Consider the following 72,089-nt stretch of genomic DNA (forward strand, 5'->3'; position numbering starts at 1 on the left):
CTGATTAATAGCCCGATTCCCTAACCACTAAGCCATATGACCCTACAATAACCCAATGAGTACAATATTACTTAATGCCAGACCACCTAAAAAATACATCTAGATTTTAGGCATTATCTAGTACTGTGTGGTGTAGAAATATGTGCCATGAGCACACTTCTACTTTGGTGGCTGAAGAGTTCTATGTTTTACGTGGAAGTAACGGTGTGGAAAGTCACAGCAACTTAAAAATGGGAGTATTACAGTCAATTAATGCTGTTCTCTTTTGTCATGCCAAGAGCAGTTGTCTAACCTTTGGCTGGAGTAAACACTCGTGAATCTCTTGTTATGTCATATCGTAACCGGCTCCTGCAATAATGCCTGTGGTGGGATGTGACATGACTTGCATATCACAGAAATGCACATGCATCTTCTTCCACTGTGAGTGTGATGTCCCTTCGAAGTTTTGTCACAAGATTGTTGATTCAGTGAGAAACAGGTCAGTCTTCATCAAGCACTTTTGAACCTGATAACCTTTGCTGAATGTCATATTTGCCAAGCAACTTTCACTAACTTAGCATGGAAATTGGAGTGTAGTAACCAACAGTAATTAAATTAGCATCATTAAGAGCTTGTCTCTTTAACACAGAAGGTCACCGTTACCCCCTGGTCAAAAGCCTTGTTATTTATGTTCTTATAGCCAGTGGTGTAAATTAATAAAGTAGAAACACTTAATTTTTGTATTTTCGGGGGGAACTGTACTTGAATATTATTATTGGTGCCTACTTTGCACTGTACTTAAGAATTATTTTTTACAAAAATGTATACTTTTATTTCCTAACATATCCCCAAACAGCTTTATTTTTCTCATTACAAAATGAACAAAATGTTTCATGTTGAGGGAGAAATGTGCAATGAGAGCTCTACCTTATGTTGTATAGTAGGTCTATAGGGCTTACAAACATCCCAAAAAGTAGTAGGACTACTGTTTCAACACAGAATATTTTGATCTGAAGAGATCAACTGTAGCATTCCACACAATCACAAGGCAGTCAGTGTGGGGTTGTGGGTCTGACAAATAAACTGGTTAATTAGTGTGAGGAATAGACATCCAGCTGCAGTTGTCTTCTTTCCATAGTAAACCTACACGTCTTCCTCTCAGATGGCTCTCCCCTCTGTAAACACTGACTAGATATGTACAATTCCTCTTCCTGTGATAATCACTTTAAAAGGAAGTGGCCTCATCCCGTACTGGCAACGGTGAAACAGAAGGATAGAATGGAAATGCTCACTGGTATTCTTCAGCCTGCTTTCCCTTCATGTGTCTCTGGTTCCATATACATGAAGAAGAAAAAAGAAGAAACAAGCGTCTTTAGAGTATTGAGATGCCCCCTGCACTCCTGGTACATTTGGTGATAAATGTGGCATGGCAAAAGCCCTGGGAGTTTGGGAGCTGGCTGAATGGCTGGGATCCTGGCATGGCAATCACTCACTCTACCGTGTGGGGAGGCAGCCGAGGAGAGGACAGGAGAGGAGAAGTGAGGCGAGGCAAGAGCTGAGCGCTGCTTGGGGCTCCTTATTCTTCCTGCCATGAGAGAAAGGAGACATTTCCAGCTGGAAGTCACGGTCCCTGGCTGACATAGAAGGCTCCCTTGTCTTCATTTATCAAAGGGAAATAGATTCCAGAGAAAACGCATGTTTCACACCACCCTACCAGACAAGTGGCTCTATATGTTTCATGGCTTAATCACATTATTATACTTAAACACATTATTATGACGGCTATTGTCTTTGCCACAAATACCCGATGCACTTTTGTCTCGAGAACACTATTGCACTTGAGCTCTGTGAAAGGTGAATAACAAGGATTCTTATTCGTATCAATTTCGCATCATCAGATTTGTGACTGACGGGGAACATCCTCTCCTGTCATCATGTCTTGAAATATCTCAAACAAAAAGTTCAGGACTGGTTCTTGCAGCCGTTCCACTTTCTAATCATCTACCTTAGCACTTATTAATGTATATCAGCCCAACTAACCTGACAAAAGGGATGAGGTAGAGTAACACATTATTCCAGTCAATTTACCCTGATTCGTTTCCCCACTAGGTGACACGAAAACAACGTACATGAAACACAACTTGCCACCAGGAACGCAGGAACACCGGCTATTCTGATTGGCTGTGAGCACCGGAATCATTATTGGGTCTTGAAGCAATTATCTGCCTACTTGGAAGCAACATGTGTCATTAACCTATAGCTTTAATAGCCTGAAACACATGACTGCCTTGCACAATCCTCTGGTGCCCATCACTTTCAATTTTCCTAATGCATATTGAAATGAGTCATCTGGAGAAATATACACAAGGGGACATTTAGAGAGACACAAAACACTGGTTTCAAAACACAACAACAATACTGGCAATGAAAGATATTAGGAAATTCAGCTTGGGATAGATATTGTGCTCATCATACATGTATTAACCTAATACATCCTTACATCGCAATCTCAGCTCTATGATCCTTGTGGTCCATTGAAGTTGTGACACTAACACAGTGGATGAACAGCAGCAGCAGTGTCTCTGTACCCGTGAAATATCCATTGTGTGTTCTGGCAGTGTCGGTAGCACAGGCAATTAAAACTGTTCATTACAATGCTTTGTTAGACAACAAAACCTCTAATCCCGTCATGTGTGCCTTTGATAAGGGCATTTGCCTCTCTTTCAACCTGCCTGTTTGGGGATAACTGATGGTGATCTCTTCCCTGGGCAGAGGACAGAGTACCTCTACTCTGACAAAAACGGATGTGGATTTGACCTGCAAACAGCCATTATGCTCTGTTGAACAAACAGTCGATGAATATTCATCATGGGTCAGACTGGAGAAGATGCATGCACAGCCAAACCGTATTCAAATGTGCATTCACCAATCCAAACTACAAGAGAGGCTGAGGCTAAGAAAACAGTGAAGGTTCAACAAATCAATAAACGCAGATCATAAGCTTCGATCCTGGACATGAAGAGGAGCAGCATCTTAGGTATATTTTTCCTGCGCATGTCCGAGTCTGCCCCCGAAAATTGTTATGCAGTAGGAGAACGTGCGTGCTTTTTTGCCCGCTCGGCCAAGCTAGCAGGGAAATTTTACAATTCACAATTACACAGTGTGCAAGCCCCCGGAGCAGGCAGCTACCTCTGCTACACTGGAGCTGTCACTGCTACTACACTGATGACCGCTGAGAGGGGCAGGGGGGGGGCTTCGTCATCACCCCGGCTTTGCATGTCTCCTACCCCATCAGCACATCATTTCCAAGCTACCATCGCGAGGGAAGGGGGGGGGGGAGATTTCTTAGCCATAACGTACATTAATAAGCACCACTGCATAACTGACATTTGAGATGTGCGTTCTACTGACTGAGAGTCATGCAACCTTTTCTGCGGTGTTTAGTTCACATAAGCTGTGCCAGTTTATCTCCTTCAACCCAGGAAGCCCCCTTTGCAGATTTACTCTAAAGGCATGAGCCCCTGCAGAAAGGGGTGGTGGTCAGTGGTAGACAGTTGAGAAGATAACAGGGGTGGGCCTTAACAGAGAGGTTGAATCCTCGATGTTTCCGAGCAGCTATACCATGCAGGCTAATGACTTTTTTCAATATTCAATTGAATAATCTACAGAACCCCCATGCAATATCATTCATTGGTTCCGATTATTGTGTAGACTGTAAGTTAGTTCAGATTTTTGTGTAGACTGTACATTAGTTCACAGCACCATAGTTGTGTGGCAACGTTTGTATTTAGGTATGCATCGTGGTCACGTATTGAAAAGAAAATGCTGCTTTCCATACACATCACATTTTCTAATTGAAAGGATTATTGGCATCAATCCTCTTCATTGTGAAATACAATGAATTACAATTGTCTTAGACACTACAAAACAGCAGACATTATAATCTATAGTTCTTTATTTACTTTTGCAGATAACATATATGGCAATCATGCTTTTCATATAACACCATCTAAAGACATTAATTATATTTTTTACATAGAATATTTTACATTAGGCCCATGAAACAGTTAGAAATATACAAAACAATTTTCTTTAACTAGACAGTGAATCTATTATTGTATTATTACTCTATTATTGTTATTGTAAGTAGCATTTCACATTTCTGAAAGATATGTGCTTTAGTTTCTGAGATAATCATATTATTGCAGAAAACAGCAAATAATATCAGATTTGTCAACATTAAGACAAAAACGTCAGGTCATACAGACATTCACAGTTACATTTATTACACAGTACAGTTTTACAACATCATTGAAGAGAGAAAACTGCAGTATGGTAACTTTATACAAAATTCATGGAACCGTTATTCATTGCACATTTTAGTCATATCTTTGCAGTGTAGTAGAACTAATTTGACCAGTTCCCTGTCACATGTAGCTGCCATAGCAAACTAGCATTATCCTTAAAGAAATAGATCATTGGCCAATATTTATCAATCCATCTGTATACAGTACTACATAGTTAATAATACTTTTACTTTATCAAATAAAATAAAACGAAGGAATACCGTCAGTGGCATTGACTTGTCAGTGTAGAACAGCTTTTTGGGTCTATTAAAAGTTTCTCTCTCATAGGCTGCCATTGGAACCTGCACATCATGAAAACACACTATGGCTTCTACTTAGAGGACTGATTATTGGTTGAAGGCCTTCGAAGCTCTTATCTCAGTGTAGTTTCAGCAGAGAATTTGGTCACTTCCACCATAGTTCCTGAGGAGTGGGATGCTAATATAGGTAAACTGATTCAGCAGGTGTGTCACCATGGGGTGTCCTCTGTCACTGCTCACATGTCGCTGTTCACATGTTGTTTTGAAGATGCAACTTGTACCCCTATTTCTTGCAGTGACAACTGGGATGTGTCAATTCCAATAGTTTAAAATCTAAGTGTTACATGTTCTTCATTAATTCCTTTTACATGAGTATGATTTTGGTCCTTTTCACTCTTACATAGAAAACATCCTAAAAATGATTCTAAAAAAAGTTTCAGACACATACAAACTTGTTGTTCTTTAGAAAACAAAGATACAATTGTAACAGTCTCTCGCTATAGGTTAATCTATTTTTGTAAAGTACTCAATGTCATAAAAGGGTTTGATGATTTGAAATTCATACTGGCTTTGTGCTTTCAAAGGTCGCCCCAGGGCTGTGGTAAACTTTAGTGGCGAACTGCAGGGTCATGGAAATAGTGTGCTAGTCTGGCTGAGGGATGTCATGTAGAAGGTGATTTGGCCCTTTGCACATTCCCATGTGGTCATTGCTCATAATTGGTCAATACGTCGTTCACATTATGCAATTTTCTTATTGCATTTATTCCGCCTACAACATTGCATTCACTTATTTGTATTTCTTAAAAATACAAACAAACTGAATTTAATCTATATTTTTCTTTGTACAATAATAGTATTTTAATGGATTAATTACTTGTAAATATCTGAAATTAGCACAATACTGTTGAATCACATTGGGCCTTCAAATTTTAAATTATATTTCAAATTACAGTAATTCTAGGTCACATTTTAGAAAGACTAACATTTTTGCATATGAAATACAAACTATCACAAGAACATTTCTGGGTAGTTTGTCTTTCCTCTTCCTCTTTTTTACAAACATAACTAAACAAAAAAATGTAATCAGGTTGGTCACATTTTTCCCCTGGAGGTAGGTGATTATATTTCAGACATGGAAGTCCTTGGTTGTGCTCAACCTTGATTACGTTTTCTGTGTGACAGTGGACCTTTGAGATGGTGTTTAGATATAAGCCTCCTCATTGGGTGGGTTAACGCTTTCTGTCTGCTGTTCAGGCCCATTCTCTTGGGCTTTGGGTACCAATACCACTGGTTTGATCATTGACCGCAGACGCTGCAATGAAAAACATCTGAGTCAGACAACTGACACAGGTAAGGACACATACAGAACATTTAGACTTAATAATGAGCACATGACAAACTTCAAAGTTAAAGCTCATGTATTATATTAGCTACTTGTTTGCCTCTTCATTGAGAAATAACTGCCAAAAGAACCTAGAAGCTGTGGTGCTACACATGACTTCCATACTCGACATGGCTCGATAACTTTAATATACTTCTGTCTACTCTTTAACTAGTCTTGCATGTCAAACTCATGTCTGCACCCTAAGGTATCAAATACAAGTATAATTTATTCTAATCACATCGACCCAAGGCAGTCCACCCAAGGCAGTCAGGCACCGGCTTGTTAAGTGTTTTGTAAGAGCGAAGCGCAGTATGGCTGGCACACTCTAATCAAGTGACTGATTGCTACAATCAGGCGATCGGGATAAGCTGATGTTAAAAGGCTGACACCTGCTCATCGTCAGTGACAACCAACCGTGGCCTCCATCAGCAATTAGTGCTCATTTGACTGGAGACGGAGCGGTTCTAAACAGGCTTTGGCATCTGTTATGTCTCCGGCTCAATCAACCGAAACCACAGTGAAATGCACACAATATGAAGTATACGGTGTAACTGTCAAGAGCGACGGCATTCAGCTAGCTGCTGCATCCCTGTGTGTGTGGAGAGGTGTACCTCTTTGTATGTGCCCTTCAGAGAGAGGAACATGTAGACCATGTAGCCAGGTATGAGGAGCATGGAGGACAAGGCCATACACCAGCCCACACCCTGGCCCCACTTTGGGAACACATAGTTGTTCAACTTGAGAGGAACCATCTGGACGGCACTGAAGATGAACACTCCCTGGGAGACAAGGATGAAGAAGAAACAGTCGTACCACTATCGGACCACAACCAGCCTAGGAGTCAACACCAGACAGTTGGATGTAGATGAACTAACAGAGAGAGTCCCACCCGTGATGGGTTTCCGACGAATACAAACAGTTCCGAAAAACATACTGCAGCGACCGACGTGACAAGCTCATTTTGTGCGTGTTTCTGCATGTGTGTTTGTGTGCGCGTGTGTGCATGCGCGCAGTTTGGACGAGAGAAAAAGGACAACTTACAGCCACGATAAGAGGGGTGAACACAACCCAGCAGGCTTTCCACCACAGACAGGGTCTGTAGCCAATCATCTCCTGGATGTTGTCATAGAACTTATCCACACCTATCACACACACAATGAGACATGTCGGTGACAGAGGTCATCCACTGTCACGTAAAATACGTTGGGTCTCTTTGTTCTTCTTCTTGTAAAACTCACCATAGAACCAGGAAATGGAGACACACTCGAAGAACACCAGGAAGAGCAGACACATACCGCTGGCCGAGTAGTAGTCAAACAGTTTGAACACATAGAGGCCACCCTGTAGGGGAGAGAGAGAGAAGACGAGCGATGAGGACGAGGAGTATCAAATCATTCACATGGAATAACCAGCGAGGCGAGCGCACCAGTGGTGAGGGTTGTTGACCTATACCCAGAAGGTGTGATGTCGCAGGGGACTGACTCCGAGTGAGATGTCGAGAGCTAGATGTGCAGTGCTCAGCTGTAATGAGGCCCGCAATTTCACCTCATCAGGGCTGACGACATGACATCCAGCCCTTCGCGATGATGTTAGATCATCCAGAACCGTGGAGCTACGTAAGCAGGCAGTCGACACAATAGAATCCTATGACAGTTTGAGACATTATGAACTGGTATGATAGCAGAATAGAGGATCTGTCCAGTGCATTAGTGGGAGGAAGTTCCCTTTACGAGCCAAAGTGTAGGACTTTGGGGTTTTGAAGGCTGGCCTCATTTTAAGGTTGAGAGAGATTACAACAACAACAAGACTTTCAAATGGCCAAACTGGTTTAAAGATTGTGGCCAAGAATCCAGGCCTTGGTACTTTTACTCTAACTTTACGATAAAGCTAAATGCATATTTTGATAAGATTTACCCATGGCGTATGCCTTCATTTCTAAGTCCAAAGAAATCAATAAATGTTTTAAAAAATATATATATATATATATTTCCTCCAGGTAATGACTTTACATTGGATTGTGGTAGATAAAAAGGACATTACCTGATTTAATCATACATCGTACCACTCTGAATTTGATTAATTGAGACATTGTATTAATACGGAGGGTGCAAGTCCATCAATAGCTCAAACATTCAACCCCCGTGTGGCCGCATTTTCTTAGTCATCAACTCGATGTGTAATTATCTGCTAGAATGACACACTGAATCCTAGGGGGTTTTTTGAAACCTGAACTGTGACTTCCTTAATTGTCGTTGTATTGTCGTTGAGAGATGGCGTGGCTGGCTGACAGACTGATATAATAAAACATGTCAGCCAGGCTGTTCCTGTCAGGACAGCGATATCTCAGAGGACAGAGGGAACAATCCGCCGGGGGCTATCAAATAAGCAATTCTTCACAATCCACCAGTGTGGCACGCCCATTATCCTCACGTGAACCCGGCAGGCTCTTTCACAGAGCACGTTCCTAGCTGCGTCACTTTGCACAATCACAGAGAAGAAGACACAATGCGGGGATCGGAAACACAACCGAGGCAGAAGCGAGAGTCTTTGTTCACCTGCGTTATGTTGGACAGGCCGATGATGTACGAGACGAAACAGACGCCAGCGATGAAGAGCTCTCGTCTTCCCCTGAGAACCCGTGGGAACTCATCCACCAAGGCAGTGATGAAGCCCTCCACGGTGCAGAACTGGGAACGCAAGAGCAACCATCACAGCTGGATTAGCGCATGGGAGGAACCACAACCCACACCTCAAATTTGGAACAACAGTCTCTGAAATGGCAGTATTCGTTTCCGGAAAGCCTTCCAACAGAGTGCTGGTTTGGGGATTGAGGGGTGGGTGTTTGATTTGTGGAAAATAAGTATCATTCACATTTCTCTGACATATTTCACGTTTTTGATACAACAGGAAGCTTGGAAGGTGTTTTCTCCCTCACCTGACTGTCAATTCCAAGCATGAGGAGCATGGAGAAGAACAAAATAGCCCACAGTGGGGAGATAGGCAGCTGAGTCACTGCCTCGGGATACGCCAAGAAGGCCAGTCCTGGACCTGAGGGGGGGCACACCAGAACACTCAGGGACAAGACTGACGCATGCTGATTTGTGCCTATGTAACACCACATCATGTCCCTTCTTGGCTGATAATATACATAATGTATGCATGAATGGAAGCGTTTTGTGTGCGAGAGTTACTGTCAGTCTTATCGAGATTGATACTGATTACAATTACCTGACGCAGCCACATCAGCAATAGGCCTCTTTGTCACGTTTGCCATGAAGCCGACAATAGAGAAAATGACTAAGCCGGCGAACATGCTGGTGAAGGAGTTGATGCAGCACACAATGACTGAATCCCTGTGGGGGAGAGACAAAGCAGGGGCCGCGTATTGTTACGGCAGGATCCATTCCTTATCAAGCCTTCCCACATTTTCGGAGGGGGGGGGGAGGGAAGTCAATTTGCATTCTACTGCAGCGTTACAACGCAACGCTGAAATACTGACCCATTCATTTCAACAGCACTGCCAGTTTCCGAATGAGAGAAAAACAGAGATCTACTCCGATCGTTTTGGGCAGCTGACAGATGTGTTTACTATCTCTGTTTTGCACGGGCGATATCCAGCCTACACCGCCACCCGAGATTGCTAGCACAGGGGTTTGCATAGAGTGGGATGAAGCTGCCGTAATGTCAACAAACCTGTAAACATTGTTATTGAATGGATTGTAGCTTCCAAGTGCAATCAGTGACCCGAGGCCCAGTCCGTAGGAGAAGAAGATCTGAGTGGCAGCGTCCAACCACACCTGACAAAACAGAATGAATGGGTTTCAAAAGAGCTGCAAATGAAAGCAATCTGCACTCGCCTTCGAGCGCTGTACCCTTCTCCCCTGAGAGGGACCGGGGCACTCCCACATGCATGTGTAAACATAGCGGAGCTGTACTGTACAAGGGGTGTTTCAGCTGGGCAAGTGGGTGTTTTTCCTTGACGTATCGAAGCGGAGCAGTGACATCATTCCTGCACGTCACCTTGTTTACAAAAAATCCTGCCATACCTCCGATTCCTTCAGCTTGCTGAACTCAGGGGTGATGTAGAAGAGGATTCCGTCGATGGCTCCAGGTAGAGTAATCCCACGGCAGAAGAGGATGAAGAGCATGAAGTAGGGGTATGTGGCCGAGAAGTACACCACCTGCAGGAGAGACCAGAGGAGACAGAGGGGCTCTTCGATCCTTCGAGGAAGATACTCGCTAAAAGTCTGCATTCCAATCAAATGGACCCATTGAAACAAACAAAACTGGAGAAGTAATCCTCTGTCTTATCATGGAGATGGGTGGGATGGAAACGTTGACGGGGTTGCGGGTTGAGGACGATCATTTTAATAGTGTCTTTGATAACTGAAGTGATTTGGAGTAGCTTTTAAATGTGTGTCGGAAAGAAAACATAAAATGGATGATTACCACTTGCAGGATCCTACAACAAATTCAAAAAGAGATACATTCTTGGGACACAAACAGGGCCAGATTGTTACTCGAATGGCTTTGACAAATCCTTACCTTTCCAGTCCAGCCGACACCTTTCCAGATACAGAAGTAGACCAGAACCCAGGCTATGGCCAGCGTTATCGCAAGAGGTATTCTAATCTCACCTGGCTTGTCCAGCCCATCAGTCATCTGATGCATATTACGTCTACAAGGCAACAACAGGGTCTGGATTACCACATGTGTTTACCAGCAGTACTGATCACCAAATCACAGCCACGGAACGTTTGATTCACTCAAACAAATGAAGGAACAGTGCATAGTCTTACTCCCAAAACTCCACCACTGCGCTAGTCAGGTTGGTGGCATCTCCGATGCTGTAGTTGGTGTAACACCGCTCTGTATTCCATGAGTTTCCACAGGATTTCCATGGTAGCTCCTGAAATAACAAAGGCAGCTCTCCTCACTGTTGTCATGTTGCCAAACCCTCACCCTCCATCTCCTTAGCATCCTGCCACTCAACACGGATTCATTCAGGACACTTCGATTGTTTTCGTCTTAAAATCTTGACAGATGCATGCAAGCTATGCTATCATATGGACCCTCCAGCCCCTCCCTCTATATTCCCCCGCATGAACACACACACACACACACACACACACACACACATGGGGCTCGGTCTGTGTGGAACAGTGATAAAAAGCATACTCACAGTTGTAAAGGAGTTGTACAAATAGTAAATGGCCCAGGCAATGATAACAATGTAATAGATGTTTAGCCAGAAAGAAAGCACTGCAGCGGCCAGGCCCACACCTAAAGGGATAGCAGGAATACTATTTGAACCTGTCAGCTATTTATATGTACAATAAAATAGGATGCTTAAACAATGTATAAAATGAATGTTAACAGAACAAGGAAATATAAGGATTTTCTTTGCTTTTATGCACGATCAATCTGCAGGGAATCTCAGGTTTTGACTGTGGGACTAATGTATGAATTATTTACCTTTGAACATTGGGGCAAGTTTCCATACCCCAAGCCCTCCAATCGACGTGTACTGACCGAGGGCCGTTTCGAGCAGAAACAGGGGCATACCAGCAAATATGAGGGTCAAAAAGTATGGGATCAAGAAGGCGCCTAGATGAAAGATGAAAATCAAGGCAAAGCATCTGTGAATATAAGTGTGCCAGTTCATACATCATAACATTTCATATATTCCACGGCTAAAATATTTTGTTTTTTATAATGCGCCCAATGCATCTCGGCAACGCGTGTGCGCACAATTACGCACAACGACACGGAAAAAATTACTTGACCATTTGAGATTACGTAATTGAACGCCCAGAACAAATTGGTTGACTGAAGAGTAGCGATTTTTGCCTCCTTGAAACTCGGACAAATGCCAAAATTTCTTGATTACCTCCTCCGTTTTTCCCACAAAGATAAGGAAATCTCCAGACATTTCCAAGTCCAATTGCGTATCCAACACATGACAGAAGGAAGTCAAATTTCCCAGCCCATGTTTCTCTTTCGGGGAGTTCCTTTTTCGTCTTCTGGACTTTAACAACCAGGGTTTTGGGTTTGTCATTGGTAGTGGGTGCCTCATTCACCTCAGTCAGAACGTGTCCATCCGAGGCTTTAGTACCATTAGTCGCCATGTCTCTGCTTTTTACAAAGGTCCTGACAGGTGGACGGGAGATATCAGCACCAGTCCACGTAGACAGCAGTTTCGCGGTTCGTTACCCAGTTCTTGGACCGTAGATTTGGTAGCAAATCAAGAGAAGTAGGGACAGCGTGCCAGTAGTGAATAGACAGCCTAAAAGGGAAAGAGGATTATGTTAATTGTAGTGGAAGACGAGAATTCTTAATGTTACATGATGTTGGCCACTTGTATACGTTTTCTTCAATCATGGTTGGGAAATGTAATTTTGTCAATCAACTCATCCCCGAAAATAAACGAGTAGTTTAATGTGTTAAGTTTTGTCACTGACCCGTTTACTGTGCATTTCATTTGGAAACCCGTAAATAACCCTGGAGCACCAAGGGTGAGGTAATTAAAGAATTTCAAAGACGGAGCCATTGTCCTATCTATCTAAACAGAAGGCATCTAAATAAAGCTAACTTATATTTACAGCCAAGAAAACCAACCCCCATTATTTATTTAATCTCATTGAGAAAGGGAGAACAATTTATCGTAATTAATGAATTACGTAAACGTTTTTACGTTACGTAAAAATTATGTAGCACCAATAAACGGCAATGGATGCTCAAATTATGAACTCCTTTTCACCTTTTTTTTTTAAGTATCTGGCATTAAGCGCTCCAACTCATTGAAGGTAATGTAACGTGCGTAATTCTGGTATGCACCGTTTGTTCTTCTAATTTATAATGTTACAAGTTATACCATGAAAACAGAGCCACATTTTCGTCTACATTTATGGAATACAATTCAGACTTGTTCAGACTTGTTTAAACTCCGTTGGGTGAGAGAAGACTCAAACAAAGGAATGGTGCAGCTGCCCAGATTTACGCGCGAAGCACTTTTCTGCATTTCTGCATTGGCTACTGACAAATGTAAGGCTTTTCATTCATGGTGGAAGCACAACTTAAACATCACCGTTTTTGTGGTGCAAGGATTCAATTGTAATTTCACTGCCTCTGCAGCCTATTACGCGCAGCTTAAGTACAACCAAATTCAACTCCACAGTGGCGCAACTATCCAAAACAACTCCACACTCATATTCTCGATTTTAAACACCAATTCAAGTTAAATACTTCACTTACAGAATAAATGTATTTTCAGCCAGTATTTTGTCGGTGGTAATATCCGTGCGTTGCTGGATTCCCAAAGTAGTTTTCTTGAAATTCTACAGGATCAAACCAAAGACAAACTTTTCCATTTGAAAAAATGAAATCAAAACTATTATCCTGAGAGGTAAACGTTAGCAAATAACGTCTAGTGTGGTGCTGTCCAAAAGAGTGGTGCTGAAGGAGAGGGGTAAAGAAGACAGAAAAGGGAGCAGCTTCGCCTTGCGCCACCGTCTAACTTCAGAGACCAGGGACGTTACATGGAGCACAGATCCCCGCTCTCATCTACATAGCGTCAATGTCATCTGAAAGTCGACCCTCCCCGTATCCAACATTTCCACCACTGAGATCGCAGCGGGTTTGAGGCTGGAGCATCCTCTTGTCTCAAGGTTTTATATGGTTAGTGTTTTTCATTACGCTATTTTTTCTTCTGACTGGGCAACGCCAGTCAGTTGATACGTAATACAATATGACCCAACGATTTGAGTGATGTGCAACCATTCCGATTATAATGAGTTACCCCACAAACCTGATGCTTCACCTAAACAAACGGTGGTCGACGTACTTGTCCAGTGATCACAGTTCTTGTCGAAATAGATCACTTCTGTCTCAAAATGTTAGCGTGGCATAACAATGACAGTAGTTTGAACAGTAACAAGCGGTTGGGAGTAATGGTATCAGCAGGCCTAGCGTACCACTTTAGTCTTCATACTGTATGTTCATACAAAGTCACTTTAATGTTTATACCCAGTATCATGCAAACGGTTACCCTATGTAACCTCCACTCATCCAACTTATTTAGAGGAATGTCGTGTCATGGTAGCACATCAGTGGTCAAATGTTCTGTGAGATGGGCTAACCATGAAGTAAATTAGGCTGCTTTAATGAAGGCCAAAACTCTATAGTGGCAGATACTGATGATGCCAATCTATATCTGGTTTCTGACTGAATGCGATAAAGAATTATGTCAATAGTCGTTGAGTCTAGCCTGTGCGATTAATTGAAAAACTGCGTTAGTAATCCTTGGCACGCTGTCTGCTGAAACGAAATGCTCATTGTGAAACAACCTAAATGAATACATTTAATGCAGAATTTAACTTCTACAAAGATAGCCATCGCATGCATCGAGGCAGGAGATTATTATTCATGGGAATAGCAGTAGCCTAAATCTGAGTGTTGGCAAATAATGAGACACAAGACATGTCTCATGTTCGCTCCTAGTCAGAATAATGTGTTCTTTCTCATTTCCAATAAAGGATAGTGAAACTAAATCATCTTAAACTTATAATTTCTTTAAGAGAATGTCAGGCCTGTCCAATGCCTACATTCATGACCAAAAATGTGGAATAGTTGTTTGGAACATGGGTACAAACATGAGCCTTGTAAAGCTGCTAACCGTACAATATTCAAAGGAACACAGACTGTTTGTGAGAGCCATCCAACCGCACACTCCTCAATACAGTCAAGCCTACAATACAGTATAGATCCAAGGGTATAGATCAGTGGCCCAGCATCTGATTACAGATCAAGAGGTTGCAGGTTCATATCCAACCCTTGTAATGAATGTTGCTAAACAAATACATTATTATTTCTCCCGACCTGAGCAAGACACAGCAGATGGATGTTCCCGCCGTGCACAAACACCTTTTTGTGCATCCATGGCAAGTTCTAGCATAATACCATTATTATGACATAGGCCACAATGTGCAATCTTTCATGTGCACTGTGCTATATAAAAAATAAATACAAAGTCGTTGGTCTTAACTGGAGGAGTCAATCAGTTAGTCGGTTAGTTAGTTCAGAGACCAGGGACGTTACATGGTCAGCCAGTTAGCCAGTTGATCAACTAGTATGTCTGTCTGTCTGTCTGTGACCAACACACATTCTCTCTCCCCGTCCTTTTCCTTCTGCTATCTCACTTTACCTCTCTGACCATGGCAAATGTGTCCATCTGTATGATCTGCGACACCAGCAAGTTGAGAAACTCAAAATGCCGGCAGATGGCAAGCCAATGAGGGGTGAGCTAACCTACTGATGATACAAAATGAAATTTAGCATTTCTAATGCCATCTGGTTGTTTTGCCTTGGGGGAATGCGGGAGATCAGGCGAGTCAAACGTTCTGACAACACACAGGGAGAACTGTAACGCTTTGGCAGTGGCTGGTGCCACACCTGACTGTAGGCCTGTGCAGTGACCCCTGTAATTGCAGAGGGTGTCGAGGCTGCAGCTTGCACGGATGTTCTTGTTCACTCACAGCTTTTTGACAACTCAACACCAGCAAAGTTATTGATCGCATGGTTGATACACAAACTAAAGACGGTCTGAGATGTCAGTGAATGTGCACAGTCAGTAGAGCACTAAACCCCATGTTCAGATTCACACCCTTCCCCGAAATTAACTGTGAACTAGGAATAAAAAATATCATTAGATGAAACATACTCAATAAGACATATACTGTATGTATGGTATGTTTAGCTCATTTATTCCACCAAGATTGGGCTGTGACCTGACTCTAAGGCCAAATCTCTTCACCCCTCTGTTCCTAAACAGCCCGTCTATGTGACATTTGCTGTGTGAGATGTAAACAACATGACAAGAGAAGCTCTTTTTAAGCATCAGGGCAACAAACAGGCACCTCATTACTAGACTGCTCCACACCCCACTTGAAGGGTTCTTTTTATTATAGCCATTTGTGTTTTACAATGGTTCCTTCAAAGAGCCATTTAACAATAAAATATTTACTGAGAGAGACAGTAAAAGCCAATTAAAAGCTACGCTCGGCCTATTTTACACCCTTTAAACAATGCTCCCCCGAAATTCCACACACATAATCATTTAAATGCATGTCCTTCCCTTTGAAACATTGTTTTCCACAGTAGCTCGTTGAGAGATACACTGTGAGAGAAGCGCCGATTCCAAAAAGCATCCATTAATTCTCCCATGGTTGAGCAAAGGAGGGTTTGGTGTCAGAACTAGTTATGTGTGACACTAGACCAGCATAGAATGTGGGTTGGCTCTTCATTGGTAAGGCAGTCAGGTAGGCTGCAACGAGCCCTCCAGAAGAGGGTCAATGCTCTGTTTCCGTTCTCTGTGAATGGCTGGAGACAGACTGGCGTGTCTGTTGCCGGGCGATAAACCAAAAGAACTCAGGATCCACTTGTATAGAGGGGGACACAGAGGAGCGGGGAAAACAAACAGGTGCCTCCCTCTTCTCCAAACTCAGGCCTCAGCATTGGAGAATGGCACTGATAAGAGAAAACTCATTTTCAACATAAATCAGACGATAACCTTTCAGACTCCAGATACTGTGTGCAAGATAAGCCACTGACTGTCTTTTGAGACATGGTAACATTACATATTCACCATATACTGTGAAACTGAATAAGAAACAATGGGTTAGTGGGACAGTATTTTCATCTTGGTTTCAACTAACTGAATATAATAGCATATCAGAGATGCAAATAATATTGAGGTTATAGTATAACCTTAACAACATCAAAACAACATCCAAAGATCTAAAAAGTGATTAACTGGAACTGTTTGTCACAATGGTGCCATGCTTGTTTTTCTGTTATTAATGTACGGACTCTGGTATGATTCATGGTGTGGTGTGTTTTTATTGGTTAATCATTGCCTTTGAACACTACAAAGCAGCAACCTGACTCAAATACAGACAGAAAGAAAGGCTTTGAATGAACCTAGTCCCTTCAATGCCTCTTTACTCCCAATAATGAAAAACACAACAAAGACATAAATGAGCGATTAATATGCAAATGTGGAATGATTTACATAATGTCTTCAAAGTATTATTTTTTTCAAAAGGAAAAAGTAGCTCATGCCAAATGGCACCTGGACTACATCCTGTGTGTTTTACTTTACAGCTTTCATCTACTACTACTTCTACAGTCCTGTCTCACAGTGTCCTCTAAAGAAATCTCAAGGGGGGGGTTTCTCATTTATCAGGTCAGGTGACCTCATTCCTGCTAACCACAACTGACACAACTTACAGTACCTGAAAAGGGAACATGATAGCCACTGACACGTGTTCATTCCTGTAACCGTGGCATACCTGATTAACATGTACCTTGTGACATCTTAGGTGCACAGTTGTTCCTGCATTTCTGAGGGGAACATGTCAACAGGAACGGTGATTTCAGCTTCTAACACCAATATCACGTTTCCATCACAGCAGAAATCTATCTGAAAAAAGAAAAAATTGGATCCGGGCATATCTTAGATTTACAGAACACTGATATTACCTTAAACGATAATTCATTGCAGTAGAAAAGAATCAGATGTATAACTGTCCAACATCTATCTGCCTTCCTGTTCAGTGTCAGGGGGCTTGGGCTTGTGGCTGAGTGGACTTGATGGGCTCGGTAGTCCCTCTCTGGGTGAGCTCTGATTTCCCCGTTCGCAGTAATGGAGGTAGACAGAATTGGAGCCACCAGTCAAGGCTAATATTCAAAGTTAATGGCTTTCTGTGGATCTGAATTCACGGCCACCTGCCCTCAATGCCGACTGAATAATCGAGAAAAAAAAAAAAAAAAAGGTATTTTCTCTCTCTCTCTCCCTCTCTCTCTCTCTCTCTCTCTCTCTCTCTCTCTCTCTCTCTCTCTCTCTCTGTCTCAGACTCTCTCGCACTGTTTACTGTGCATTTTACCGACTGTGTCAAAGTGTGGCGGCAGTCTGTTCTTGGTGATTACAGCCTTGGATATCATGACCGACAACTCAATTAAATTGCATCATTTGCAAGAAACATCTGAGCCTTTTGCCTCACTAACCAAAGAGATGATCAAGAAAGTCTAAACTAAAACAAACAAAGAAGAAACTAGAGGCTCTCTAGTAGTTCATGGCCACCTCAAGGCAGATGTCTACACAAGACTCGGCTGTAGTGGCAATATTTGCAGATGTGTTGCTAGGCAACAGTGCGGCTGGCCTCGGTCGGTGCTCTCTTGTGGGCTGCCTCTGTGGCAGATGCTGGAATAGGCTTCATTAAGTTTTATAGAATCTCCATTAAGTCTTCAGATTAGGGTTCTGGGGTTAATTTGAATTCGATTAAGTCTTTAAAATGCTTTACGTTGTTTAGCATCGAAGCTGGTGTGGGCTACGTGGCATGGACAGGATGTTGCGTAAGAGTGCCACCCTTTTTGTCACCGAGCTTTTAGCTCAGATTCATCACATGGAGCGTCAACTAATATCTGATTTCCAATCTGCACTGGCCTCCGTTTCATGATTTGCACCTGCAGATCTCAACCACAGGTCTCTGTACTTGACCTCTTTATTGGTTACCTTAATGAGAACCACAGTTCTCTCAGAGCCAAAGAATGTTCTCTGAAATACTGCTTTGTCGCGTCTTTCCCATTCGTCACTGTCTCATTACCTGAACAGGTGTTTCTGGTTCCTCTACTCTACCTTCACTCAGGCTAATTGGGTGTAATGATCCAATCGGACCTCCTCCATACTGGGAGACCACAGACACAGCTTGTGGCCAGGCTGTGGTTTGTCAAGCTGTGATTGGCCAGGCTGTGGTTGGTCAGGCTGTGGTTGGTCAGGCTGTGGTTGGTCAGGCTGTGGTCAAGGTGTGATTGTGCTGTGATCTGGGCTGCTACATGGTTCTGCAGTAGGCACAGATGGGTGTAGTGTTGCCATGGATGATGTGTGGGTCCTCTTGGTATAGTTCAGGTTCAATACACACACTTGCATACACCACACACTATCTTGTGGATTTAATTGGTAGATTATTGTCTCTAAACATTTTAAAATTACAATCAGGACTTGCTAAATGCATGATGTATGTGCATAAATGTAAAAATGTGAGTGTATGTCTTTGTGATAGATGTAATAATGTTTGTGCTTAGTGTGTGTATCTGGTGTGTTCTGTTTATGTGTGTGTGTAGGGGGGTGAATGTGTGTGTGAGCAGGTGTCAGCAATCTCTGTCTGCAATGCTTCTCCATTTATCCCCTATTCACCCCATCTGTCACTATGGTAACGGGCCGGATGGCTTTCTACAGTAGGTGATTGGTGCCATTCCACTAGTAAGTGTCTTCATAATGGCTGCAAATTAACGTGAGAGAAAGAGCACAGAGTTTGATAATGACCGCGGAAAACGGTTTGATATTTATAGCATGACATGAGGATGAATAATTTCTAAAGTGTTCTCAAAATGTAAAGCAACTACAGTGGATTGACAGCAGCCAATGTGACAGTGCTGTTGTTGCACATCAAGTTGGGCAACAGGGTCTCCAAGGCATGTTTTGCTTTGTTGACATGTTGACGTTGGAACATCCTCTGGCAGAACACAGGATTGTTCACTCGATACATCTTCTTACAGCCAGTTAGAGATTCTTTTTTAAGTTAATTATCTCTGGTAAGGGTGAAGGGACACATTGAACTCTAACTGGTAGGGTTTTGTTCCGGATTGGTGTTAATGTAGATCAACAAAAACACTTGAGGTGGATAGTCTCCATTCCGATAGTGTCAATTTTCAACCTTGGTAGCTGGTTCAGATCGTTTATTCATTGACAACCTTCCCCACCTCACTGCACCACATTCATACAGTACTCATCTGAAGGTTTTTTTCACACATTTAATGACTTGCATGATTTGTTTCATATATATCACATATTTTACCAGATGTTTCGCATTTTAGGCGTTTATATGACCACCGGGACTGACTTGTTCAACATACTATCGTAGATTGAAACATTTGTGTTTGCCAGAAGATTGTCTGTGTTGCTGGGACTACAGTTGAGTTGCCACCTGCAGCATGAACTTTGTCTTTATTTTGCACACTGTCTTGTTTTGTAACTTTCTCCTTTTTAGAAATGGAAACACTTGGAGGCCCACGCTGTAGATGTCAACATAGTGTTCTACAGTCGGTTAAGTGGTTACGTAATGCACCTCAGCTCTTTGCAAGTGCAAGGCAAGGGCATGCAGAGATTACCATGATCGACCACTTCTCCTTTCTAATTATAGTCGTCCAACACTTTGCCTGAGACAATTGCAGTCCTCTTCTTGACAATCTGTCCTTCAGGAGATGAACCAGGAAGAGACTCCATGCACAGCCTCTAAGCTAATGAGTGAGTTTGGTGACACAGGAACATACAATCATCATCATTCATCAACATGACTGTGTGTGTAACTGTACGCATCCCTAACAAGACCTGCATGGCTGCTTGGACCAGAAGATAGGATGTGGCTGGCCATCTGGTCTTACTTTGTTGCTTGCACAAGGTCATGAACAGCAAGATCCTGGAGTTGCTGTGTCTTCTGTTAAACCAGCCTAAAAGTAAGACATACTCATTCTGAAGGGGAATGGATCGTCCCATTTGGAGAACTATTTTGCATGTGTTAAACACGGTATTGATTTTGGCCGAATCAATGTGTGTCTTGGTGTTTGTATAGAAGTGAAGGGTTTATGCAGTACATTAAAAGGCCATTTTTAAGCATTTTTACACAATGCATGAAGCGAATATGTTTATGTGAATATTCAGTACTACACATTTTGTTTCACCTATGTTGTGAGTGGAAAATACTTAAAAAACATGTTATCTATGGGTCACTGTTGCAAAGCCAGCCATGTGCAGTACCTTCTGTTTTATGATTGTATTTTGGTTCACAAACACTGAAGTTATTTCCATGTAGTAAGACAATCCCTATCCATTAAAGTTCAGAGCTTCACAATTTGGGAAATACGTTTGTTCTGTGATTCATATCGAAGTGTCAAGATTCAGGCTTAAACCCAGCGATAAAGTGACATTTTAGCAAAAATGTGACACAATGTTTTTATATTCAAAATCTTCAAAGTCTGTTTTGATGATGAATATAAAGTAAACTGCTTTTTTTGTGTGTGTAGTAGAATATAGTTAAAATATGAGTTTGATCTAATCTTATCAGTGATTTAACGGTTGGCTCTCTTTGATCAAAGATGATCACGTGTAATAGGCAAGATAGATCACAAAGATACAGAATCATTTCCATAGCTTTGGTCCTTTGAACTTTTAATTGTCCATAAACTGATTGTAAAGTGCGTCTTTGGGAAATGGGGATGCGCAATTGCAACTACTGGTCACAAAATCTATGTAAAATAGCCTAGACATCAATCAGAGGGAATGGCAGTTAATTGCATTTCTTTCCCCTTCTACCATTCTCCACCATGGTTTGAAAAGTAAAAGTCGTTTCCTGCCTGTGATGTCTACTGCTACAGTTTTATGGTCTTTCCGTGCACATTTGCACACAACCCTGAAAGTCACGTGTTGGAAGACTGGTCATGAGGCTCACAGTTGATCTATATTACCCACCGGTCCAGAACCGGACATCCCACATCCGAATGCACCAAAGACTTAAGAGCTTTGACACTCAGCGATGATGGATGACAATGACATTCAGAAGTGTATTGGAAATGTCATCAAGCCCACCCTGTGGTCTGAGCTGGGGACACACACAGGGGAGTGGGCCAGTCCAGGATGTGCTGGGTCTTGACCTCACAACCTCATGGCTCGCCGTCAATAGAGAACATGCATATGAATAATCAAGGACGGCTTGATTACTGTAAATAGACAAAGCAAACCCAGAGACATCTAACCGCGATAAGCGACGACGGGGGCCGTTACGCATGGCTGGTGTTTCGGATAAAACGCGCTGGGTTCTTCGTTCTGCGGCAGTGCTCCGAGACAGACATTGATTATCACGGCAGATGTGCTCTGGTGTCGCTCTCGGGGGGGGGGGGGGGGGGGGGGGCCCTCGTCTGTCTCGCTGGGATGCAAAATGTCACTTCTGAGGGGAGTGTCTGTGTGTTTAGTACACCAAGCACCCGGAGCAGGTGCTGGATCACACAGGGGATCCATCTGAGCGCGGAGGGAACACAAGTCTCTCAGGCCTGGAGGCTGCCTGATCTCTCTGACGGACACACAGTCCTTTGTTGGATGGAGAACACTGGTGAAGCAGAAGCACTCGTTATGTAGCCGCTAACCGGGGACGCATTGAATTGTGGGAAACGGTGGAATGATTTGGGAGACGGTCATTTCATGCTAAACGCACGTTGGAACTTGGCTCACGTTTAGTCATGTCACATGCCGTTGATTGAGACGATAGGCAAAAATGATCCCGTGGGGGTCAATTCAGCTCATCCTCAATACCGCAAACATGTTCTGCCATCAACTTTTCGTACTGTACATCCCGGACAACCAGAATATCTCGCTTCTTTTTCTTGTGTGGGTGTGGGCCGTCTGACGGACAAATGTCATTAGAGAACTTCCTGTTCCCAGGGCGTGCTTCCTATGCTCTCCCATATTCATGATGGGCCCACATGATATCTTCCCTGACCCATTTCAATAATGTCGCTTTAACGAGCGTGGGGTATACTGGCACACTCTGTAAAGGAGGGGGGAATCACCCCCACCTCACTCCTTCTCTCCAGCTCTCAGGTCAATTTACAGGAGCGTGTCATCTGAAGAAGGCTCACTAGATGCCCAGCGAGGTGTCTCTCATCCGCCAGAGAGCAGCGTGCCTCCAGCCAGCACCGAGGGGGAGAAACGGGGGTTGAAGATGCAGAGGGAAGGACAGAGGGATGAACCGAGGGGATGTTGTGAGGAATGGGGAATTAAGGCAAAGATGGTGGAAGACGGAGGAACACGAAGGGACAGGGGGGAAGAGGGGGAGGAGGGGACGGAGGGATGACGGAGAGGAGTGAGGAGGGAGGGATGGGAGACGATGACAGAGAGGCAGTGCTGCCGGCCTAGCCATGGCATGTCTACATCAGTGAAAGGTTACCATGACCAGTTCTGACAAGGCTGCCTGACGGCTGTGTGCATGCTTTACTCACAAACAGGGGGAAGAGGAGCCGGCGACAAAGAGAGAGACGAGCAGAGCCATTCGTTTTAACAGCTGATTGCGTCTGCAAAGTCATTAGTCCAAGTCTTCGTTGCTCCATCATTTAGGAAAAGGGGAAATAGGGTTAGGGTTAGGGTTAGCAACTGGACACTGAGTTGGAGGATGAAAAAGCCTTTTTTGTTGGGTGTTTTATCTGCCTTTTGCTGTAAATGTTTTCTATGACGGGGATAGATTTTCGAATAGATCCCTCTGAAAGTTAATCAGTTTCTCAGTGCGATCAATTTTTTTAATGCGACATGCTTGACAGAACAGCTTCTGGAGAATAATAAGGAGTTGTTATTTTTTTCTGCAGTGAACTTTACCTTTATTATTTAAAAATCAAAAATCTATTTGAATGTTTGCTCGTTGTGTGACGTATGCTTTATTGAAATACAAAACTACTCATCATTAACATCTCAGCATGGATTTGTGACCTTAACAAAAGTTACATTTTCAATGTAATTAATTCAGCAACATGGAAAGGTCTGTGTTTCAGGAGATGAACCCAAGAAAAATGTGCAAAAAGATCAATCTAAGCCATTGCTTTTATGGTTGTTGCTTTAGGCTTCTCATGATGCAATGTTGTTGTCACTGATTGGCTTTGCCTGATTGTCTGATTGACCGATTGTCTATTGCACATGGATTTACCCCTGCAATAGACAGTACTCTGGTATATCTGCACCGTGATCCCTCTAACTAAAGTAAGTTGCCAAGTACTGTATGAAGGCCACACATTTATATTACATTTACATTTAGTCATTTAGCAGATGCTCTTATCCAGAGAGACTTACAGTAAATACAGGGAAATTCCCCCCGAAGCAAGTAGGGTGAAGTGCCTTGCCCAAGGACACAACATCATTTTGCACGGCGGGGAATTGATCCGGCAACCTTCTGATTACTAGCCCGACTCCCTCACCACTCAGCCATCTGACTCCCTACGTTAGCATGACTGACTCCCTATATTAGCATGTTTCCCAAAACGTCTTTTACCCCAACCCTCTTATCAAGCCAGCCTGTGTACAGTGCATTCCTTTTCTCCCTCCAGATACAAGATGTGGCAGCAAACACAAGGAGGATGTAAGTCTTTAAGCCACAGATGGAAGCAGCTGCCTGTCTGGATTTCTCTGTGATCAATGACAAAAGAGGCCTCATCTTTCATCCCTCTCAATGATGGCTGCACGAACAATACACGCGCTGAATGATCAATACAGCATGGTTCAGTGACTCCCTATAATCTTGGCTAATGTGTGAGGTACTCATTATAGCAGCTCCTCCCAAGCCTGTCTGCTGGGGCAGATCACGGTGAACACAAGAAAGGAAGGAACTATCTCGCTGGGACTTGAACTGTAATATGAACAGAAAGTTTCACTTTAGTACTGATTTATCACTGGAGTCACAACATCCCATTGTGCTGCATTCATGAGGTCGGAAATAGATGTGTCCCTAAAGCTCACACAGGAGAAAAGAATCCCGTCAAACAAACAAGGCCAAATGGACAAGATCGCCCGCGGCATTCAGCCAGGACCAAATTATCTAGCTCTATGTTATCTAGATTTAGTTGCTCATGTCGTACTAAGCCAAATAATCCAATCATTATCGCTGGGCACATCGTTATGTTAATGGTCTATCGCTGTTAATACACCATTAAGCATAAGGAACTTGGGTAATGTATTTGCACAGTATGTAGATTCATAGATTTCAGTGATACATTAACCGTGCACAGCCACAGGGAGAGGGATAAAGAGAGAGAGGGAAAAAAAAGAAAATCCAAACAATGCAATAATAAAAGCCATCTTGAGGCCTCCGAGGATCAGCTAATAAACGTCATTATTTTGATTTGATGGTGAAAGGTGACTTCTGACATGACATAACCACTGATGTAGCACAAACGCCCCACGAGTCCCTCACTCTGTGATTCACTGTTTTAGAGAGGAGAGGGACAGAGAGAGAGAGAGAGAGAGAGAGAGAGGGAGAGAGAGAGAGAGAGAGAGAGAGAGAGAGAGAGAGAGAGAGAGAGAGAGAGAGAGAAAGAGAGAGAGAGACGGAGGAGGAAAAAGAGAGGCCGGGAAACGGGAGAGAGAGGAAAGATGGGGAAACGAGGTGGAAAATGAATCATTGGGGGAAGTAATGTTCCTTTCCCTCCGTGCTGTCATCCCGTGTCCTCTCATCACGCATGTAAAAACACGGGCAGTCCAGCACACTGTAGGCCAGGAGGCCTCCAGCCTGACCTGGAGGCCAGGTGTCCGCGGAGGACACAGATCCCTTTCCATACGATGGCTGTCGCCATCATTAGATTATGTCAAGAGGGTTGTCACATTTCATATGGGTCTTCAGAGTGAGCCGATTCTCTCCACCGAATTATAGGCTTTAGTTGTTTCACTGAGCTTAGCGGCTCACGTGAAGTCGGGCTCCTGAGCGGAGCAGCGTCAGACACTCCACTGACTGTATTACGTTCTTATGCATCAGAAGGATGCAGATACTTTAATGTCCTTATGTCTCCACGTTAAATAGTGGTGGGAGGCTCGTGAGAACGCCACCTCATACCAGACCTGATAACACAGGGATTACACACAGTGTGGGTGGACAATAGAAGCTGCACATTCAGGTTTAGATCATTTTCCATATCCAAAAATACACGATTAATACTCTGGAGAAAAAAAAAATCCCTTTAAAAGTTTATTGGGGGTATTGACCTAATGTAACTTCATAATCGCATTAAGTTTCCTAGCCCACCATCAGGAAAGGACGACTTTACATGTGCAGTCTAGGATAATGTGTGGCACATTCTAAAGGACTAGTTGGTTGGTCTACAGTGTTACGTAAGGGTTAGCATGCTCATGTGACCTACAGTAGTATGTGGCTAAAACGCTACTGGAAGGTCAGACAAAGGTGTGATCAATACAGTTCAACTTCAATTTCCTAAAAGTCTTCCATTTCATATAGTTGTTCATCCTTCCGCCTCTGGTACTGAAACTCTGTGATACTAATCTGATATCACACTTGAAAAAGGGAATGTGATGGAGTTAATCACTCTGTGAGATTATGCACAGCACGTGGTTTTCAATACTGTCTGCGGGACTTAGAAAACACGTTTCCGCAGGGAGGTTTTGGGTGGACTTTTAAGATCTTCAAAAAAATGGCTCATGTCATGCCTGACTCTATCTTACTTTCGCTGTTGAAGATGGGCTTATGATGTTGTGAAAAGTTGTGAACATTCAGGGTATGTCTCTGTAAACTTTATGGAACGTTCTGGTCACAACCATTAAATCCAAATGTCTTTGAAAATCCTACCATGCAAAGGAACATTAAAATGCTGACGGTGCCTTCCTTTAGTAGTAAAAACTTACGATGTTGTTATGATATGTAGAACACAAAGGGCTTGGTGTACTATTACTGTATAGTAGGTTCTTGTCTTGTTCCTGAACCAAGCGGAGGAGTTCAAGTATCTCGGGGTCTTGTTCACGAGTGAGGGAAGAATGGAGCGCGAGGTTGACGGGCGGATCGGTGCGGCGTCCGCAGTGATACGGGCTCTGCATCGGTCCGTCGTGGTGAAGAAGGAGCTGAGTCGAAAGGCGAAGCTCTCTATTTACCAGTCGATCTACGTTCCTACCCTCACCTATGGTCACGAACTATGGGTAGTGACCGAAAGAACGAGATCGTGAATACAAGCGGCCGAAATGAGCTTTCTCCGCAGGGTGTCCGGGCTCTCCCTTAGAGATAGGGTGAGAAGCTCGGTCATCCGGGAGGGGCTCAGAGTAGAACCGCTGCTCCTCCGCGTCGAGAGGAGCCAGCTGAGGTGGCTCGGGCATCTGATTAGGATGCCTCCTGGACGCCTCCCTGGTGAGGTGTTCCGGGCACGTCCCACTGGGAAGAGGCCCCGGGGAAGACCCAGGACACGCTGGAGGGACTATGTCTCTCGGCTGGCCTGGGAACGCCTCGGGGTCCCCAAGGAAGAGCTGGCGGAAGTGGCCGGGGGGAGGGAAGTCTGGGCCTCCCTGCTTAGGTCGCTGCCCCCGCGACCCGATCCCCGGACAAGCGGCAGATGACGGACGGACGGACGGAGGTTCTTGTCCAAACCATAAAATCAAAATTCCTTTAAAAATTCTACTGAGTGAAGGCAATCTAACTTTAAATAGACTGATTACATTGTGAAGCTCTTTTGAACATGACACAACACTGCACCCGCTCTACACCAGCTCTGTGCTCTTGTTCTGTAGGTTATGGTTTCATAAAAAGACAATCTAGATCCCTTTAAACCCTCCAAGAGCAATAAAACATTCAAATGCTAATGGATTTTCTTGCTGTTGATTTGATTGTAACCTTTCATCAGTTGCCTGGTACTATACTGCTGTGACTAAACTGGAGGTGTGCTAGTTTGGGTCTCATCAACATGCGTGACCAATCCCAGGAGCGGGGTGGGGTGTTCAGCGCCCAGGGCTACTAAGCTGATGTTGGTCTCCGGGGGCCTGGAGACTTGATCATATTGTTCACGGCCTCCTGCCTTCCACTGCTGCAGCCCTTTGGCATTCAGTTCTTGTGGCAAACCCTGAAATGTGTAATATGGACATAGCCTCATTATCTACAGTAGATATGTTGTTTTTGTGAGAGAAATGGAAAAGGGGAGAGACAGAGAGAGAGAGAGAGAGAGAGAGAGAGAGAGAGAGAGAGAGAGAGAGAGAGAGAGAGAGAGAGAGAGAGAGAGAGAGAGAGAGAGACAGAGTAAATGTGTAGTCCTTTCAGTTTGCAAAGTTCCATTTCGTTTATAATATAAGCGAATCATCACATTTACATGCTCCGTCAAACAGCAACCTTTTCAGAGCATGAGATAAGAATAGTAAAAAACACCATGGCCGTTTTTAACTTATCAAGAGGAAACACACTCAAAGGTCACGTTTGACTGTTAACCTCAATTACCCCTGTTTTACAAGGTGCCCAAGAGGTCGTTGGCATGATGAAAAATTCTGTTTTTACATAGCAATGGACCCTGTGGTGGTCGGGCAACATGAGTCATTGCTACCACCCCCAACCCCCCCCCCCCACACTCCTCTGTCCCTCTTTCTAATCCTTTCCCTCTCTTTTTGCATCTCTCCCGGGAGATTTGTAGAAAACGCTTTCTTTCCCAGTCCCGTCGCTTTTTCACCGCTCTCTGCTCCTTCCCACCTGAACTGACAAGACTGATAACTGCAAACAAAATAATCAATTCCTCTCTTCCCGGGTGGTTGATGTGTAAACAGCCCTGGAGCACAATAGTGCCACGCAGGAACAACGGATGAGACAACCGCAGCCTATCAGCTCCCAGGCTCCCCTCAGTTCTCAGAGCTCCCTCCACACGAAGCCAGGGGCTGGAGAGGTAGCATAAGGCACCTTACAGCCACATATACGCATCTGGGTGGCAGAGATAATCCATCATAGGGTGAAATATCATTAAAGGATGGGCTATAGATATAAGGCCTGGGATAGGGGAGAGTTACTGCACAACATCATCGTATTCCTCACCGTTGTGGTGGCTTTAGCCCGGGCACTTGAATGGAACCATAAGGTCCATCAGAAGGAAGAGGGGTGCGATATTAGATAAATACAGGGTTGTCAAACGCGTGAACGTATTGAGTGCTGCTCGTCTCGGTCACAAAGGGCGTCAAGCCATATTTTTGTGAGAAACACAAAGGGAAAAATCTTTTCTTTTTTTTTGTTGATAAAAAGCTAAAATAATGAAATTCTAAGAATCAGGCTGGTAAAGTAGAATGAATCGTGAACCCATCATTTGACAGTGAAAGTGTGACCGTGTGGTAAGCCTGTTTTTCACACTGGCTGTGTGGTCCATAGATTACAGAGCAAAGACAGTTCTCCTGTCTTTCAATTCCAAGTGCCTTTGAAATGCTTATTATCAACCCGTATCAAGAACTAAGAACTGGCTCAACTTGACATTGAAGTCAGCAGTTCTAATGGAGTTTTGTGAAATGCCAGCCTAAAAATACATTGGGTAACAATGATTTCTCGTGGAAATTTGTGCTGTCAGCCTCTCGCGTGTTTGTGTGTGTGTTTGTGTGTGTGTGTGTGTGTGTGTGAGAACTGCTCCTCTGGCTGTGGTCTTATGGGTTGTGACAGGCCGAGCCCCAGCGAGACGCTCCATTATGATAAAGAGGTGGAGGGGTCGGTGGAGGGGTCTCGCCCATGGCGCTGACAGTGTTGCGGCCACCACCGTTATGGAGCCCTCCTGGATGAGGACCGGACTCGGGGTCACGCCAGGGCCCAAAACCTTTTGCTATTTATCCGAAGAGAAGGGGGGGGGGGGGCACTTGAATAATCCGCTTCGACAGAGAGAAATGAAACGGACGGCTTAGAAATGTCTCCCGCGCATGCGCAGGAAGCAAATGGAGCGTGTCTTGGGTTATTCTCACAGGATGATTTGGGGTGTCTACCACTGCGACGTCAGTGTGGGTGAAGTACAACGAGACACCTGCCCTTCTGAATAAGAGGCATCCAAGGTCAGCACTAAATCAACAGAAATTACACAGCTGCCAAAGCCCATTACTCCACCTCGACAGTAAACAACCTTGCCTATCCCCGTCAGTCACACGTTCACACACACACATATATACATACACGGACACACATACAAACGCATACACACACACCCACACAAAGTGCCAAGACAAAAACTCCCAAATAACCCTGTAAAAAATCAAACACGTTTTATAAATAGTGGATTAAATCCTTGACATTGCTTTTTACAAAGCTGTTATCTTCCAACCAGGCTGAGTGTATAACCCCAACAGGGTATCTATTTGATAATCTGGCCAATGTATTATTATTGTATGATTACCGTAGACACCATAAACCTTGTAGAGGGCCGTTTTCTTCTCTATTTTATGTAAGAGCAGACCTTCTGTAATGAAAAAGTGATAACCGTGTATTTTTCTGCATTGGCAGCACAGGTCTATGTCAAATGTCATCATACTTATTTTACCCTTGTTGAATTGGACAGGCTTATCAAACATCACACAGCCACGACCTCAGTGAGATCAACAACCTACTCCTGAAGCCACAAACACACATTGTCACATTCCGTACCAGACTGAGAGGATTCGAGGGCTTCTATTTTTAGGAGACAAAACGACCTTCCTTAGAATCCCGTTTCCCCCACTGCAAAGAGAAGGAATCTCATCCCTTCTATGGAATCCCTTTGGCCAATTCCACAGAGTGGTGGCGGTCTCTGGGGAGTATCCGAGGCACTCGACAGTGGCTAATATGATTACAATCGTGGTCGTGGTGTTGTTCAGCTCCATTAAGGTCAGGGCACGGGGACCGGAGAGGAGCCTCGCGTCACCGGGGTGACCGCCCGATCATTTGATGGCTTGGTTGGTGATCATTCACCACCAACCATGTCCATGACTTGACAAACAATAATACTCATAATTTCGTTTTCATTGACAGATAGCAATGCTGCATCTCATCACGTAAACATGGCCAGCACACATCGTTTCTGTTCATAATGGGTCCTAGTTGTCATGATAATGCACTGCAGTGGAGGGCATAGAGACATCCTGGGGGCCTTTTGCCTCTCTGACCCATGAACTAAGTACTCTGAGAGGGTGGCCAAGTCCCCAACCTCCCCACACTCCCTACCCCCACACCAGAGAGGCAGCTGTGCCACCGCTGGTGTCTGATGGGCCAAAACATTCAGTCTTCCTCATGCGCCACTGTGCTGACACGAGGACCATGGTTCAGATGAACGCTTAATAGCTTTCGTTAACTGAAAGGCGAAATAAAGAGTCGACCAGAGAATTAACACGAAAGGCAATGCTGTAGACATACTGTAATGCGGCGTATGCAAGCAGATTTGGGGGGGGAAGTGCTGCGTTATATTCAGTTGGATGTCATCCTTTTTTCAGGAACATTATTAGACAAGTAAGCAGCAAATCAACCACTTTTTGAAAATAGGCTTTCCATCCATTTCCATTCTCGCAGGAACAATGGCGGCCCTCTTGACCTTCATATTCCTTTCCATGTGCTTTTCTCGCTGGTTCTCGAAACTATTTTCTTTCTTTAACCTCTTTCCATTACCCCGTAGATTGCCTCCTCTGTCCCCCCCTCTGGCATTCTGCTGTTACTATAGAAACCAGACGGAGGAGAACATATGATAAGCTCCGGGCCAGCAGGAGCCACACTGGAATGAGACGACAGCTAATCCCAACCGTGTTTCACAGCATCGAAACATACATGTTCCTTCGATAGAACAATGACCGTGCAATCCTACATGCAACCATCCAGCGATACCTTGAAACTGAGAGCTTGAATGTTGAGATATAGAGTGATATTGTGGACTTGAACAGAGACATTGGATATAGGAGAAGGGGCTGAGTAGGTCAGTCCCCTGTGGAAGGCTAGATTAGATCAGTTCAGGACTGAAGTGTTTTTGCGGCATTTACTACCTATAACAACAGAGAGTGGTTTCTATAGCAACCTTGTGGGCCAGGTTCCACATTTTGCACGGCGTTGTGCGGTGTCTCATGTTAGTGTGTGTGCTGTACGTCCAGACGTTCTTTCATGCCAAATAGAATACGTACCGGGAGTGTCACATGGCAACAGAATGGAAATTGGATTCTTTGATGTTGCTTTTTCCAGGCTCCTTCAGCCTCCTGTGTGGAATCTTCTTATCTCGTCTTCCTGCAGAAATGGTCGTTTTGATTCTGCTGCCCTCTGCTGCTATATTTAATAACTTAGATGTCACATTGGCTACTTGAAAAATGTGACATGTATTGTGAAAACATGTATGTCTCCAATATACTAAGTACATTCAGTGTGAGATATGAAATATCAATAACCGTTTTTGCAGTAACGTGACAGAGTAGACGACTGTCTGTCGTTATAAGATTAATGACGAATAATGATGATGTTAAATAGCAATTTTTCGGAGACAAGAAGGACAACGTTTTAATCGTGTTTCCGTTTTCTTCACCGAGCAACAAACACTTTCTTCATCTGACTTGGCCTGCGCTGAGTAACTGGAACCTCTATCTCCAAAGGCACTATCTCTGCAAATCCGGGCTTCAAACTCACAACACCTCATCTATTTCTTTATCTGTCTGTCTCTATCTGTCTGTGTCTGTCTCTATCTTCTGTCTATCTCGGTCCGTCTCTATCTCTCGTTCTCTCTTCCCAGTCTCTTCACCCGGGCTGGAGGGCCATCACACGACTCGGAGCCACATCGGCCCGTGTGCGAGGCCATGACAGTGAGCGAGCCCCTCCTCCCTGGCCCCCCATGCTGCCTCAGGCTCTCCTTATCAGCTATGCTAGCTGTCATCTGCCTTCTATTAGAGTTCAGCCTGGCTGTGCCATATCGCCAGCCTGAGTGCCCGCGCCAGTGCCCGTGCTTTCTCATTCTGCTGGCAAATGCCCGCCTCGTCCGTGGAGACTGGAGGCATACATACATACATACATACATACATACATACATACATACATACATACATACATACATACAATGCACACAGACACGCACACAGACACACGCACACTGTCAAAAAAAGAACATTCTGAATTGAGTTTCATTGTGCTGTTGGCATGCTGTGGTAGAGTGTACCTCTAAAGCCAAAATAGGACCAAACATGACCAGGAACCACAAGGCTGCAACCGTTCGATAGTGACAAGCAACACCATGGCTTTCATTTACCTCTGCCAAACGACCAACGAGTGGGCATCTCTCTGCCACCATCTAAACAGTTACATGAAGTCATGCAATCTGTGTATTATGTTTCCCTTGTGGAAAAAAAGATCCCGGTTTCAAAATCTAGGTTGCAATGGTCTTTGGGCCAATCCGAGATTTTGGGTGGCCTCACGTTGCGTGTGTCTATATTAGTTCTGTCCTGAAGCACAGCTCACTTGCATGTGATTCCCTAACTATGCTGTGCCTTCCTTTTTTTTCTACCTCAGGGTAGAGGCTGCCTCTGCTGGAAATGTTGAGGGCAGCGGCAGCCAGCGGCGTTGATAATAGCTGATGCAACTACAAAGCAGATTTATTTCATGTCTTCTATCGGATCAGAGCGAGATGCTGCCTCCGAGCCAAGACAGTAGCTTTTTTGGAGCGTGACAGAGAAAAGTGTTGCACACTTTGTCAAAAGTAATGTTGATGCTCCATGAAAAGTCAGAGGCTTTGCTTCTTCAATTTCCAATATTTTATTTTTTTTATTTAAAAATGAGTAAGCAGACAGTTCTTGTGCTCCGTGAATACCAACATCAGTGTAAAACAGTTCATAATAGTTCCACACTTTCCTCACGTCTAGCACGATTGGATGAGCGGTATATCAAAATTCTTCAATGCTACAAGAATCTTAAAAAAAAAATCTTTTTTAACACTTTTGTTTTCATCTCAAGAAATAGACCAAAAAAATCTCTAAACAGGATGTAAAAATATACATCAATTTCGAAATGTTAAACAGGCTATTTAAATGCACAGATTTACTGGCACAAACTGGAGAGTGGCAGTGAGGAGATCGAGAGCTGGAGGGGACCGTGCGCGTGTGCGGTGACGGCTTCACTCTGTCAAAGACAGGGCCGTGATGCCTGCTGATTGGATGAGCCGCTAGGGGTGGAGATAGTTAGGATGAGACCAGCTCACTCTGCCCCTACTTCAGACCACAGCCACCTGGACTCCAAGCACCCAGCTCCTGGCATCCTCCTCACAGACGACCATCGCTGGCCCCCGCTACCCTGCGAAGAGCAGCATGGACCACAGGCCAGAAAACAAGCCTAATCAGAACTAGCATCCGGGGGAACGCGGGTCACAGCTGCACGAGCCCTTGGATAGCGACAGAACGCTAGTGTATTCTGACTATAAACCAGGACGGGGGAAGGAGAGATGGACCAGAAATAAAGGCTGAGGAGGATGAGGGAGACAGAGGATTCGGAGACACTCGGTGGGATGTCCACCTCCCCTCACAGCTGAAGCAGATGAGCAAAAGGACGCCGTCACGTCTGTCACTCCGGATCAGACTCGGAGTCATTGCTGTGAAATGACGAAGATCCACATCTTCCGAGAGGACTCTGAGGAGACGGGGTGAAGCCTTGAAACTCGGCCCGCAAGTCCAAGCTATTTGTGGGCGCACTGAGCCTGTGACCAGGCATGCGACAACACACTGCCCTCCAGCCTCCTCCAGAGTCCTCTCTAAGCACACTGTCCTATTCCAGGTCACCCCCCAAACTGCTACAGATTAGATAGATATACAGTGCGTACCTAGTACCTAAAATGTAGAGTACAGCACATTGCCAATCCAAGTACAGAATCGATGTTTACGGCACATGACACATTGGCATTGTTCTAGAAGGTACAGCAAACACTAGCATAACACATATCGACGTGATAACACAGCTTCTTCATTCATCAGTTTAGAGTTTTAAATATTAATGCAGAGAAGTAACAGTTTTAGTCACAAGGTTAACATAAAAATGAAGGTGTTATCATAGTTTGTGCAAACCAAAGCAACACTACAATCAGGTGATAGCTTTTCCTTTTTTACAAGAAACACTGGAGTCATTTATCTTCCATTTTGTGGTGGTGGTTTGTAGACCGTGACGGCTCGCTCAGTGCCTGATTAAAAATGTGTCTCCTTTTCCGTGACGGTTGATATCTTCCCATCAGCCTTCAGTTTGGCGTCGTTGATGGCGTAGGGGCTGGTGACTCCTGCTAGCTTGCCTCGCATCTTCAGGTCAGGGCTGGGGGTGGTCAGCTTCTTCATCCTCTGTTGGGGCAGAGACAGGCGGTCGCATCAAGATAATTCGCAACATATACTGCCCTTTCTACATGCACGATTCGTGTGTCACTGCGTTATAATGAGACGAAAGCATCTGCTGAATGAATACAGAACAATGTGTGACGTTTCGGCGATAAGGCAAAGTGTCTTCTGAGCTAACAGAGCACAGGAGCAGTGCCGGTGGGCAGTGATGTCGTTCAGTGATGTCGCCTTCTGTCGTACCTCAGTGAAGGTGCCTTCTGTCTTCCAGACCTGGACGATGATGCCCAGTGGGATGCAGACCATGGATGACATGGCCATCATCCACCCGATCCCGTAGCCCCAGTCTGGGTAGGTGTACACGTTGTTGTACTTCAGGGGCTTGTACTTGATCAGGAAGAAAAGGAAGGTGGCCTACAGACAAACAGGCAGGGTTAGGGTTACACTTGGGGTTGGGTTGCTACACGTGGCAGTGTTGGGAGGCGTATAGGATAAACCCTGCCTTAAACCTTAAAACTTAAGGTTAAACCTTAAAAGTAATCAAATACAAATTCAAACATGATGAAATCGAAACAACAGTTTGTATCAGTGCATCTTTCTCTCAATGTGGTCATCTGTGCTAAATATTGTTCCTGTCGTGGTAGTTGTTATTCATGGGCCACTCACTGCACAGATGCCTGGGGTCAGAATCATCCAGCACCACTTAATGAAGAACACAGGCTTGTAGCCAATCATATCCTCAATGTTCATGTAGAACCTGTCACTTCCTGAAACGAAACATGCCAGGTGGTCAAACACATGATATCAGTGGGTTTGTTATGCCCACCCTCAAACATGAAAGCAAGGTCAATATCACAATGTCGCAGAAGCCCAAACGTACCATATGACCTAGCGAATGATGACACCGTGTGCAAGCTACTCTAAACCAAGGCCTGCCTATGACACAGCAGTGTGTACTGTACCTACAGAGTGTCCTGTACCTACAGAGTGTACTATACCTACAGAGTGTCCTGTACCTACAGTGTGTACTATACCTACAGAGTGTCCTGTACCTACAGTGTGTACTATACCTACAGTGTGTACTATACCTACAGTGTGTACTGTACCTACAGAGTGTCCTGTACCTACAGTGTGTACTATACCTACAGAGTGTCCTGTACCTACAGTGTGTACTATACCTACAGTGTGTACTGTACCTACAGAGTGTCCTGTACCTACAGTGTGTACTATACCTACAGTGTGTACTGTACCTACAGTGTGTACTGTACCTACAGAGTGTACTATACCTACAGTGTGTACTGTACCTACAGTGTCCTGTACCTACAGAGTGTACTATACCTACAGTGTGTACTGTACCTACAGAGTGTACTATACCTACAGTGTGTACTGTACCTACAGTGTCCTGTACCTACAGAGTGTACTATACCTACAGTGTGTACTGTACCTACAGTGTCCTGTACCTACAGAGTGTACTATACCTACAGTGTGTACTATACCTACAGAGTGTACTGTACCTACAGTGTGTACTGTACCTACAGAGTGTCCTGTACCTACAGTGTGTACTATACCTACAGAGTGTACTGTACCTACAGTGTGTACTATACCTACAGAGTGTCCTGTACCTACAGTGTGTACTATACCTACAGAGTGTACTGTACCTACAGAGTGTACTATACCTACAGTGTGTACTATACCTACAGAGTGTACTATACCTACAGTGTGTACTGTACCTACAGAGTGGACTATACCTACAGAGTGTACTGTACCTACAGTGTGTACTATACCTACAGTGTGTACTGTACCTACAGAGTGTACTATACCTACAGTGTGTACTATACCTACAGAGTGTACTATACCTACAGAGTGTGCTGTACCTACAGTGTGTACTATACCTACAGAGTGTACTGTACCTACAGAGTGTACTATACCTACAGAGTGTACTGTACCTACAGTGTGTACTGTACCTACAGAGTGTCCTGTACCTACAGTGTTTACTATACCTACAGAGTGTACTGTACCTACAGAATGTACTATACCTACAGAGTGTACTGTACCTACAGTGTGTACTGTACCTACAGAGTGTACTGTACCTACAGTGTGGGACTCTAAGTGTGTGCTGGAGGTCCATCTCCAGCAGGGGGCACAGGTGTAATAATAATTTGTCTGGAGTTATTAGTAGACAGGGTAAGGTACTGCAAATCCATGGATGACATGGCTCTCACACTATAGTACAGGGGGATAGCTGTGGGAGAGGTGCAGGATTTGTTATGTGCTAATGCTAATCACAATCAGTAGATCAACTGTTGCCCTATCATGCATTCATGTATTCTAGCTTGTTCACTCCTATATGCTGTACGTGTTCTTGTTGTAGCCTACAGTATATTGTATACTGATGACGGTCATGGGTCGGCCTGAGAATACTACTGAACATCTGTTGGTTGTCTGTTATGTTTGTTTTGCTCCAGTGACGACGAATGCCATTGACGTCCCTCAGAGGGAGAAACGTTGCTACGACCGCTGAGTGTATTAACGGGTCATCGTTCTTGTCGAGGCGCACGTCAAATCTCTCTCCAGTCAGCTGGTTGTTCAATACTTACAACCCCCATACCCTGAACCAACCGTCCCCTGGTCCCAGCGGAGATCGACAACCCTTCCTTCCACATAGCTCATAAGAACAACCTATTCTAATATAAGGAGCTGCACGGTCCATATGTACTTACCGTAGACCCAGCCGATGCATATGCACTCAAAGATGGCCACAAACAGCAAACACATCCCGCTGGCAGCGTAGGAGTCAAACAGCTGGAACACGTACATACCACCCTGGCAAGACACGAGATCCTGGTTACTGTGACTAGACATCAGCCAACGCATTGACATCAAGCCCTTCACCCCCCTCCCGCCCCCCCCCCCCCCCCCCCCCTCCATCATCCCCAGGGCTGGCTAACACAAAGGTCTACGAGGAGCCGCGCCGGATAAGTTTACCGAAGGGTTTAATCACGGGTGAGAAATGTCATTAGGAAATCCAAGGTCAGCTAGATGGGTCTGTGGGCCCAGTTGCTGGGTTATAACACCTTCCTGGGAATGGTACAGCTTCCATTGGTGGACTAGACTTAGTTACAGGCTGCTGAACCAAGGAAGCCTCTGGAAGTCACGATGTGGTTTGCTCCATGACAACATTTCACCGTCAGCTCCGTGGGAGATTTATTCATGATGGACCACTCCGTGGAGGAATTCCACCAGAACAAGCTTTCAGAGGGTTCAGCAGGGAGACAGCCTGCTCGGCCAATGTGAAGCAGCATCCTGTCCTATTAATACACCTTCCTGATAGGACTTAAAAGCCCACTCCGCAAGAGCACCAAGCGGGGCACCGGTCGTCCTAGTGTACTTCAATAGTGGCATGTGTGGTTGTTTCAGGAAGTATAGAATAATCAGCCCATGTATGAAGAACGAAGCATTAGACGTGCTTCACAGGGTCCAGGTTAGCCACTCCAATACCACTCAGTAGTGTTTACCACTAACATAGCAGTACAGTATCAGCCAAGGACACGACATTGGGATGCCTGTTACGATGACCCCTTTTGCGTTCCTTGTAGGAAACTTTGGCACAGCTTTTTTTTTCACGGCAGAGTGTCAATTATTGGCCCAGAAAACAGAATGACTATGGACCCTAAGCAGACGTCGACCGATGCTACACGATAGGGTTAGTGTCGGAGGGAGAGATGCAGTCGATAGACGGTCAGGAATCCTGAAGGTACCTCTGTGAGCATGATGAGTCCCACGAAGAAGGAAGCGATAGACATGCCCAGGATGAGCAGCTCTCGGCGGTAGCCCCTCCTGAAGGTTTCGGGGTACATGTCCACCACGGCCGTCACCAGGCTCTCCACGCACACAAACTACACACACACACACACACAGCTTGGTGAAACATTGTCACGAACCTTTCGCATTATGTGCTGAGTTAGGTCAAGAAGTCGGAACAAACCATCTTGTTAACCCTCAGTCTCAACCCCCCTCTTGAATCATTGTATTAACTTAGCAGATACTTTTATCCAATGTAGAGGACAGGAATGGGATCTGAACCTGCAGCTTCCTGATCTGAGGTCAACTGCTCTACCACTGAGCCGATTCCCTTCCATTCCTCCCTGAGTGGAGGGACTGTCCTTCCCTGGCTGTCCAGGAGGGACTGTCCTTACCTGGCTGTCCAGGAGGGACTGTCCTTACCTGGCTGTCCAGGCCCAGGAAGATAAGCATCATGAAGAAGAGACAGGCCCACAGAGGAGCCAACGGCATCATGGTCACAGCCTTAGGGTAGGCTATGAAGGCCAGGCCTGGGCCTGTTGGACACATGGAAAAACGTCACAGAGCGAAGGCTCTGTTTCGCCAGCTTACATCATAGCAATCACTATTTGATATGTAGGGGGTGCTCGGCCTTGTTTAGACAAGCCTTCATGCAAAGACACATCGAGGGGGAAAGGTCGGAGACAGACACACTTAGACTCGACACAATCAGAATTCTCTTCAGCACAAAAAACAGCAGGCTGAATATCAGCAGGCATATCCTGTCTGCAATGTCAGCAGGCGTGTCCTGTGTGAAACAAAGTATTCATCTCTTAACTCGGCCGTACATAGCCCTGCTACATTATGCATGTCCCAGGTGAATAAGTGATACGGTGGAGTTGTAGCCGGCTAAGAGCTTCAACGCGGGGAAGTGATGTCACAGCCATTCTATTGGGTTCTCCCGTCTAATGGATGGAAGGGCTTGGATTCTCACCCGATTCTGCCACCGCCTCAATGGGCACCCCCTGTTCATAGGCCATGAAGCCCAGGACAGAGAAGATGGCAAAGCCGGCCACGAAGCTGGTCCCGCTGTTCAGACAGCACAGCATCAAACAGTCCCTGAGGGGGTAGAGAGAGGAGGCCGAGTTAACCCCTGAGGTCTGTCATTGATCACTTCACTCCTGCTAGTTTGTATAGTAACGTAATGAGGATGATTTAGTGGACACTTTAATGCAAAGGGATGGGGGGGATTTGAATCTGAGACCTCAACACTGCAGCCAGATGCTCTACCAATGAGCTTATTTCTATAGTTTTTTATTTCATTTGTTTTCTCCACTCAGAGAAAGAGAATGTGGGGTCACTGTGATGAAGTCACATAGGCAGCTGGATATCATGGACTCTGGCGTCCAGCAGCACTTGCACAAGCCCAAACCCCCAAGCTAGGCTACGTGGGAGCGGTTCTGCAGCTCACCGGTAGCAGTTGTTGTTGTAGGCGTTGTAGCTCCCCAGGGCAGTCAGACAGCCCAGACAGATGGCATAGGAGAAGAAGATCTGGGTCCCAGCATCTACCCAGACCTGCAGATACACCACACACACAGGCACACACACACACACAGGCATACACACACACACACAGGCATACACACACACACACTCACACACACAGGCATACATACACACACACAGGTATACACACACACACACACAGGCATAAACACACACACGCACAGGCATACACACACACACACACAGGCATACACACACACAGGCATACACACACACACAAACACAAGCATACACACACACACACACACACACACACACAGGCATACACACACACACACACAGGCATACACACACACACACACACAGGCATACACACACACACACACACAGGCATACACACACACACACACAGGCATACACACACACACACACACACATCGATGAGACGAGTCACGTACACACTGGACCTGAGGCCAAAGGTCAAAGTTCAAGGTCTGAGATGTTTGAGATGTTCTTGGTTCAGCTTCTCCCTAACAGCGTATTTCCTGGTTTCAGCTCGACCATCGGACCCCATCCCAGATTCTACTCATGCAGACAGCTAAATCATGCATGCCTTTACATTATCTTGACAGTAGAATGGCTTCCAATCTCTAAATTGAGCACAGAAGAATCAACTCTGCGTGACCTGGCTTCAACTCCCACGTGGTACTCAAGGGATTGTTCCAGACTATTTTGACTGCATATCAAATTGATTATTCTGTATTACGCAAGCATGGCAACACATCCGGCAATGCTTTACATCAAGATTACAGGAACTACATAACAACATAGCAAATACACATAGTAAAAACATATGGGGTATTATCATGCTTGTGCTCTCTCCAGACAAACTTCTGTCTCAAAGCTCACCTCCTCTTCCCTCCCTCGGAGGATACACTACTCAATCTGTAGGTACACAGTAATTGCTATGTGATTGAAGTATAGGTTATAACAACAGTGTAAGAAGTGTACGTATGGGGGAGGGGGGGAGGGGTTGAAGGGGGCTAAGCGGCATTTGTGAAACCCCAAAAATGTGCACACCCAACGTCTCCAATAGCAAGTTACAATTGGGTAGTAACTTCTACTGATAAAATGTATGGAGGTGTAACTGCATATCTGTCCCTATGTAACTACAACGTTGTTACAGTAGGTATTAATATGTGATTACACAGTAGTTATTGTCACCTTAATCTAAAGTGTTGCCACACAACTTACAGCGACTGTAGTTTTACGTTAATGACTCTGGTAATGCACTACATTCCCAAACTGTCGGCTGACAGGTGGGGAAGCAATACTGTCCAGCACACATTTTAATATCAGTGAGAAAACATTTTATAACAAGTACGAAGAAAGCCCTGGAGCAGGATCTAGCGAGCAGGCACAGGTGAATGTGTGTTTAATGCAGCGTACTTTTTTCGAAAACACTCCCACATAACCATTGAGGCACTAATCTCATTTACTTGGGAAACAATCGACAACTCACGGTTTTCTCTCCCCTTTAGAGAGTTTCCAGGGAAACTCCTGTGACCGCACAAACACAAACCCATCTCCCTCTCCAAGAACATCCTTTCTATGGCGATGTGCCTTAATGTTCCTTTCATTTCACACACGACTGCAGCCGATGCTTTTCGCTTTTGGCTCGGAGTGAACGTTAGCGAAGAAGAAGAAGGCCCAGGTCCAGACATTGCCTGTTGATGTTGTGTCTAATTTGGATGGCCTGTTTGGTCATGTTGAGACAGCAGGATGCAACCTCAATCCAACTTCTTTCTTTGAAGTATAAAACATATATTCTTTGATATAACTGTCTTCGGTCCCCACACAATCTACAAGGTCTCGCGTTTGTTCTTTATTTCTTCCTCCATTGTCAGACCCAGAGTACCAGGGATAAATGTTCACAGCTGCCAATGGAGGCCTGAAGTAAGGTAGGGGAGGTCTGAGGTGGAGAGTCCAGCCCCAGGAGTGGGGGAGGCTGGCAGGGTTGCAGGTCGGAGGGCACAGAGACCAGGAATGCACAAAGAGAAAGACGGTGGCGGAGGAAGAGGACGGGGCGAGGAAGGGCGAGCAAGGAGCCAATAGTTTGTAAAGGAGAGAGGGATGGAGGGAGGGAATCGTGATGGAGGGAGAGCTGGATGGAGTGAGGGAGGGAGGGCGAGGGCAGCAGGCCAGAGGCAGTGGTGGGTGAGGTTGGGTGGGGGGGAGGGGTGATGAAAGGAGGTAGAGTGAGAGAGGGTGGGTGGGTGACACACAACAGTCCACAGAAGCTGGGGAACAGACCCCTGATTGTCTCTTCAACAGCTAATTCCACATGGGTGTCAGAGCGATGTCTCCCTCTCCCTAACAGTCACTCTTTATCTCTCTCTCTCTTTTGTTCTCTTGCTCTCCTTTTCTCTCACCTTTCACTCGGTTTCCTCCTATCTGTCTTTCTCTCTCAACTTTTCTTTTCTTGGTACTGTTTTTGAAAACGTTCTCCATTACCTCTCCATTGACCCTCTCCTTCAGTCAAGCTTGGAGGTGCAGCGTTTATCAGCCTTTTTAAGCAGGATATTATGCACATTTTTGAAGAAAAGAAAACTGCAGACTTCCACAGGCACGCAATCGATAATCAATCAAAAATGGTCAAGGTGTCAGCATGGAGCCTGGTTTGATTTGTCTACGACACACACAGTAATACTTCCACTCAGCGCATCTCATTGCTTGGATATTTCACACCAGCTAAGCGTGCCAAACAGCCCGATTTTTGTACATCATCAACAGACCGCCTGAACGTGTGACATCATCCTTTCCATGGCGGCATGACACCTCCAACGGCTGGCACCAGATCAACAGTGTTGCCTAGCGACCTCGGAGGTCTGCTGCCTCGGGATCAGTCGGATGAGCAGCGCACGCTCCTCCAAGACCAGGCCTGCTTGCTCATCTCTCACACGGTCGTGTGACCTCGTCCCCGCCTCATCCTCTGCACCCCCTGCCCTCCGCCAGCCAACCATCTGCTCCTTCGGTCAGCCAACGTGCTTCCTCACACCCATCTACAAACCTGGCCAGTCTGGTCACCATCTTCCTCCTCCCACTCTGACGGCAGCTTACCTGGGGGTCTACGACGACAGACAGGCAGACAGAGCTCACGGCCCCTCGGGGTTGTCCCAGCGCTCTGCACGGCAGCTTACCTGGGGGTCGGAGAGGCGGGAGATGTCGGGGTAGAGGTAGAACTTGATCCCTTCGGATGCGCCTGGCAGCGTCACCCCTCGTATGAGCAAGATGAGCAGCATGGCGTAGGGGAAGGTGGCGGTCACGTACACCACCTGCACACAGGGAGAACACATCACTGGAACGTTACCTCTACCTGTGCCTGTGCCTCTACCTGGATTGCTGCTCTGACAATTGTACTAGCACACCACTGTGTATTTGTATTTTTAACTACCGATGGTCAAACTATCGTAGAAAATGTGAAAACTCCTCTTGGCATCTGGATCCAGCTACAGTACGCATCTTTTGGACTGCAGCCATTTTCTTGGGCTTACATGTTGCTGGTTTGACCTACTGAAACTTGGGGGTCACAGGAGCGATCAGTCTGATCAGTCTGAATCGCTGACAAGTGGCCAGGTTTCAGTTCTGAAAAGCCTAATTGAAAGCAGATTGAATCGTTTATTCTCTCGGGGAAGGAAGAAGTAGTGAGCTGCAAGCCAGAGGTTTGTCTGGAGAGAGCACTGTTAGAGAACACAACCATGTCACCAAAGGAGAGGACTGAAATAGAATCGTGTGGCTGTTCCTGTGTCCAGGCTTGTCAGAATGATGTTCATGTTGTCTGGATCATCAGCGGTCCCCCACACACCAGTCTGCCGGACCAGAATCCTCTGGGATATGGGGGAAATGTTTCTCTCAAACACAAAAGCCCAGACTAGCTGTCTGAATGCAGTAGTAAAACGCTTGCTCTTCAAATACTGTCAGAATGACTCCTTCACACAGTGGAATAGGTAGCCCACTTCAGTTATCTCTCACAGCAGCTAAAGCATTCGTATTGAGCTACGAAAGGTCCTCATAAATTAGCATTTTGAGGTCCTTTCAGTCCCAAGAACAAAACGTCTCTTGGGGGTGGTGGCTGTAAGTCCCTGTTGCATTGGCATCAAGTCAAGACCAATTGAGGACAAGACAGAGTCTGGATTGAACAGGCCTCAGGCCAGGGCTCCCCCAAGGCAGTCAGAGCCCAGCTGAGTGATGTTGGCAGTGTGGGAAAATGTGCAGCACACCACCATCCAATTACTAGGAGCCTCTCAGGTGACCCTTCTCATTCTACTGTACTTTCAACAGCAGCTCCATGAATGAAGTGAAAAAAAAAACAGGCCTGGCTTGTCGTACAACAAATACATGGTGTCCGCTCAAGTACTTTCAAGATGGTGAAAGCTTGTTAATTGAACCACCCCTATACAATTGATACTAACGACTATGGTGAAGAACCTGTCAGGCTTTTTAAAAGGGTACTGTTGCCAAGGTGGTAAACAGTCCATTTTTGTCCACAGAATATTCTGTTTCATTTTAGTCAATTCACCGACCATAACAAGAAACCAACACAATCGACTTCCGGGAAAAAACATTTCCAAGGCAACACTGACAAGAGTAACTGAAATTGAATACACCCTAAACTAAGCTCCTTTAATCCTACCATGGCCTACAGTGTGAGAGTGGGAACCATTGCTTTCTCTTTGATTCAGATATCCCTCAATTAGTCTAATAAAACGATTACACATCCAAGGCTATGGTTATCCCTCTCGCACCCCAACAGCCCCGACTCCAGCTTTCCCCTCAGTGGCATGCACAAGGTTTCTGGAGAAGGAAAAGGCCGATGATTCATCTCCCCATGCAACTCGCAACACTCGCAAACTCCCCTCCAGCTCACCACAGGACAAAGTTGAACCATTCTGAATTTGACTGATCAAACTCCCCTAACCCATAAATCTCACGGCAGCTTATGAGAATCTCTTGCAAACAGGCCCACAAAAGCAAAAACAGCTTAGCAAATGGCCTGAATGCTCTGTGCTGTGTATAGGGGTGAGACAGAGAAGAAAAGCATCTGGCTAACAGCAGTAATTCCTCCTAGCGGGGTGGAGAGGGAGGCTGGAGTGGGAACTCTGCATGCTCCTCATGATCGCTTTACTTTCCTCCAGTGAATGCAGAAATCAATCTTGGACTGGCTGCTAAAGCCTTGCCATGAAGGAGCATTCTTCCCTGTTACTTCATGTCCGAACAAAAGCCACTTCAGGAGATATAGGCATCTCTGCCTAATTCTTTTTGCCCGGATCTGTACAATGTGAGCCCATTAATTTTTCCTCACACATCTCTCTTCCTTTCTCTACCCTGCTCATTCTGGCTCATTGAATCTGTAAGACTTTCTTAAAGACTGCTAAGCGAGAAGCATCCAGAGGGGAAGACTAGCGACAGAGCACTGGCTGCTGGCAGACGGTCCGGGGACACTCTAAAGAGAAGGATTCTGGGTAGAAAGCCGATGGAGAGGATAACCAGGGGGCCCTTTTGTGTTCCTGAACACAGAAAGAACACACAGAGCTTGCTTTGAGGTTGTTTGGAGAATAAGAAGTGTTTGAACTGAAACACTGTCAGTGTCGCGTTGGTTTTGTCCCCTACGCTACGCTTTGTCTTCACGCGTATACACACACACTTTCCCTCAGCATAGTACACAACGTGCCTGTAAAACATATCAGAGCCACCTATGTTACCAGAGAGACACCTAGGTATGTAGACACAAAATTAGCTTTTTAACATTTCCTTTACATTTTTGCGCCAGAAGAGTGGTATATTTTTTTTATAGAGCTAGCTTGGCAGTTGGCTTTAAAAAGTTAGCAACAAAAAAAAAGGGATTATTGTTTTGACTTTTATTGAATTCGATGAGTAATCAGATGCAATGCAATATCCAAATAAATTGTGTTTTTACCTTTCCTGTTGATTTGGGGCCTTTCCATATGCAGAAGTAGCATATGAACCAGGCCAGAGCCAGGCATAGGGCAAGTTCCCAGCGCAACTTCCCAATGTGCTCAATCCCACTCGATATGTTAAGAACTCTGCGCCTGTCGGGCGAAACATGTCATATCAAAACACCATTACTTCTCCCATGACAACAGTCTTCACAGGGAAACGCTTGAACCTAATTAGCTTCCATGACTTCCCACTAATCGAAGGACCAGGCAACAGCATGAGATGAGACGAGAACCCAGAACCACTTGGCACAAAAGTCCCCCAAATGCGCCATCCTCCATTGATCATTTCTGACATGTTCTTGGGTCTGTTCCTCAGTCGGGGCAAGGGAAGCTCTTCCTCTTACTAGTGGACAGCATAGAGAGGAAGAGCTACTATCCAGGCCAGTGCTGCTGGGGCTTTGCCTCGTAGCAGCTGAGTCTGGGCCAGAACCACACATCCTCACAGAATAACAAGTACCAGTCTACGGCTCTAAGGGACGTTAATAATATTCCAGACTTATTATTCCAGAACCTGTCAACTTGTCGTACCCGTGCGTACTTAGGTTAGGGTTGGCCTTGCCGTTTTCTACTACGCTAGGGATATCTGAGAAGGTAGGTCGACATCGACATGAACGCTGGCTCAAGTAAACCGGGCCAGAGACACTGGTTGATGTGAAGGAATACATCTTTACTCTCCTGCAGTAGGGTGAATTCGGGTAATCTGGGACATTGGGTAATGTGGGACACCTAAACTCCAGAGCGTTTTTTCTTCTCTGCTATGGCAATGTCTAGTCGACTGAACTTGACTCTAGGTTTAGCATGAATGTTATGTGACTGAAATCACAAAACGTGATTGGTGTGGTGACACAGAAGGGGTCAGGGCACTAGTTAATCAGGAAGCTCTGAATTCACCCAACATCAAGTCTATTGAAAAATCAAAACACTGCCATGTAAGCAATAGCTTGTTATTGTACAGTTTGTAAACTGTATTGATGGATATTACGATATAAAAGGAATTCCACCTTTGTTATCTAATAGGATAGCCTATTTATAGATACTGTACAGTAGTAGCATGACTAAGATACAGTACATTAAATGAGTATTTGGCATCAATCTTAGAACTGGTCAGTTATTGTTGCCAGAATCATGGTGATGCTCTAGTAGGCATTTCCTTCATGCCTGTCTTTGGCAGTGATACAGGATCTGCACAACATAACACGCTGACATCGCCACATTTGTGTCCACAACATCTCTGGCTGCGCAACTGCCCTTCTGCAGCATGTAGACACAGATCCCTGAAAGGGGAGGACAAATTGTCCGGGGGTTTTTATTAAGAGGGTTATGGTTGGGCAAAGTGCTTTTCAGTAAGGTGGGCTGGTTTGACCACAAACTTTTGCCGAGCCAGTAAGACAACCATACAACATAGATTTGCTCAGTCATAGAGACTTGTTCAGTCATACAGTAACTACAGTTGACAAGAAATATGCACTTACTCCCAGAACTCAATCACTGGTGATGTAGCATTGGGGTTGGTGAAGTTGGTACTATTTGCTCCATGGAAATCAACACAGTTTTCTATGTAAACAAAGGTGGACAAACGTTATCAAGAGGATATACCGAAGAATATTTTGCCCATGGGACCACGTTCAGCTAACACTACCAGCTATTACCAAGATCAGATAGTCTCATTGAAGTGTGTTTCAAATGGTAAAGTAAGACTGCACCTTTAAAGTGAAACCATGCCACTCACCTGTGTTCCACTCATGGCCACATGCAGCCCAAGGCAGTTCGGTTGTAAAGCAGTTGAAAAGGTAGAAGATTGCCCACGCCAATATGACCACATAATACACATTTAGATGTGCTTCAATCACTTGAGTTGCGTATCCAATACCTGAGAAAAACGGATGGGAGATGGTGAAGTGGGGGGTGATGCTTGGACAGCACACGAGCACCTCTAATCATTCGCTCATTCAAGAAGGGGAATCAAAGCATGCAGCGTTACCCTCAAACAGTGGACACACTTTCCTCCAGCATGTGATTCCTCCTTCGCTGGTGAACTGGCCCAGCGCCGTCTCCAAGAAGAACACGGGAATGCCACAGCACACGAAGAAGATGACATAGGGCACGAAGAAAGCACCTGGCCAAGAGACAGAAACAACGAGTTGAATCCTCACTGCAACGTCTCAGTCCCACTCAGTTCGTTCAGTCTAAGTTCCACTTATAAGAGTTCAGTCTCCTTAAATAACTTTTTCCCCCCGTTTTAACGGAGAATCGAAATCCTTTCTGTGTGAGATCCTGCAATACATTGGCATTCTCCTACTCTGCTACTTCTATGATAGCACAAGGTTTGAAAGTCTGGCACTGTGTTACAGGAGACAGGTAGAAAAGGTTGCAAGGTTGATAAAGCTACCATCCAACTAGTGGTACTGTAGTCATGGTACTGTAGTCATGGTGCTGTGGTGGTAGTTGGTGGTGTTGGAGGTAGTGATGGACTGGCTGTGCTATACCAGACAGTTACCAAGGAAGTGTTGGAAATACAGCAGGTGAGGTGTTGCTGCACCCCACGATGTCAAAATCGAATTCTGTCAGAACATCTTACCTCCTCCATTTTTATAACACAGGTAGGGAAACCTCCACACATTTCCAAGTCCAATGATCTCTCCGGCGACAGAGAGGAAAAACTCGATCTTGTTATTCCAGTGACCTCTCTCGTTCACCTCCGTCTTGCTGCTTACCACGGCGGAAGCCTCTGGATCCAGGGCGTCCTCCGGTTTTCCATTTATAATGGGAATTGTCTTTTCGGCTGTCATGACGTTTTAACAGCCTGAAACAAATGGATCACACACCTCTGGTTAAGATTATAGCCGAAGCCAATACCATGCAGAATGCTCATTAGCATTTCTTGAATAGCAGGGTGTTTCATTCATCATTAAACCTCTAAAGATTGGAACTGAGTGACCATCTCAGGCAGTTGATTAAAGGAAATGCAAATGATTGTATTGTAATTAGACAGTAATAGTCCAGAGTAGTTAGTTAGTGGTACTACTGCTTGTCTACAGTCTATAGTAGATGCCATAGACACACACTATGGTAGACAAATGCACTTGTTGATCATGAGAGGGCTCACTTACAAAGTCAACTATCAGAGCTCCTCTAGAAACACCTGAGGTGCTAAACATAAAACTAAACTATTCTGATGAAGAGAAACACAACATCTGGTAGAAACTAGATTCTAGAAGTCCAACACAGTCAAAATTTGATTAAGACCTACTCACCAATGTGGTTGTACTGTAAACCGTAGTTGATTATCCGCGATGATTATCGCGATGATTATCCGCACTTGGCTTCACAAGACAAGGGATGGTTAAGCTTAACCGGCGCGAGAGAAGAAAAAAAGACAATTGTATTCGCCGTTGACTGTGGTTGTTTTGTTTGTCTCTCGCTATATAAAGGAAGCTCCCAGAGGAGGCGATGCTATCTCGCACAAGGCAATAGATAACATGAAACTGACTGCCCTGCCACTGTCTCCGCAATCTGATCTCAACCGCCTCTCATTGGAAAACAGCCATGTGGTAGCCAACTACCTTGCATCTTGCAATGTCATTTACCATACGCTACACAGTACAGGCGACAGAGACTGGGAAAGAGTGAACGAGGCAGGCGGCCAATACTGTAGATCTGATTAAGATCATATAAAAACTGCATCAAATATTTTAGACTCGCTAGCCTCAGTGAGTCTGTAGTTTTGCCACATTTATTAACCCAGGGTATAGTTTTACATCTGCCACACCCGCTATTAAAATAATAATTAAAACATGCCAAATAATAAATAATAAAATAAAACAAAAAACACATTCAAAATCTAAATAACAAACCAGATCTATAACTCACTGCACGATATACTGGTCTATGATGTCGTGAGCAGCTGTGTTTCTCACTTAAAGAACAGTAAGTTAAAACTCATGGAGGTTAGGCTTCCACACTTTTCTGTAAGTCTCGTAGCATAATGAAGACTGCAACTATACTCACCTGTACATAAATGCTTAATGAGTCAGATTTCCTCAACACATTTTGAAGTTGAAATAGTATTTGTGTTTTACCTTATGCCAGGGGGTCTGTAGAAGGTCCGTCTTAATCTTCAAAGAACAGAACTGGACCGTTGATTTATGAATTGATGTCACTGGTCTCGTTTCTTTTGTGGACTCTTTGTAGGCACTTGGGCTCTGGGGGTTCTGCATACAGCATACCAAAACAAACCTTTCATGTCTTTGAAAAGTCAGACTACACTCATTGGAGTGACTGACATCTCAAACTCCTAACAACCCAGGGCTGCTTTTTTCCCCCACAGAGATGATGCATGAGCAACTTCATCATAACGTCTAATAACTTCATGCTGTTGCCGTACAAAGGTGCGTTATGACTTAATGACTTTTTACAATTGTTCATAGAGTAGTTAATCATGCCGTTTCCTAACTGGGCAGACTGAATGCAATGGGAACTCCCAGGGGTGGTGAATGAGTGTTCTGCTCTGTAAACATCTCCTCACACAGGGGTCAGTAGTCATTAGAAGTTAAAGGAAGTGTTCTGCATGAGAAGTACGGCCACCAGAGTCGCTGGCCGGCACTCACTGAGCCTCTGTCACTAACACAAGCCTCTATTATTACTTAGAGTAACATTTTACACTCCTACAAATCTTAACCATTTCAATCCTATAACACCGTAGTGTAGGGGTTAACATTTCTTTCTTTACTGCACCTTAAGTGTCATTGTGTCATTACGTAAGGTGAAAATGTATGATTTTGTATCATTTAAGTTCCTGCACTAAGTCAACTTTGTATTTTGTAAAGACAAACATGGATACAATCGATGTAAATCTACCAATGGCAGGTACACGTTGTTGCTTTGGTGTCAGGCTGGTGTTTTGGTCTCCTGACACATTCCAAGCAGACACTGGTGGTGTTCTGAGAATCTACAGCACCTGTTAGCATGACAGTAAAGGTCGTCTTCCTCTTCCGCTGTGTTCCCATTGGCTGTTGGATGCCTGAGGGAGAGAGCCTCATCGCTGTCCAGTCAGGATGCTACACTGAAGCGTTGCTAGGATACCTGTCATCACTCTTTTACGAGGTACTAGAGAAGGAAGTTTGGGGGCAGAGTGTGTTGTCTCTGCATGTCTTCGCAGCTTATCACTTATTTATAAGTATTACAGCTCAAAACCTTTCTGTACCAGATTGGAAGTTGAAGTATTACTGCATAAAAGGCATTCATCACTGATTTGTGTGTGTTTGTTATGGGATTGTAGGTTAATACCATGTTTATAGTGCTTCACCTTTTGAAGTTAAAGTTATCACATGAACACAGGGAGAAAAGTGTGTGTAACTCGAGTCACCTCAATGATCTACTGCAACGAAATCTTTAGATCAGTGCTACTGTAATTTTTCAACATTTCAATTACAATCCTCTTGCAGTGAGAATTAAACAATACCCCTTTTCGCATGAATCTCATTTTATCAATTATTATCAACATAGAGCCCAGGAAAAAAGAAGAAAGAGTTGTTGAAAAATAGATTCAATAATTCTCACCCTGCATTCTCTCATGCATAGTGTATGAAACCAGCAGCTGAACTTGATGAAGATGTCAGTCAAGGCTGACACGACTTTCAATTTGTCCCTCTAAATCAACGCAACATCTTCCAGAACAATCAAGCATCGGCCACTTCACAAAGATGCTTTAGGCCTGAATGGATTCAGAAACCTATGTAAAAAAGCAAATGTGGCGACAAAGTGAGAGAGGAAACGGGGGACAAAGACAGTGGCGATACAAGCCCCAAACCCAGCTTCAACAAACAGCAGAGGCCAGCCTGGTGAACCGCCTCTCATGAAGTATTCACCCAGTGTAACACACGGAGCCCACCTTCCCGTTTCCATCTGCAGACGAGCCAATGGCGTCCCTCTGCCAGAGAGAGTGTTGAGTGGATAGCAAACAGACCACCCACAAGTAAGTGCAGCCATGCCAAGTTAGGGTGGAAGATGCCAAGGGAACCGTGAACACTGGTGTGATAGGGCTGCATATTAAAATGCCCCTCACTGCCCAGCCTTGGAGGCAGAGACAGCCAAACACCCTCACCTCATTTAAAGGTGGATGTCCTCACGTCACTCAACCGCGGAATAGCAGAGTGTCAGCTGTCAGAGAACCGGGCATTAGTGAAGATGGAAAAAGATTCCCGAAAAGTTTAAGACGTTTTAGGGGAGTTATTTTGTTCTTGTGTTATGTTGTCTGTGCTTTAGAAAATGTACTATTCTGACTTTCTATAGAATGAATTGAGGGGGTCAAACAAGTGAGACTGTGCCCCCCCCCCCCCCCCCCCCCCCCCCCCCCCCCCCCCCCGACATATCTGTGTCTGAAGGAAAGTCAAACCGCACATACATCACCATAGACTGGGACACATAAAAGGTGGCCCCTTGCTAAGCATGCAAAGCAGCTTTTTGAAATGGTTGGAAAGATACAAAGTTGAAAACAAGGTTAAGCAATACAAACAGCAGGAGACTCTATGGTAATGTTAGTTCCAGGGAGGGGAATATAACTGCCCCTTGTGTAAGCTCATTCTTCACCGTTGTGTGGGAGAAGGAGAAAGAAGAAAGCAAGAGAGTGAGAGAGAGTGTTGGGGAGGAAAGAGAGAAATAAATGGAGTATTAAAGGGTGCAATTAAAAAGGGAAAGCTCGATAATAATGCGTGGATACATGATTTGGGGGGGAATATTGTAATTCTGAAATGATTTGCCACAGATATAACATGACAATACGGTTCAACTTATAAATCAAGAATGATGCCCATTAGAAGCAAAATCATTTACAAACAAACAGTGTGACTTAGTGTACATGAGCATAAGAATTGTTAGGACAGGCTTTCTGAAGTGACAACTTTTTAGTTCAATAGTCTCCAAATATACCGGTAGTTACTAAGTGGCTCACAAATGGTTTTCAATGGATTTGTTGAAATCATGCCAGTATCATCTTTCAATGATACCGGCAGCAAGGCATTCTGGGTGTTTTTATTTGAAACTCTGTCAGTATTCCACCTTGGGAACACTTCACAAGTGGGATAACTGATGTGCAATTATGCAGTTAACCATTCATAGATCTCAATATCCCAACTGAGCTGTCAAATGTATTTTGATGCATGAGCTATTAGTGGTTCCTGGAAGCATTGGACAAGAGTAATGAAGATAAACAGGAAGTGATGCTTGGCTGGTTGGTGGTCTGCTGTCTCTGGACTGAGGGGCCTGTTGCAATCGATCAAATGTCCCCTCCTCATCTCTGCCTCTCTGTAGATTGGCACTTTATTAGGGGCAGGAAATGTGGCCCTGTGTCTTCCTCTTCTGAGTCTGTCATTTCGTTTATGGGGCTGACATCTCCCAATTCACAAAGTGAAATGAGAGGGCTAAAAGCACACTCAGTGGTAAGAAAGCCATTACCAATGTGGTGGAAGGTGCGACAGCAATCAAAAACCTGTCTCCTTTATGGTCATGTGGGGATAGCTTGTGTGCGTGTGTGTGTGCATGGGGGGTGTATGTGTGTGTGCATGCATGCAGGAGTGCGTTTGTGCGTCCGTGTGTGGGGGCGGTTGCTGGCAAATGATTTTTCTGTGGCACCATTACCCAGTGTTATCTCTTTAGGACACATCTTGTTACCGGGGAAGGAACAAGACTTTCCCTTCTTTATGACCTGGGAGATGACCTCAAGTACATGAAGGAGGATCTGCCAGGGCAGGGAAAGGATCACCCCCCCCCCTCTCCCCCACCCCCCGCTGCCTCTAAAACCTTAAAACTGTACCTTAAATGAAGGTTCTAAGAAATGAATGGTGGCTGAAAGGTGTCTTGGAAACACTGACTGCAATACAGTCCATTTTGCCTCAGTGACCAGTTAGCCGTATTTTGTAGGGCCCTGAGTCCTCATAACAAAAAATGATTTAGGCCCGACACTACTCTGTTAGGCATCCATTCAGCAAACGACAAGATGTCAAGTTTCCACTATCTCCCGCTGCCAACAGTGAGTAGTCATTGTTCGGCCGTAGCCAGAGGGAAGAGCAAATGAACGTATTGGCCGTCGCCCAGTGTTGTCCGAGGGGACATGCTGAGACAAGCCCTCCGTGGGTACCTCATTATAGAGTCAGGAAAGCAGCCTGTCCACTGGAGGGACGCCTGGACATCAACTGTCTAGACATTTCCATGTGAGGAATCTACTGACCTTCCCCAAAGCAGGTTCTGTCAACTGGGAACAGACAACAAGAGATGTTCCTTTATGCACTGCGGGACGGAATTGATGTACAATCAGACGATGTACATTTAATCAATAATTCAAATAAACCCATTGATATTCTGCTCTTCTTCTGGTAATATTGGATAGACATGCAGCTTTAATGTGTCATATGGATACTCTGTTATCATGGTGGTATTCATCGTGATGAGTAGCTAACTGATTAATATGTTCCAGTGGTCTTTTCTATGTTTAAATGCATTTTTTTATGGCTGAAAGTTAGTGTGATAATGATGCATAATACTTGTTTTTCTCAAGCAATTCTTCATTGGTTTAAGGTTATTTTAGAATTACATTGTACCCTACAGTGCATTATGTGCCCGTCAAAAGAAGTATGTTTTCACCGTGGGAACAGTGGTATGTCTTGGTTCATCAATAAAAATGTAAGTCTACCATGGCATGATGCTTGTCATTAGATATGGTTTGTATGATCCTTCCTGGCATGTGCAAGGAAATAAAATATATTTATTACACGTAATAGCATGTCATTAAATAGGGTTAGAGCCCATGTTTGAAAGGAGAAGACCACACCATTACTGTCACCTGTTTTCTCAGGACAACTCACCAGATTACCAGTCAGTCACATCGATGACACACCTGAGTCCCATCTGCTTATCTCAAGAAGCACCTGAGACCAGTCGATAGATGACCCCATAAAACAGCCATACCTGTCACACGTGTTTCTACTGTGTGCCACCCCCTGTCTCCCCCTGTCACCCCCTCCCCTCCCCCTGTCTCCCCCTGTCACCCCCTCCCCTACCCCTGTCTCCCCCTGTCAACCCCTCCCCTCACCCTGTCTCCCCCTTTCTTCCCCTCCCCTAACCCTGTCTCCACCTCTCTTCCTCTCCCCTCACCCTGTCTCCACCTCACTTCCCCTCCCCTACCCCTGTCTCCACCTCTCTTCCCCTCCCCTCACCCTGTCTCCCCCTCTCTTCCCCTCCCCTCACCCTGTCTCCCCCTGTCACCCCCCTCCCCTCCCCCTGTCTCCCCCTGTCTTCCCCTCTCCTCACCCTGTCTCCCCCCTGTCTCCCCCTCTGCTCTCCAGGCACCACAGGTGTCTGCTGAGCTCCAGGACTCACCCAGAGCTTCGTGCCTGGATGCAGTCGTTGATCATTTTACTCACACACTCATTCATTCGATCTTCCATTTACTCAGTCACGTTATTCCTACAGGTGAAACGACCAACCGTATTCAGCTGGCACGGTCTCTGAACTCGTGAACGTATAGAAAATAATTCAATCTTTTCCTATTTCTCAGGATTGTCATATTTCATGGTGGCCAAAGGATCAGAAGCTCATGGACTCATTAGTCATGTAGAGGAGCAGCTGAATGTTGTTTGTAGAGGCAGAAGAAAAGCAGGATTTATCATGGAGATGCTGCCAATGGGAGCTTTTTGCGGCAACAGGAAGTGGAAAGGAAAAACAAATAGTAGGGCATCCTTGTACACAAATGAGCCGACACAGCTGTGAGTGAATAGTCAAGCCTGACCAGCTTCATTTGATCTCCCCCTCTTGCTGTCCTGTGCATGAGAGAAGAACTGCACGTCTCGGATGTCTATAGTACAGAGGTATTGTAGGGGCGAGCCACTGAACTTTGCATTATCAAGTAATATGTAGATTGACCCCTTTCCTTTTGATATTTTGACTCCAAACCAAGACTTCAATGTCAAGGCCTAAAAGTAACATGTAAATACTGTATTGGAACGCACAGAATGCTCTAGATGTTGTCGTCGTAAACTGGTGTGATCGGCTTCAACAACCGTCTCAGAGCCAGGCTGCCCAGAGTAACACATCTGAACCTCACCTCACATTTGTACATAGAACCACACGAGTTTGAACTTAATCCCTCTAATGGTGACAAACGGAAAGAGGTCATCCTATTCACCCTTCAGCGACACACTTTGTCACAGAATTAGATGATAAAAAGGTATGTTTATGTTGTGGTGGCATTCTGTGACCTCGGTATTCAACATTCAAAGCCCTCCCTATGTGTGGGTTTGACCTCTACAACAGTGAAGTGACAGTGTAAGTCAGAGAGTTTCACCCCGAGGCCCGCTACTGGGGTTATCCTCATACTAACACAGGGGACGGAAAACCCACATGGGGCCCCTTTGACCACTTATCGTAATCTATATCATTCATCAAATGTTATTGGGTGAGTTCAAATGAGAACTCATGTTTGTGTGTGGTTTCTCCCTAAGATTCCCATGTCATTCCCAAACCCATTCTCTCCCAATAGCAACCATAGGTACTCTGATCCCATTAGAACAATGACTAAAGACTGCTTTTCTTCTACCATCTTTAAGGACCCGGGGGCAAAGTAATTTCAAAATCAATCCTTGAAAAAAAAAAAAAACTCCACCAGTGTTGGCTGTTTCTAAAGGACTGTCAATTACCTCCACCTCGATTCCCTGAAAGGAAAGCAGCATGATTCAACTGGGCCCCAATAAAGGGCCATTCTTTGGGGAAATCAGCCCGCGCATGGACCTGAATTCATTCTGCATTAATCTGAGCAGGGCTGTGGGAGCCCACTCAATATTCATCAGCCGTACCAGGGCACATCACCGCATGCTAATGCCACATTCCTGACGTCGGCAAGCCTTTATCTGCCAACGCTCTCTTGCCACTTCTCCGATTTCAATTCAACTGTCTCAAATTGTATTAGGTGTCAGTTAAACGTGAAGACACTTGTCTCGGTAACTCATCCTTCTTGCCCTTTTTTTTTGATGGATCGTCTGAACGTCAGGGATGCTAGTTTGTTGGAGAGGACAGTCTCAACTGCAACCCCTTCCCCCCAGCCTTCCTCCGGGTCCCTTTGTACAAAGACAACAGCTTTATTGACATACATTTGGTTGCAAGCTCATTTTCACCTCTCAAAGTCAACGGAACGTGTTGACACCCAGTAAATCCCTGGAGCAGAGAGGATCCACTTTCCTACAGAAACTAAAGAGCAAACTGTTAGCACACGTCGAATCATCCCAAAGAAACACTCTCACGCCGTAGAAATGGACGTTGTTGAAGCTTCAGGGTTGTTCTTATTATCCAGTCAGGTTCCTTCCAAATACACCTGTTTGGGACTGTGCTTTTCTCACAACTCGTTATTTTGTCTGTCATTTATGACCAGGACACGGTGTTACTGAAGGTTGACGCTCGAAGCCAAGTCAGATACTATCATCAGCCCATCTGTTTGTTTGTCTATCTGCCTGCCTCTCTGTCTGCACATCTCATCCCTGACTCTGCTGGAGGTGAAAACATGCTCGACCTCCTCATTTGCTATAATGTGGCCTAATCTGCTATTGCAAGTTTGAAAAACGCGCATTGGAACTGCCGATTGTTGTGAGACCATCATGTTGTAATCCACGCTGAACTGAAAACACATTAGGACTCCTCTGCAGCTATATGACAGGGTCAATGGTCTAATCAAGGGAAGGTTTCCACTGGAGGAGGTAACCTTCTTATCCGTGTCTAACATCAGCTTGGACGGAGCCAGTATCTCTGGAAAACAAAATCATAGCATCTCATGGGCACTGTAGCCTAATTTGTTTTGTTTCATTTTCTGAGTACAGCTTTGAAATCATTTGCTACCATAAAAATCTGTGTTGCCCTTTAATACCTTCATTGCCTATTCCACAAATCAGTGTACTGATGATCTGAACATTGCAAATGGCTCCAAATAGCATCATCTAGCTCCCCCTGGTGTCTGTTATGGAAAACGACTTCACTGTAGACACTCCAAATCAACACCAAATCCCTTGTTAATCACTGCACATGGACAGGCTGGGGTTTAAATGTACAGGGCATAACCGAGCTGATAGCATGGATCCTTAAAAGGAAATGGGACTGACTGTGTGGTCACCAGAGGAAAGAACAGTAGCTGTGTGCTCTCCAGACATCTTTGACTGACAAGTAGGAATGACTGGATGGATACTAGGCGAGGTGTATCCATCGATTGCTGTGGACCTCCCTCGCTTAACAGTGATGTTGTGGCACATGTGCATGGTGGTACAGTTAGCAGAGGACAGGTCTCTCTGCTCAGAGACTGGTGCTGGAGACCAAAGGAAACACAGACTCCACACGGGTCAATAGACACCATTCTGGGTCATGCTGCTCTGGGAAATTTATTTAGTGCTTTTTCATTTTTTGTTTATTATCTTTTTCACTTGCGCTCCTGTCTGGAGTTTGGGTAATGGGACAGTTAAGCAGCAAGAGTCACAGTTCATCATATAACTTTCGTCAAGCTAGAAAATAATTTACATCACATTTTTAACTGACTTTTGAGACCACAAACATTCCGGAAACACACACTCTAGGAGGGGTGGGTAACAATCAGAAAGCATGACTTTTTGCATAGTATTAAATGAACAAAGACATTGAGTTCTTTATTTACAATTATTGTATAGATAAAAAAATTCATAAAAACAAGATGGATGAACACATCATTTACCCATAGATGGCTAGAATGCCACATTTTCTGTTGGCATCTCTCATTTTCTTTGTTCCACAAAAAATGCATGCTGCTAAGTACAGTACATAGAAGCAGGTGATATATTGCAAGAAGTATTATTATTAATATCGTCATCATCGTCATTTTCATCATCATCGTTATTTGTTTGTTTCCATTTTGGAGTCGTTTCGATGGAACAGCGATGCGCGTGCCCGCGACTGGACAGACAAGTGAGCTGGCAGTAAAACCTGTGGTGATGATGAAGCTGACATGACCACTGAACTATGACCTCCGGGATGAGAGCTTGGAGTCTAGAGGAGTCACGAGAGTTTCTGTTTCACACAGGACTTGCATGGAGGACCGTTCCTCTATTTACAAAGAATACTCTACTGGTTCACTGGTTATCGTCTTAAAGTTGAATGTTGAGTGAATGTCAAAATGCTATGAGAATGTTGGCTGAAGTCGTTTGGAAAAAAAAGAAACAATGCTTACAGAACACAACGCCAAGGTAAAACGTCAAGGGGAAAAAGCATCTAAGCAACGGCAGGATCCGGATCATTTCAGCATTAAATAAAGAGATTCCTAAAATGGTCCATTAACTTTTACACAGGCCTAAGCTAACTGCTGGTGCTTGTGCACCCTCTCGTGATGAAAGATCTGCTCAATAAATGACACAAGAAAAAGGTCAAACTATTTGAGATATAGGATTTAGAGTAGAAAACTGGATTGGTTTCACTTGCATATTGAGCATTTTACATCATGCTTTTCAATGTTCCCAATTGGTTATAGAAATAACAATAATAATACAGTAGGATTTCAGGGCCATTGCTATCCATGTGTCTTTAGAGTGTGGACGTGCCTTCCGTATCCGCTTCTCTGACAACCTCTCATTTTCAAAGCACAATAAATAGTTAACAACTAGTGAATACTGTTGAGATGCTTGAGTATATTGAGTGACAGCAGGAAGACAAGCTTGGTTAAAACACACAAACGCACATCTAAAATTACACCACAGAGTTTTTCATTCATATCCGGATAGTGCAGAAAAGGATCATCTTTTTTATATAGAAAAAGAGTCAAAGCAACATTCCATTTTGTTGTTTTTTTTTTTTTAGTTGTTCAAAATGCCAACAGCTTTTGGGGCTGAACGTTCTTTCTTTTAAGGAAAAACAAAATCAAGAAATAAAAAAATAATCAACACAATATATCACAAGATTTCAACACAACTTTTTGATTTCCATACAGATAAGCCAAATATAACTTAGTTTGCAATTTCTAATATAAATCCATCGCAGCCTTTGATGGTCACACATAATTTAAAACATTTTCCTTTAAACAAGCAGTTTTATATAGAAGACAGTTCATCATAGAAGTCCTGAACGGCCCTCTCAGTTTGGAGACTGACCTCAAGTCAATTTCAAGCATTGAATAAAAAAAAAAAAAAGAGAGAAAGAGTAATGAAAGAAATAAAACCCCTTCTTCTTAAGATCTCTGTTTGGAAACAAAGGAAGCCATTCAGAGTTGATCCCAACAATCGTATAATACTAAGATGCCACATTTATTATATATCCCATTATATTTTGGTTTCTTTTTGTTATCCTCTAAAAATATCTACAATATTTGACATGATAGCAGGCAAGTTCCAGCACATAGTCTGTAATAAAACACCGACAGGAGATGTTCCATCTACCCACATCTGCTGTGTGGTTTTGAACCCTACAATTAAACCAGGAAGAATCTACGGGATTTGTAAACAAATTACATTCTCTTTAGGACATAAATAAGTTAAAGTAGATAGAGCCATTGAAGCAGAAACAAGGCAACATGCCAACAAACAAAGATAAACTCTCTCTATACTGTATATATTTATATGTATTTATATATAATATATTTATTAAATTCTATAATTGATGGGTTCCTCTTTTCCAACAGGTGCAATCTACTGTGCAAGTTGAGCCCTACAACCTTGTTACACTTTTCATTTATTAATCAAACAAATCTTTACAGTTAATTACATGCCACACAGGACACTCACAGACCAGTGAATCGGATAAGCTTGTCTTAAAATAGCAGTCCACGGCATTTCTCCACCCAATCAAATCAAATAATTCCAATAAAAGTAAAACAATTTAAATAAAAACTTGGGTAATGTACATTCATGCAGGAGCAATAATAATAATAATAATAATGCTTTCAATTTCATTTAAACTATTATCAATATAGTCATTGTTATTCTGAAGAGAGGGGAGCAGAGGGCGTGGTGGTTTATGTACGTTGTCCTGTTTGCCAAGTCACTCATCGGAGATCGTCCTCCTCCTCCTCCTCCTCCACCTCTCGACTCTAAAGGTACAGTTCAGAACACGTTATGCCCAGTTGGCAGGACAAATACCACACACACGCACCACACACACACGGTCATGTGCGTTGGCATTGTAGCGCTTTTTGATTGTATAGTTTCCGTCATGTATTATTTTCTCCATCCAGGTGCCAGCTAAGGGGGGGGGGCTACTGGAGGGGTTGAGGGCTGGGGGCTCGAGGGACACTTTCACTGTGCAGAGGACCTCCAGGTATCAGATGGGGAGAGGGCGGGGCTACTATAGGGGCTGGAGGGCTGTGGCTCGAGGGAGGCTCCAGGTACAAGATGAGGGGCGGGGGGTGGGGGTGGGGGTGGGGGAGTACTCTAGGGGCTAGAGGGAGGTCTCCAGACTGTGCAGGGGGCTTCCAGGACTGGAGGAGGCAGCGGATTTACTGGTGTCGGTGGTCAGGTTGATGCCACTGTCGATGGCGTTGTTGTTCTTGTTGGGCGAGGACGGCTGGCTGGAGTTCTTCCTGCGCGCCGCGTCCTCCTCCATGTCTGTGTCGTCGATGAGGGGGATGTGGGGCGTGGAGTCCTCTATCCTAAACTCGGGGTGCGTCATGAAGTTGTGGATGGAGGTTCGGGATTCGGGCTTTTCCAATCCTTCATAAAGGGAGCTGCGGAATGCATTCACGACACGGATCTGGACAAGAAGACAAAATGGAGGACAAAGTAAGAGGCTCTGTCAGGCTGGCCGACGTCAGGGCGTGAGGGGACCCTCTGAGTTGGAGAGAGAGAGAGAGAGCGAGAGAGAGAGCGAGAGAGAGAGAGAGAGAGAGGCAGAGGGATGGAGGGACACAGGAGGAGGAGGAGTTTAAACCGCAGTCTGTGGTCTGCTTCACGAGACAAGTACAGTACACTACTCACTCAACTAGCGTGCATTGAAACATTGTGGGTAAACACAATTATACGCACACACACACACGCACAAAGGTCAACCAAAACGGTTCAAAAGCAACGCAAGAAAACGCTCGTTGTAAGTATACGGTAGGGTCCAATCTGCTGTATACCTAGAAACAAGCCACGTTAATAACCAAATGCACTCACACCAAAGTAAGACATGCAGGTTGGAGAGGTCTCGTGGTAGGTAGGTCAGTATAGGAGGAAGATATTATAATCGGAGAACCAATGAGGGGTGGATGGGGAGGACAGACAGACAGAGTCTGCTGTGCCAGACTGGACACCCACAGAGACTGTGTGAGAGCACAGAGACACAGAGAGCACAGGGCGAGGAGCTGGGATGGTCCAAACAGGACGATGGGGAAAAGGGGGATTCGGTGCGGCCACACGGCACAGTGTTTTCGACAACCCAATGGAGGCAGACCACGAGCTTGACACAGCCAACCGGACAAGGATACACCACAACATGGAACATGCGACAAAGACAAGACCATGTACGGAATGCTGCAGTGATGAGAACAGGCACACAGACAGCTGGACAACAGAACAAGAGTTTTGGCAAAAGTCTGTTGCTTTGAGCAAGCTCAACTCCATGCACATCTAGGTAAACACTCAAGTATAGGCCCCCAAAGAGCTGTGACCCTTTATTGATTTGTTCTTCAGTTCAAGGTATCAAAGAACTGTCAAATACACTGTACGGGTAAATGCGGACGGTTAAAAACAGGTTTGGATTAATTGATTAAAATGGATTAAAATTAAATCCTGATGCTTTCTTTTCCCAAGACGTTTTCCTCAACATTATGTATGTATTTTTGTTTTATTGTCTGTTGTTGATGCTTCCAGAACTATCCTCAAGGTGTACAGTACATTAATGTCTCAAACTTGAACCTATTCTAGTCTTTGTAATCTAATAAGGTAAGTTTCATAGAAGAGAAGGAGAATTTCCTGTGCTGTTAAAAACTGCATCTCTTATCAGTGACAATATACTGTACAGTATAATGTGCAATCTGTATAAATTTGTTAGGAACCCAGTGATTATGTGGCACATTCAGTCGATTACCAGTGGTCTAACTACCATCCGTACAGTAATTAGCTACTGTACATTCAGGAAAGTAAATATATTTTTTTACTGTTTAAGCCCGGCAAATAAATAAGTCTTTTATCTGAAAATTACTGTAAAAAGTACAAAACACTAACACCATTTTCTTATTTGTGTCTATCTTTGACCTGCCTATTTATCATTTCAATAAGAATAATAGCACAGAAGAAAAAAAAACATAGATAAAATAAAGTTGGACTGGGCAGAATGACGAATGGGACGAGATGTCTGAACAAGTAACATCGAGGGGGCCCCGAACACTCCCGACAGACAACGGATAACACACACACAACAGATAACACACACACAACAGATAACACACACACAACAGATAACACACACACAACAGATAACACACACACAACAGATAACACACACACAACAGATAACACACACACAACAGATAACACACACACAACAGATAACACACACACAACAGATAACACACACACAACAGATAACACACACACAACAGATAACACACACACAACGGATAACACACACACAACAGATAACACACACACAACAGATAACACACACACAACAGATAACACACACACAACAGATAACACACACACAACAGATAACACACACACAACAGATAACACACACACAACGGATAACACACAGACTTATGAGGGAGAGAGGGGGGGACGGACGTCTCTCCACCACTGTCTTCACCGCTGCGCAGAGAGAGAAACCCCCCCCCCCTCCCCCCCCTCCCCCCGGAGGAGTGGCACTAGTTTCTATCGCCATGGGGAGGCATCGGTGTGGAGCGGAGACAGTACACACTCTGTGGTACCCCTCAGACATACGAGTGATTCGCTTATACTTGAATGTTTACCCAGCCTGGTGAGTTGGTTTTATTAGTTCACATCAATTTTGTCAGACAAATGACAGAGGACTCACAACCTGAAATCTCACTCCGTGGGTTGCACCCTTTGTCCAGGGCTCTTAGCACTCTGAGAAAAACAAACACATTGAACAATGAGACAACAGTCCTCTCCCCTGGAGTGATGAGCACAATGTGTAAACTGACACGTGTAAGAGGAAACTAATGAAGCAGAAAGCAAGAAAAAGAAACTTCAGAAATGCCAGCCCTGAACGTGGACACTAAACTCTGCAGGATCAACAACGCTGAAGTAACGATCGTATCACAAGTGCCACGAAGAGAACGAGATCTAGACTTTGCTTGGTGAAACCCCTGTTGTACGATATATATACCCCAGCATGTTTAAGTTTAGTGGTCAATATACATACCGTCTCTACTAAATTGAACACACTCAAATCCTAATTCGATGTATTTGTATGTGTTTAAAGTGTTTTGAAACATTTGCACGTCCTTACTTGGGTGTTGCTGTGTAAAATGTGTGCGTGTGTGTGTGGGGGGGGGCGGGGGAAGGCATCTCTGAAGGGAACTGACAGACGGACAGAGAAGACAGACAAGAGATCTGACTCACGGCCAGTAGGAGCAGCAGTACTGGTAGGAGAAGAAAGGGCATTGGACAAGGACACGTGACTAGGACTAGAAACATTGGTTACATCCTGGTTCTGGCTGGTGGTGGACGACTGGCGCCTCAGAGCCCCCGCCCCCTGAAAGGAGGTGCCGCTCTTGAACGTGTTCACCACATCGATCTGCGGAGAGGAGGGAGAGAACAGGACACGGGGGAGGGGGCGAGAGGGGGGGGCTCAGAAAGACATCGGGCTGGTAGGGACACTCCACCAGGCTAGACGACAGTAAGCAAAACCCGCCTCTCTACGGTCCACCAGCTTCTCTCAGAGGACCCGTCGAACAGCGGGAGCCCGCGGCCTTGGTTCACTGAGGGAGAACCTACAGTACAGGAAGTCTGTCACAGTGGTCACGGTCGGTGTGGAGAGGGGGAACAGAGGTCGACAGAGAAGGCCAGAGAAGGAGAACCATGTCGGGGTGCAGCCTGCCTCCCGGGCCCCCTGCAGAGCCCCTGGAGGTGGGGGTGAGAGGGGGTCGCTGCTCGGGCCTCAGAGCACGTCTCCCTCTGTCCTGGAGCACTCCTCCCCGCACCTTGATGGACAGTCCACAGTATCTACACACCAGAGGGGCTGTAGAAGTCTGTACACGTGCAATCACCGCGACCTATTTTTTCCCGCGCTAATCCCTTTCCTTCATTTTTTTCTCTTTACCGTCGCGTACTTGGGAGAGGGGGAAAACGGGAGTGACCGTTAGAGCATTCGGTACATTCACATGCAGAATATGGACCGTATGAAGAGTCAGTCGGTCAGCTGGTCTTGTCGACAGTCAGTCTGTCAGGTGGCCTGGGAGGGGGGGGGTCTCTATGTCCCTCCCTGTAGGGTTCAGCCCGGGGGGATTCACCTGAGTCTGGATCCGGTTGAGCCCACGGAACCAGAGGATCTGTCCGCGACGCAGCTCTCTCTCGGCGTGGTCGATTTCCTCGTTGTCCTCGTTCACGTCCTCCTCGGGCATCTCGTCCTTACGGGTCAGCCGGCCCGCCCCCCTCAGGAATCGCAGCTTGCTGTTGGGTACACTGGCTATCACCTGACAAGCGGGAAAGAGACAGGGGGGGAAGGGATTTGTTGTCGTTTTTTTGCTTTTCATTTGTCTTCCTTTGTGGTGTGGCTGACGTGTACATGGAGAGGGCACACGGTGTCGTTACTGCTGTGTGTGGGGGCCAGGTGATGAGGTTGCGTTACCTGTCCCCAGACGAGCTCTCCCAGGCCGAGGAACACACACCACAACCACTTCTCCGCATTCAGGGGGGAGCAGCTGAACGGTTTTCCTCCAAACTGCACAATGACAATCTGGAAACGCGGTCGAGGGGAGACATAAACGCAGCAGTCAAGTCACTCGCTCACCTGTCCCAACGGCATCAGACCTTTCATTTTCGTTTTTTGTTTGTTTGTTTTCAAATCCCTTCTTCCCCCCCCCACGAAACTACTTCTTTCTTATATCTCTTGCTGAGCCGTTATCGTAAATAAGAAGGTCAGAAAAAGTGGTCGACGCAGAGACACTCGGAACACGCATGACCGGAGAGAAAACGCGAATCACGTTTGGTGACCGCCTGTCTAAACCGCCCGCGGTCCCGCGTCCTCTTTTGGCGGCCCTACCTGGATGGCGAACGTTCCGAACACGATGGAACAGAAGATGGGGTTCCGGAAGATGCCGTCGAAGACGTTCCTCTCGCCGTGGATCTTGCGGGCGTTGATCTCGTTGAACAGCTGCATCATGACAAAGGTGTTGAAGATGATGGTGTAGTGCTCAGACGGAGGCGAGTGGAGGGGGGCGTTTCTGCCGCTGTCGATGTCAAAGATCACCTCGCCTGGGGAGGTGCACAGCAACAGCAAGCCACTCAGTGTCTTTGTCCTGATGAATTGCCATGGTCATAGGTTGGTCTAGTCCCATGTTTCTCAACCTTGGTCCTCAGGGCCCACTAGTCCCGTATGTGCGAGAGGTTTCCCTGCTCCAATATACCTGATTCAAATGAATGGATTTGTCCTCAAGCTATGCAGAAGTCTAAACATCTGAACCAGCAAGCCCTGAGGACAGTGGGTTGAGAAACGATGGTCTAGTCCCTATGGACCGTAAACTGTTTCTATTGATTTCAAACGCAGTCCTGCTAGAATTTCTGAAAGTCCGGCAGCAGGGTGGTACTGTACTATACATACCCGCGAAGAGCAGGGTGAAGATGATGGTGAGCTGGTAGATACCGTGGCCCAGAATGTTCTTGGTCATGGTGCTGGAGATGAGGGCCTTGTTGCGGCCGTAGGGCTTCCTCATTAGCAGGGACTCTGTGGGGGGCTCTGTGGCCAGGGCCAGAGAGGCGAAGGTGTCCATGATCAGGTTCACCCACAACATCTGCACTGCCTTCAGAGGAGAGTCCTGCAGACCCACACAACATCGTTCCGTTACACCGCCAGGAAACCCTTCCGATAGGTTCACTCAATGCACGTCGTCTGCTTGAGTGCAACTTTGCCTATCATTGTCAACTAAGTCTGCTGAGCTAGTGAATACAACATACTGCATTCAATCAATCGAACACACACCACATACAAACATACACACACACCACATATAAACACATGCACACACCACTTTCAAACACACACACACACCCCATACAAACACACAAACACCACATTCAAACACACACACACAACATACAAAAGCACATACACACACCACATACAAACACACACACACACACCATTCAAACACAGCCACCTCCTATACCTGTGTGATGCAGGCCCCAGTGAAGGCTGTACCTGTGTGATGCAGGCCCCAGTGAAGGCTGTACCTGTGTGATGCAGGCCCCAGTGAAGGCTGTACCTGTGTGATGCAGGCCCCGGTGAAAGCCACGATGACGGCCACCACGTTGACGGTGAGCTGGAACTGCAGGAACTTGGAGATGCTGTCGTACACGTTCCTCCCCCACATCACGGCCTTGACGATGCTGGAGAAGTTGTCGTCCGTCAGGATGATGTCCGAGGCCTCCTTGGCCACGTCTGTGCCAGCGATTCCCTTTTGGTAGGAAGGTAAAACAGACCATTGCTCAATGGACAAAGCTAGAACCTATGTCTTTGGTGTGTGTTTGTGTGCGTGTGTGTGTGTTTGTGTGCGTGTGTGTGTGTTTTTTTGTGCAAGCCAATTCCCGGAGCTTCTCTCTTAATAACAAAGACTCGCCTTTGAGATTTCATTCCCCTGCGGTATTGCTTGCTTGTCTGCCACTTGCCTGTTTGTCCGCCTTTCTGACTGTTTTCCTGCCTGCCTGCTTGCTGCCTGCCTGCCTGGCTAGCTGCAAGCTTGTCAACATACGGCTCTGCTCACGAGAGGAGCTTCAAGTAATGCAAGGTGTGTTTGAAGTGCAGAAAAAACAGCTATTTTTAATCAAGGTTCAATGCAGGCTTGTAAAAATAGAACATAGAAGAGTACTGTGTGAAGTGTCAGAATAAAGCTAAATCCAGACTTGTGACTAAGTATGTGTTAATGTATGCGTTAACACAAACAGTTGAATTAAAATGAATGAACAATTGCTATCTAGTGGAGTGGGGAAATCATAAAAGCGTCCGCTAAATGAATACAATGCTAATGTTACCCTTTCTATGCACTAATAAATTGGTTTTAGTTCATTTACGCTAACTGGCTGACTCAGTGTAAGAGATTTTGTAAACCATTTTTGAGCATTAGGGGGCGACGTTGTTCCATTGAAGGTTGCCCAGTGGTGACTGAAAAGCAGGCCAGTTGGATGGGTTAGTTACTGTAATACTACAGCACACCTATAGTGTTGTGTTACTGTAAAAAAGAAAGTTACAATCGACAATGACGGGAGCATGTTGCTAACCCTACATCACATACAAGGCATGGCAACCCAAGCATGGCAAAGTTGAATTTTTCCATTTCAACCTTATCCCTCCAACATTGAAGATGTGCAAGGTGTTGTGGATGAAGTAAGTAAGACTTTAGTTATATAGCACATTTCATACAAGAATTGTAGCTCAAGGTGCTTTGATGAAGTGCCCCTGTGGTCGTGAAGTTCCTACCATAGCGAAGCCCACGTCCGCTTTCTTCAGAGCAGGCCCGTCGTTGGTCCCATCCCCTGTCACAGCTACGACCTGCCTCTGGTCTCCCAGACAGCTGTCAATTATACCTGAGACAAACACACACACACGTCCCACATTCAAGTTCATGCGACGTGAGGGAGAAGAACGACATTCGGTTCACTGCGTGGAACAGGTCATTTCTGTGCTGTGTTTACGGTAGCACAAGCCAACACACCAAACATATCCATATACAGTCGCAAAGAAATCGGGGAAACGGAACAGGGAGTATATATACTGTCGTCCCGAGAGACTATTGTGTCCAGGCTCACCTTTGACCAGTGTGTGTTTGTCAGTGGGAGAGGAGCGGGCCAGGACTCGCAGCTTGGGCCACACCTTGTCAATACGCTCCTGCTCAACCTGCAGAGGACGGTGAGAGAACCTTTTAGTCGCGCCCGCCCGCCCGCCCGCCCGCAACGTTTCTCAGCAGCACGCGTCCGTACGGTTTGAATGGCGTCTACGGGGACGGACACGTCTCTCTCCGTCGGTTTCCCCCTACCTCTCCTTTCTCGTTGCGGATCCTCCTGTTGAACTCTTTCCCGTCGATGCACAGGAAGTCCTCGCCGGGGTGGATGATGCCACACTTGATGGCGATGGCGCGAGCCGTGTTGATGTTGTCGCCGGTCACCATGCGCACCGTGATGCCCGCGCGCTGGCACCTCTTGATGGCATCGGGCACCTGCACGCACGGGGGGGAGGGGGGCACACGAGTGCAAACACACACACGTTTATGGTACCGTTGTTAACTTGAATAGCAGAGTCAAAACGCACCACAATGACTCTGGTTTGCGAGAAGCAACTCTCGGAAGCGTTTGAGGAAGACGGATCTGGGACGGCCATGGTTTCCTGCTGCAGTGCAGCGTCACGTCTCCAGGCCCAGGGCTGCACGCGGATCCATAGGAGAGAGAGCGAGCAGGGCATTCGTTCTGAGCGCTGTGTCGCTCCTCTGAATGCGAAGGTCAACGTGGGCGAGCTTGCTCTCCAAACCCACGCAGCCTGCTACTCGCCGGGCCCCATCGCAGGATCCACCGCTAAATGAGCACACCACCGCAATGCGTATGCATACATAACACATCCAACAGCCTCGATGTCCCACACACACACACACACACACACACATACTCATTTACACGTTGAGAGACAGAACGAGGGGGCGGTTTACACAATGAGATCCATAAAGTTGGGGGTTGGGCGGGCTTCGACTACCTTTGCATGAAAACAAAGTTAATGAATCCGCAAAGTAAACAATCATTTCGAGATGCCGTAGCCTGGGGGGAGGGGGCATCTGGAACCAGCCAAGCAACAAGAGGAGACGTCCAGATTGAGAGGGCTTGACTCGGAACACTTTCAACAACAGGTGGAAGCAGGGTGACTGACTGACGTTTCCCCCGTTTTCGGTGTAATAACATGTATAATTTATTCCATGGAGACCAGGAATGTGTTTCATGCAAATAGCAGCTGAATCCCGCTCCTGCACATTAGGAGGTTTTGAAGAGAAAATGAAAAGAGAAGGAGCTCGGGGAGATGGTAGGAAATCTTTGGATAGTTCAGTAGACCGTCTCCCAGGCGGTATCGGAGATGTTTATCCACCAGATCAGAGATAGCCAAAGGGAGAAAAGTTGACTTCATGAAATACACAAGGAGGAGGGCAGTCTCCTTTTATGGTCAACTTTGGGGTTCTCTCTCACCTCCTTGCTCTCTCATCCCTCTATCTCCTCTCTCTCTTTATCTATCTCTGCCAATCTGTATCTTTGTCAGTCCTTTTGGTATTTTTCCCTCTCTGCTTTCAAAAGTTATCTATCCAACTCCATCTATGCAAATGTGTTGTTGCAAAGTTAAACCCAACTAGTGGTATTTGGTACAAGACTTTTAGGAACAGGATTACTTTGCCTGTGTAAAGGTCACCGATTGGTAAACAAGTTTGGGACTTTATTTTCTTGTACTTCATGCTCAGGAGATGTTTTCTGGATGTGCCTTTCACAACCTGTCAATGTTACAATGTCGCCCCAGAGAGACAGCGAAAAACCGAGAGAGAAAGAGAGAAGGAAAGAGAAAGAGAGAGGTAAGGGGAAATGGAAAAAAAAATAAAATGAGCTAGAATTATGCAGGAGGTTGGGGGTTTTTTCTGTCTTCCTTGCTGGGTACAAAATAACTGCCAGTTAAGGACACCTCTTCCTGTACACACTATCTCCTGCACCAGCGACTGTGATGGATATGTAAAGAACACTTTTTGAATAGATTTCCCAAAATCTATTTATAACATCACCAACACAGCTGCTCTCTCTTTCATCAGCACGCACCAGACTGAAGCAACTCAATTGAGTACATTCTCACTGTTGCATCGTTTTTGACATGAAGCATCTAATTGAGCACCGTATCTGTCAAGGCGATGCCGATTCTCTGTCTCCCTCCCAAATTCGATGCGAAGGCCCGGCGCTGTAGGCGTGACACAATTCTGCGGGGGCGTCGCGTTAGCGGGCTTTGTCTTACCTCTGGTCTGACCGGGTCCTCTATCCCCACGACGCAGACGGCCGTCAGCTCGTTCAGGATGCCGTTCTCGTCGTCCCAGTTGGGCTCGGGGTCGGCGGGGAAGTCGCGGTAGCCGACGCAGATGGTCCTCAGGCCGTCGCACGCCATCGGCTCGATCACCTTCTTCACCATCTCGTCCTTGTCCCTGGGGCGGAACACGCGGGGCTCGCCGACCTCGTTCAGGATCCAGGTGCACCTGGAAGGGGGGGAGGGGGGAGGGGGGGAGTGGAGAAGGAGCTTAGTGAGGTCGACCATGGGGGGGGGGGGATGTGGGGATGTGGACACGCGCGGGATCGACTCACTTCTTGAGGACGATCTCGGAGGCTCCCTTGCTGTACATGCGGAAGCTTCCGTCGGGCAGCTTGATGACGGTGCTCATGGACTTTCGGACGGAGTTGAAGGTGTACACCTTGTAGAGCTTCTCCTCCGGGATCTGGTTCCTGACGGGCTGGTAGTCCCTCTTCAGGTCCATGATCAGGCCCAGCAGGCCGCACTCCGTCTTGTTGCCCACCTGCTTGGGGAGACCGCCCTCCTTGTCGGGAGGCTGTGGACACACGAGGGACATTCGACGAGGTGTTAATGGATCAATGTGGGCGACGTTGGCGGAGTAGTGGGGGGAGTAAGGAGGAGGAGGAGGAGGAGGAGGAACTCTGAGCTGGAAGAATAAATGGCGAATAAAATACGAATAAAATACTTCTGATTCTGAAGATGTGGTGTCTCTTT

General features: G+C 45.4%; 3 protein-coding genes across 4 annotated transcripts in view; all 3 read right to left on the reverse strand.

The window, feature by feature from the left end:
• Positions 1-5,406: 5,406 nt before the first annotated feature.
• slc6a1b (solute carrier family 6 member 1b) lies at positions 5,407-13,615 on the reverse strand. The gene is made up of 15 exons (XM_047024759.1): positions 13,224-13,615; positions 11,860-12,255; positions 11,445-11,576; positions 11,152-11,252; positions 10,769-10,878; positions 10,515-10,647; positions 10,016-10,150; positions 9,663-9,766; positions 9,198-9,322; positions 8,905-9,017; positions 8,525-8,656; positions 7,208-7,310; positions 7,011-7,111; positions 6,581-6,748; positions 5,407-5,897 (listed from the first exon to the last, which is right to left on the reverse strand). Exons 2-15 carry the CDS (start codon positions 12,095-12,097, stop codon positions 5,787-5,789), a joined length of 1,806 nt encoding a protein of 601 aa, XP_046880715.1. The 5' UTR covers positions 12,098-12,255; positions 13,224-13,615; the 3' UTR covers positions 5,407-5,786.
• Positions 13,616-33,282: 19,667 nt separating this feature from the next.
• slc6a11b (solute carrier family 6 member 11b) lies at positions 33,283-49,683 on the reverse strand. Its single transcript, XM_047024758.1, has 15 exons — positions 49,412-49,683; positions 48,736-48,960; positions 48,139-48,273; positions 47,887-48,027; positions 47,630-47,711; positions 46,115-46,247; positions 43,338-43,472; positions 40,103-40,206; positions 39,626-39,750; positions 39,076-39,188; positions 38,610-38,747; positions 37,572-37,674; positions 35,518-35,618; positions 35,095-35,265; positions 33,283-34,860 (listed from the first exon to the last, which is right to left on the reverse strand). Exons 2-15 carry the CDS (start codon positions 48,944-48,946, stop codon positions 34,714-34,716), a joined length of 1,839 nt encoding a protein of 612 aa, XP_046880714.1. The 5' UTR covers positions 48,947-48,960; positions 49,412-49,683; the 3' UTR covers positions 33,283-34,713.
• Positions 49,684-61,806: 12,123 nt separating this feature from the next.
• Positions 61,807-72,089, reverse strand: part of atp2b2 (ATPase plasma membrane Ca2+ transporting 2) — a 27,400-nt gene continuing 17,117 nt past the window's right edge. The window contains exons 11-23 of one of the 2 annotated variants that reach the window (XM_047025500.1): positions 71,669-71,910; positions 71,328-71,562; positions 69,337-69,516; positions 69,110-69,197; positions 68,781-68,887; positions 67,570-67,761; positions 66,909-67,122; positions 66,351-66,562; positions 65,937-66,044; positions 65,599-65,781; positions 64,791-64,883; positions 64,161-64,210; positions 61,807-61,892 (exon numbers count right to left, since the gene is read on the reverse strand). In XM_047025500.1, the coding sequence (XP_046881456.1) occupies positions 64,169-64,210; positions 64,791-64,883; positions 65,599-65,781; positions 65,937-66,044; positions 66,351-66,562; positions 66,909-67,122; positions 67,570-67,761; positions 68,781-68,887; positions 69,110-69,197; positions 69,337-69,516; positions 71,328-71,562; positions 71,669-71,910 (1,896 nt within the window). In that variant the 3' untranslated portion in view covers positions 61,807-61,892; positions 64,161-64,168. The other variant, XM_047025499.1, reaches the window with a different exon arrangement.

Source organism: Hypomesus transpacificus, chromosome 9 (genome assembly GCF_021917145.1).
Source record: "Hypomesus transpacificus isolate Combined female chromosome 9, fHypTra1, whole genome shotgun sequence".
Classification (NCBI taxonomy): domain Eukaryota; kingdom Metazoa; phylum Chordata; class Actinopteri; order Osmeriformes; family Osmeridae; genus Hypomesus; species Hypomesus transpacificus.

Bases quoted from the DNA above. Each gene is read 5' to 3' on its own strand.
- slc6a11b (XM_047024758.1), bottom strand. From the start codon at position 48,946: ATGACAGCCGAAAAGACAATTCCCATTATAAATGGAAAACCGGAGGAC. The intron at 35,619-37,571 runs GTAAGTACATAT...GTTTCGTTTCAG, and splicing joins ATGCATCGGCTGGGTCTACG to GAAGTGACAGGTTCTACATG. The intron at 34,861-35,094 runs GTACGACAGAAG...CTGCCCCAACAG, and splicing joins CAGAAGGCACCTTCACTGAG to AGGATGAAGAAGCTGACCAC.
- slc6a1b (XM_047024759.1), bottom strand. From the start codon at position 12,097: ATGGCGACTAATGGTACTAAAGCCTCGGATGGACACGTTCTGACTGAG. The intron at 6,749-7,010 runs GTAAGTTGTCCT...CTTGTCTCCCAG, and splicing joins TCACCCCTCTTATCGTGGCT to GGAGTGTTCATCTTCAGTGC. The intron at 5,898-6,580 runs GTACACCTCTCC...TTTTCATTGCAG, and splicing joins TGAAGGGCACATACAAAGAG to CGTCTGCGGTCAATGATCAA.